Here is a 61,763-nt window from a genome sequence, read left to right on the forward strand (position 1 = left end):
CCTTCAGAGCGCATGCCCCAATGACATCAGTGCAGTATACAGTAATTATAGTATCACCTAAACGGTGCACATTTAGGAGATAGTTACAGTACCTATAGGTAAGCCTTATTCTAGGCTTAGCTAAAGGTACAAAGAATACAGGAAGGTTTACTTCCTCTTTAAGTGCTTAAGCTGCCCACATTTGCAGACCGAAGTTTATCCCTTTGATCTAAAAGAACCAAATGATATAATGTTTCTTTGTATCTCTTAGCGCTGAGCAATGTTGTGATAAACTTTGCCGGTGTCTTGTAAAATAGTGTCCCCCATCAGATGCTGTCCCCTGCGTACTGCGCATGTGCAGTACACAGGAACACAGATTCCGAAAATTGCCGAGGACGAACGGCGCCTGCGCCGTGAGTCCAGGTTCTATCCCCACTATCCAAGTGGACATAGAGTTAGAATAAAAAAGAGCCGAGCGGAGCGAGGCCGAGCCCGAAGCGTGGCGAGCGAAGCTCGCCCGCGAGGGGCCCTCTAAAATTCTTAACCCTATGTCCGCTTGGATAGTGGGGCTACCTCCTCCACTCACGGCGCAGGCGCCGTTCAACTTCGGAGTTTTTCCGAAGCTTCGGCTGCTCCGTACTGCGCATGCGCAGTACGGAGCGGACAGCATTTGATGGGCGGACTGTATTAGGCAGAACACCGGCTGCCTTTTTTTTTTTTTAAACCTTTGAGCAGAGAACTGCTCTGCACTTGTTTTACACGAATTGTGTAAATCCCTGATTAAGATCACGATAGGGGTTGAATCGTAATTTCGATTTTTTAACGATAAATCGTTCAGCTCTATTGGGCACCCACACAACCTTCTAGGCGCAGGAGTTGTATCAATCAATTATGTCATTGGTTGATAAGGAAGATGGTGGGCTTCTGCATAGAATCCTTGTTTGTCCGCCCTCCTCCCATCTCCATCAGCACAGGGGTCACAATAGCTGAGCGGGAGAGAAGAGAAACATTGGGATACTAGTCAGTATCAGTGTGCAAAGGTGTGTTTATTTTTGGAAGAATAATTAATCTCTAATGTTGGGTGTCCTATAGGTTTGGATGTTGCTGCATTATGCAAAACTATTAGTTATTTTTTTTCACATTTTACAATGGGATGCCTCCAGATTGTGAAGAATTTAAAGGGTACTACAACTGAAAAAAGATTGAGTAACACTGCTCTACACCAACCTCACAGCACGGCTCGTTTGGCTATAGGATGAGAGGGTGAGAGGTGGGGTGTTTGTAGCTAAGGGACATCGCATGGTTGGCATCTCTACTTAGCTCCAATGTCTGGGGTCATTGCTTCAAATCCCAGCCAAGACGCAGGTTTTCATGCTCTCCCTGTGCCTATCTGGGTTTCCCCCTGCTTGGACCTTCTCTAAGGCCCCTTTCACACTAAGCCGTGGGGGACGTCGGTGGTAGAGCTGCGCTTTACCGTTGTTTAAGCAGGATTTTTTGTGACGCCCTGCCAGCGCACCGCGCCAGTGTGAAAGCCCTCAGGGCTTTTTTACATCTATGGTACTTGGTGGTGCCACTCCAGGCTGAGGTGTAAAGCCCTGTTGGCACTCAGGATAGTAGGAATGCCAGTGCAATAAAAACTCATCCAGAAAGCAATGAACATTTAAACATAAAACCGCTGCTCACCATAGCTGTTCCTAGTGTGCATGCATACATGTGAAAGCCTACTCCCATGATCAATCCTCCTTGACTGAGGCTTTCACATGTATACATCCACTCTAGGATTGGGTATGGTGAGCGGCGGTTCTATGTAAAGTGCTGCATACAATTAGTGGGGCTAAAAAGATACCTGCAATACATATAAAAATGACATGTAAGGGTCCGTTCACACTGGAATGCAGTGCAGGAAAGCCTAATTCCAGTGCCGTTTCCAGTCGCACTGTATAGTGCAAACGTAACGACACCCCCAAACCCCCACTTGTAAATGCAGTGGCAGATCGACCTGATGTTGTTGCTGTGCGTTTCAAAAAGGGCTGAAATCGCACTGCACAGAACTGCATGTGAATCGCACAGGAACCACACAGTGTTCTTGTGCGATTCACATGCAGTTCCTAGTATGAATTGGCTCAAAGTAACCAATGATTTCATTATCTGTACAGCTGAGGTCTGATTTTTCCTACAGATAGGAATGGCAACTTTTATATAGTTACATTGATCCAGCTTGGACCAATATAGCTATGTATGTGCCATACATAGTTTAGATCCCTCTAAAAGGTGGAAATCACTGTAGAAGGTACTATTGCTGCAGTGACCTCTGCTAGCATCCATTTGATGGTGCTGAGCGGCTGCCCAGCTGCATTCTGAATGCAGGAGGTTGTTGGCTCAGTATAGGCACCACACAGAGGACACTGAATTGTTTTCTGCAAATTCAAAGGGTTCTCTTATTGAACGAGGTGAGAACGCTTTCCATTCATTGAGAAAATGTAGTGTTCTCTGAATGGCTCCTATGCTGGGTGAGCGACTTCCTGTGTTCGCTAATCAGTGGGGCAGTCACTTGGCATGGGATCTGGAAGCTAGCAGTGAGCACTGTAGTACTACACTACAGTGATTTCCGGCTTCCACAGGGATCTCCTAGGTATGGCACATACATTGGTTCCAGCTAGACCAATGTAACCATGCAAAAAAATCTGAACCTAAATTTCAACTTCAATCTCTTAGCACCTCCTGGCCCTTTAAGAGGTTTATGACATGGGAAGGCGGGGCATGGCTTAAGATCACGTGACTGCCGTGATTGACTGTCACGGTGGTCACGTGGCCTTAAAAAACTCCCAATCGCAAGCAGCGATTAGGAGCTTTCGGTTAGGCGACGGTAACTGTACCGGTTGCATGCAGCACACGCACTCTCGGCAACGGTGTATTGGAGGCAATTCACACAAATATGTGGCCCCTCGGTGCTAAGGACTAGGTGCAGAGAGGCCACATATTTGCATACGGCCGGTGCCAAGGGGTTAATTTCAATACACAAGTTCCATATGAACCAAAATATAACCTATCCTTAGAGAATCATGGCCACAATGTCCTGCTGGAAATGTGATACCTGGCTGTTATGCTGATCTGCAGGTTTCAATGCTTTCTAAGCCACAGATCCAAAATGATTAATGGGATTGTAAAGGTTATTTAAAAAAACAAAAAACAAACATGTAATACTTACCTGCTCTGTGTAATAGTTTTGGCCCCAAACCTCCTCTTCTGGGGTCCCCCATGAACAATCTTGGCTCTTCTCTGAGTTGCCCCCATAGCAAGTTGCTTTTCCGTGCTTGACTTTAGAAATGGTGTTCTTAGGGTCATAGTCAGCATTTTTCTTCCTCCAAACACAGCGAGTCCCCCTCTTCAAGAAGGCACATGTACAGTCATGCCAATGAACATCTAAATGATTCAGAGAAGGACTGGGAAAGGACCGGGACATAACAGAAAGTGCTGTGCTCAGCTGAGACCAAAATGTAGCTCTTTGGCATTAACTTGACTCGCCGTATTTGGAGGAAGGAAAATGCTGACTATGACCCTAATGCCGCATACACACGACCGGACATTTCGACAGCAAAAGTCGATTGTGTGTGGGCTCCATCGGACCTTTGCTGTCCAAAAATCTGACGGACTTTAGAAATAGAACATGTTTCAAATTTTTCCGCCGGACCCAGTTCCTATGAAGAAATCCGCTCGTCTGTATGCTAGTCCGACGGACGAAAACCGATGCTAAGGCAGCTATTGGCTACTGGCTATGAACTTCCTTATTTTAGTCCGGTCGTATGTCATCACATTCGAATCCATCGGACTTTGGTGTGATTGTGTGTGACCAAGTCTGTTCATTCGAAAAATGTCATTCGGAACTCCGTCGAAAGTCCATCGGGAAGACCATCAGACCTAGTCTGCCGGAAAGTCCGGTCGTGTGTACGCGGCATTAGAACACTATCCCTACAGTCAAGCACGGAGGTGGAAACATGATGCTTTGGGTCCATTTCTCTGTTAAAGGTACAGGCCGACTTCGCTCCATTAAGGGACCAACAGACCAACAGACGGGGCCATGTATTGTAAAATCTTGGATGAGAACCATCTTTCCTCAGCCAGAACACTATAGATGGGTCTTTTAACATGACAATGTGCCAAAGCATACTCCCAAGGGAACAAAGGTGGCTCAAGAAGACGCACATTAAGGTAATGGAATGGCCTAGTCAGTCTCCAGACCTTAATCATATAGAAAATTTATGGAGGTAGCTGAAACTTTGAGTTGCCAAGAAATCTTAAAGTGTTACTAAAGTCAGATTTTTTTTCTAATTAAAATAACAAACATGTTATACTCACCTGCACTGTGCAGTGGTATTGCACAGAGCAGCCCCAGTCCTCCTCTTCTCAGGTCCCCGGCGGCGATCTTGGCTCCTTCTTTTCTTTGTTGCCCCCCTAGTGATTAACCCCTTCCCTGCCAGTTGTATTTACACAGTAATAAGTGCATTTTTATAGCACCGATTGCTGTATGAATGACAATGGTCCAAAATAGTGTCAAAAGTGTCTACCATAATGTCACAGTCACGATAAAAATCATAGATCGCCGCCATTACTCATAAATTTTTATAAAAATGCCATAAAACGATCCCCTATTTTGTAGACGCTATAACTTTTGCTCAAACCAATCAATATACACGTATTGTGATTTTTTTTACCAAAAATATGTAGAAGAATACATATGAGCCTAAACTGAGAAAAAAAATATATATTTTTATATATTTTTGGGGGATATTTATTATAGTAAAAAATATTGCTTTTTTTTCAAATTGACGTTTTTTTTTTTGGTTGGAAAAAAGGACATCAATTTTGTTTGGGTGTAACGTTGCATGACCGTGCAATTTTCATTTAAAGCGATGCAGTGCCCAATCGCAAAAAGTGCTCTGGTCAGGAATGGGGTAAAAATGGCACCAAATTACAGAGCAATTTTGCCACGATTTTCACCTGATGAATCGCGGTAGTCACACAAACAGAATTGTGGGACGCCTAAAAGAAGTTCTTGTACTTCTTTTGAGCATCGAGCCTCCCGCGATTCTGTTTGCGGGATTTTATGATTTGTCGGCGACAATCGCGGCAGAATAATGCCGCAATTTGCTGCCATTCAAAGTAATGGGGATCGCAGCGATTCTGCCCACAAAACGGAATGCCATGGTCTAAAAGGAACCTGAAAGTATAAAAAGGTTTAGTATCACTTTAAGGATTAAGAGAAGATCTGCAAAGAAGAGTGGACTAAAATCCCTCCTGAGATGTATACAAACTGGTCACTAAGACCCCTTTCACACTGGAGGGGTTTTCAGGTGCTTTAGCACTGGAAATAGCCTCTGCTAAACCTCCCATTCATTATTGTGACTTCACACTGGGGTGGTGCGCTCCGAAAAGTCCTGCAAGCAGCATCTTTGGGGTGGTTTGGGAGCGCTGTATCTAGCGCTCCCAAACTGCCCTGCCCATTGGAATGAACACAGGAGTTTTTAACTCCTTCTTTGGGGTTAAAAGCGACCCGCTAGCAGTCAAAAAGCACAGCTAAAATGAGCAGCGCTTTAGCAATAATGCAGCCCCAGTGTGCTTGCCAACAAGGGTTTCTCCACCAAGTACCGTATTTTCCGGCGTATAAGACGACCTTTTACACTTAAAAAAACTGGGCAAAAAGCAGGGGTCATCTTATACGCCGGGTCAGCTGCTGGGATGCCTTCTGGATCTCCGATAATACTGTATGTAGCTTCGGCTACATACAGTATGTACCACTGAGCCAATCCCAGTGAGCGATGTATTCAAATGAATACAGAGCCTGTTCGGATTGGAGTAGCAATCTCTGCCAATCCGAGCAGGCTACACACAGTAGCCTGCTCCGATTGGCTTTGAGAGTGAGAGAGGCGCGGGCTGATGATGTTACAGCCTCCGCCAATCCCAGCAGGCTTTGTATTCATTAATAGAATACATTGCTCGCCGTGATTGGCTCCAGCACCATAAGAAGGAAGAAGGAAATGGCTCCAGCAAGAACGAAGAAGAGGGATACGAAGCGTCGGAAGCCTCGGAATGGGGGGTCGTCTTAAACGGTGAGTACGGCCAAAACATTTTTAAAACCTGTTAGGGTGTCGTCTTATATGCCGGGTCGTCTTATACACTGGCAAATACGGTACTTAGCCATATTTTGCTTGTGGATCAAATACTTATTTTACTCACTGAACTGCAACTCAATTTATAACATTTATATCATGTTTTTTCTGGATTTTTGGTTGATATTCTGTCTCTATCATTTACAATACACCTATGATAAAAAAAAATATAGACCCTTAAATTTCTTTGTATGTGGGCAAACTTACAAAATCTGCAGGGGAGCAAATAATTATTCTTTCCACTGTATAAAAAAATAAAAATCTATGGGGGTTCTTATTTCAGATGACTGCAACAGTGTGACCATGAAGTGGGGAACACAAATAGAATTCTAGGTTGCATCACTAGAGGGATCATCTGAAAAAAGGAAAGCTAGTGTAATCATCGTTGACTCTGTCTACACCAGGGATAGGCCACCTCGGCCCTCCAGCTGTGGTGCAACTACAAGTCCCATGAGACATTGCAAGACCCTGACAATCACAAGTATGATTTCTAGAGGCAGAGGCATGATGGGATTTGTAGTTTCACCACAGCTGGAGTGCCAAGGTTACCTACCCCTGGTCTACACCATATTAATGCTCAAATTCATTATTCCGGGGAATATTGTTTTGCATCTTGGTGGATCAGGAAGGATTTTTTTCCCCCTTCTGGAGAAAATTGGATCATGTTTTATTGGGTTTTTTGCCTTCCTCTGGATCAGCTGTGGGTACTGGATAGTGTACAGTATATGGAGGTTTTCTAGTTGTGCGTGTTGTATTTTTATTTTTTTTATTCTGTTGGTTGAACTGGATGGACTTGTGCCTTTTTTAACCCGACTAACTATGTAACAAAAAATACTCCTTTGATGTTCTATAAAGATGTAGATGGAGCTGTAAAAAACTCATACTGTATAGAGCATGCATTAACAGAGTATTAGAAGCCCAAAGATCTTTCATTGCAGATACCAAAGAACAGAGAAAGATCATGTGACCACACAACAGTGCTGCTAGAATAAAAAGGTACCCAACCAGTTGCCGACCACCCTACAGCAGCTTTACTGTTACATGGCGGCCGCTCTTTGCAGAATCACATATATATATATACACACACACACACACACACACACACACACACACACGATTCTGCACTTTCAGGTAGGGGGAATATCACTTTTACTGTGATTAGTCAGAAGCCAGGCAATGGATGACCACAGGCACCCACTGATCGGCGAAGATACACACTGGACAGAGCCAGGGCCGGTGCTACCATTACTAGGCAAACGTCTAGGGTGCACTGCAGCTTAGGAGCACCCTCCACGTCTGCATGCTCTGCAGGCTGCAGCATGTAACGAACTCAGTCCGACCGGTAGTGAAATTAGAGGCGCAGCGCTAGAGGAAGCAGAGCCGATGCTTCCTGTATAGCGGCACCTTCTGTCCAATGGGCATGGCAAAGGGAGTGGAACCAATGGGTGCAGCAAAATTTGGTTTGACCTAGGGCAGTGATGGCAAACCTTGGCACCCCAGATGTTTTGGAACTACATTTCCCATGATGCTCCACTACACTGCAGAGTGCTAGGGCATCATGGGAAATGTAGTTCCAAAACATCTGGGGTGCCAAGGTTCGCCATCACTGACCTAGGGTGTCAAAAATCCTTTCACCAGCCCTGGACAGAACTCTGCATATGTAAACAGTGAAAAGCTCTGTCCCTTGTTTCCCTGCAAAGTAGGGAATAAAATACAGCACATCCCTTAGTCAATGCAGCACACTGGTTTGGCACACATTTTACCCCTTGATCGCTCTGTTTAACTCCTTCCTAGCCAGTGTCATTAGTACAGTGACAGTGCATATTTGTAGCACTGATGACTGTATTGGTGTTGCTGGTTCACACAAAGTGTCACTTAGTGTCAGATTGTTCACCACAATATCGCAGCCCCACTATACGTCACTGATCGCCGCCATTACTAGTATAACCAATCAATATACACTTATTGGGATTTTTTACCAAAATTATGTAGCAGAATACATACTGGCCTAAATTTATGAGGAAATTTTTTTTTTTTTTTTTCAAAATTGTTGGTCTTCTTTATGTTTATAACGCAAAAAATAAAAAGCACAGTGGTGATCAAATATCACCAAGATAAAGCTCTATTTGTGGGAAACATTTTAAATTTCAATTATGTACAATTTGCATGACTGAGCTATTATCTTTTAAAGTAACACAGTTCCATATAGCAAAAAATGGCCTGGTCATGAAGGGATGTAAATCTTCTGGAGGTTAAGTGGTTAAAGGATTTAAAAGAAAATGATTTATGTGAATGAATTATGGGCATCACCAAGTCTCTGTTTAATATTACTTTTATAAATTAATTAGCACACAATTCATTCATATGCTGAATACTGCCAATACAGATATTAACCACCATTTAATTCAGAATAAAATTCTCGAACCCCCTCTTCAGGATTTAACGGACAGCAGCAGGAGCCAATGGCTTGAGAGAGAGAGAGATTTGTTTTACCTTGATGTGGGGAATACATTAAGGTAAAACATGTCCAACTTTTACAACTGCTTTAAATAGTATCAGTAAATAGAAATTAATGGTATAGATAGCACAGTGGAGGCAAATAATAAGTTCAGGTGCAAACTTTTTTTTATTTTGTTTTTAAACTTGTATACTGTTACCTTTTGTCTTCACTGGGATGGGTTATAAAATGTAATTTTAAATGAATTGTAATGTCTGCCCTAATGTTGTAAAGCGTCCTGTATAATAATAATTTTCCCATTACCATTGCTTTGAATAGCCACAATAATGCCAGGATGTTACTGTACTTTAATAAATATGAATGCTGTGAATTATTTACCCCATATTAAAAAGTATGCACTTATACATTTATAAATACTAAAATAAAATAAGCTATTTTGAAAAAGAATTTGCAAAGTGTACCAGTTGCACCAATCACGTTCTGCATACATTTTAAAAATGTTTACCATGGTTTATTAAAGTGGACTTAAAACTTACATCTGACCCTCAGCTTTATCCAGAAGCAACTACAATACATACATATATTACAAAATGTAAGCTATGTGAAATTTTATTTATAAAATTAACTAAAGACACATCATTATGGAAAAATATAAGAACAAAACACTTGAACAAAGGTACAGCATCTGCAGCTAGTATAATCACCAGAAACTGGTTTGATTAATCAATATACCTATTGACAAATAGTACGTATTCTGTCTATTCGTACAGGATCATTTATAACACTGGGTCCATTTTAGTGTGTATATTCAATCCTTCTTTAACTTATAGGAGAAAGAACTGTTTGTTGACAACATGAACTGAAGATGGGAGACCTACAGGTGAGAATATATATCAATTTGTAATGAGAGAAATACAGGGGCTATCATTACTGACCTGCCGGAAATGCTAGCCACCCAAATGTTCAACTGACTTGTTGATGTCAATATTTTAGGAGTCACCGACTCAGAACAAGTAAGTTCTTATTTGCATATTTGTTCCAGGTAAGCGATTCAAAACACTAAAGCAAAATAATATAACAGCCAGAAAACTAGCATTTTCAGGAGAGGTCAACATTGGCAGTATCCAGTTATTCCTCATGACAAGTTTCTGTTTAATGTCCTGCTTCCAATAAAACAATTTTTGTCCTGTGGTGATACCAATGTGCCCCGAAGTATGGCATGAAACCAATATGCATAAGTCCAGATTATGTTCCATCAATGTAATTGCTAAACAAGAGTGTTGTCTATGTTATGGTCTCCAGAGTCACATCTCCCATTTCCACATCCCGCTGAGGTTTCTTGGATTTCTTTTTTGTGGTGCTGCTTTGAATGTCCATGTCAAGACTGGCCTTTTTAGGTCTTGATTGAGGTTCAACTAAGGAAGAAAGAACAAACTTGTTAGCAGCAGGTCTGATCAATACAATAGGTGGTGAATTCTAAACCACCCCTTACATTTATATGGAGATTCTCTATATGGAGACTCTACCTAGGTTACTCTACCTTACTCTGCCTAAGGTTAAGGGGATGGTTTTCTATTCTGTTTTTCAAGGCTTGTATATCCATGGTCAAGATAGTAGATATGAAAGAGGTCAGGGGCGGCTGCACTTGTATTCCCAGATACTTGAAGTTGGTGTATACAGCTACTGGGCATGATAGGCTGATGTTTAGAATGCTCAAGTCATCATTGTGAAATATACTGGACTTGCTATAATTGACTTGGACCAGACTGAGCTCTCAATTCATTATTTAGCAGAAAAGCTTTAGCAAAAGATTCTCTGAGGCCATTTAGATTTATTAATGTGTCATCAGTGACACAAGCTGCTCAAGACTGGCAATCTGCAATCTGTTTATGCCAGGGTTTAGTCTTCGTTTTTCAGCCAAACCAAAAGAACAGTGAAAAATATTCACCAGAGAGAATCTAAAACAGGGAGCACTGCCATAAAGGCCTTCTTTAGAAATCTGTGGATCAGAGAAGGGAGAGGAGGCCTAATTTTGGGTTTACAGGTCCCACAGAGTCTTTATCCTGATCCTGATAGAGGACACCTACACCAAGACACTAGCATGTTCCACCCACAGACAGTTCTTTAACTGCAGCACGGTCTGGAGAAACACCTTGGTGTGTGCCTCACCTCTATGTCCAGAAGCTTCTAGCTGAGAAGAATTGACTTCTAGAGCAGTGGTCATCAACCCTGTCCTCAGGGCCCACTAACAGGCCAGGTTTGCAAGATAACTGAAATACATCACAGGTGATATCATTTGCTGCTCAGTGATTGCAGTATTCTAGTCTGCATCTCCCCAAGGTAATACATAAAACTGAGGACAGGGTTGATGACCACTGTTCTAGAGAATAGCCATTAAGGCAATCAGTGTGGATATGGAACCAGGCTACTTCTGATGCAGGAAGAACACCTGTTTATAGATGGTGTCCAAGCAAGGAGAACCTGAGAGGAATTCCACAAGAACGAACCACCTGTTCATGAAATCCAGAATGCATCTCTGGAGATATTAATTTATCCAATGAGTGGAACGCCTTGAAGATAGGGTGAAAAAGTCAAGTGTGGGAAAGCTGAGGGATCAGCTCAGGAGCTACATGATACTTACAGACAGAAACTCAGGTCTGCTGAGGAACTATACCCGTGACAGCAGAGTATGTGGGGCAGAAGTAGAACATGAGGAAATGGGAGGTGCAAACCTGAAAAGACCAGATTTCCCTGCCAAAGATGAGAGACGGGGAATTACCTGAGGAGTCTTAGTGCAACAGTGCTGGGGACCCCTACACGACAGAGCTATGCTTGTTGCCACCACCTAAAGTGATGGCCAACTTCTAGTGCCTAAACCTGATGAAGCAAGACCAGGCTGAATTTTGCTAGTGTATAGTTGAAAAAATTCTCACTTCACAGGAGGTTGTATGTCTTCCTACAATGAGGATGCCAAGAAAAGACACTAGGATAAACCTAGGAGCCAACACTGGGAAGTAACAGGTTAAGGCAAAGGACAGCTGAATTTGGCCCCAGTTTTACCAGGAAGGTTAGGGGGTCCCTCTGGGGGTTCTCACATGCCCAAAATTAAAAAAGTTCCACAGAGGGAGAGGATGGGACACTACTCTAGAGGCCAAAATGACACACGAATTAGAGTCAGAGACTCTAGGCAGAGGAGACCAGTTATTCTCTGTGGTGGCACAAGGTGTAGGAGGGTGAATAGATGAACCGACTGCCAGAGGCAAGGGATTAGCATGTGGAACCTAAAAGGGGAACTAGCTATCTACACCTAAATATCTATAGGGTATAAAATCCAATAACCTGGAAGAATAACCATCCTCTTGTTTGGAAAAGTGGGGGCACACCTTTCATGTTGAAGGTTTCTCCAAGGTTTTAGCAGCTTTGTTGCTTCCAGCCTTGTGGCCTGTCGGAGAATGGATTTTGATACACCTGCTCTAGAAGTAGATGAAAGACGGTACTCCACCAACTTTTCTTTGGGCTTCTTATGCTGAGGCATGTGAATGATTTGACCTGTCATGATGTCCTTGATGACAACATCAAGGTTAGCACCCCTCAAAGACCCATATGCTCCCTCGACAAAACATCTACTTCCTATAACCAGAGTACCAGTCCCATATGTGATACAAGTTTAGGTGCTTTTAATGAGCTATCACAACTGATATCTGCTCTAGGCCCACAAACAAGAAGGGGTCTAATGCACAGGTGGAGAGATCTCGAGAGATTTAAACAATTCTAGCACAGTAAGAGCTAGCAATAGTACTGTAGCCATAGTAGGGCGAAGGTTAGCACCCATCAGTGAAAAATGAGTGTTAAGGAGGGATTCCAATTGATCAGTAGAATCCTTAAAAGTTAAGCACGTTCTCTACTGCCCTGGTGATTTTCCTGCTAGGGTGAATCACGGACTGTTCTACAGCGGGTATAGTGGGTGTAGGTCACCATTTAACAAATTCCCACCCAATGGGGAACAGTCCAACACAAGCTCAGATGGGATCCAGAACCCTTCAGGGTTCTTCCAGTCCACATAAAACAAATATTACATGTAATGGAAAGGTCTTTGTAACCAGGGCTAAACAAATACCAGGTTGCCATGGCGACAAGAAATTGCATCCTGGCACCTGGGCTGCCGGATGCTTCCACGCACCCCCCTACTATGTATCCGAGGCTCTGCATAGCAGGTGCCGTCGGGAAGAGGGGAAGGAGGAGAGCACACACGTCTGCTCTCCTTGAATACAGTGCGAGGAGCAATCCATTACATTCAGTGGAGCACAGGAGAGATATGGAGGGCCTTTTAGACCCTGGATGTCTCATAAAAGAGAACCTGGCACCCAAAAAAAAAAAAAAAGTCACCATCACTTTTTGGCCCCTATGTGATGGAAAAAAAAATTGATCCCCCCATCACTACATATACACACATAAACACGTAAACGCACGCGTCGGGGGGCCTATGCCTGAAAACAGTGACTGCATTACATGTTACATATCGTCATAAATGCTGGAATGAGATCAATAACTCTAGCACCAGATGTCCTTTGTAATGCTAAACTGACCTATAGAGGCTTTTAAAGTGTCGCCTTTGGAAAATATAGGGTACTGAAGTTTACCGCCATTTTAGAGGTGCTAACAAATATAAGGTTTGACGTTGGGTATCTTTTTACATTGCGCAGCCTCAGCTTTTACTGAAATTATTTTACCAAAAAAATTGGGTAATTTATTGTGTTTTTGTGCCCCCTAAGATTAACTTTAGCATTTCAGATATAGCACTGCTTGTTGTGCTCCAATAAAAGGTTTACACAAAGAAGCATTTGTGTTACCGACATTCTTTGCTATTTAGATGTTTTAGGATATAACAGCCTGTGCACTGATATTCAGCTCATTAACTTTCACCATGCGGTAGCGCTAGGGTGAGTCATGTTGTACCACATGTCGTATGACATAAAAAATTGGAACTATCACTATTTTATTCTCTAGGGCATGGGTATTCAAACTATGGCCCTCCAGTTGTTCAGGAACAACAATTCCCATCATGCCTAGTCATGTCTGTGAATGTCAGTTTTACAATGTCTCATGGGATGTGTAGTTTCGCAACAGCTGGAGGGCCGTAGTTTGAGGATCCATGCTCTAGGGCAGTGATGGCGAACCTTGGCACCCCAGATGTTTTGCAACTAAATCTCCCATGATGCTCCACTACACTGCAGAGTGCATGAGCATCATGGGAAACGTAGTTCCAAAACATCTGGAGTCCCAAGGTTCGCCATCACTGCTCTAGGGTGTCTGCTTTCAGAAACTATATAATATTTTGGGGGTTTTATGTAATCTGCAAGCCTAACAAACCCTGCAAAAACAGCTGTGGCAGCGAAAGGGTTAACGTTCACCTTCGTGAACATGTTCTACCTGTAAGCTTTGTTGGTTAAAAGAAAAACTGGCTCCTAACTTTTTTAGCCGTCCCCTAGATTCAAAGCAAATTTGTAAAACCCCGTTTTTAACCACAGTGGCGGCCCGTCCATAGGGGGCGCCCGGGCGCCGCCCCCCCTCCAGGCAGTCACAAAAAAAAAAAAAAAAAAAAAAAAAAAAAAAAATTGAAAAAAAAAAATTCTTTTTTTTTTTAAATGGCCCTTTAAAAAAAAAAAATTAAAAAAAGTCCTTGAGTGCACTGTGTACGAGCGCCGGACACAGTGCAGCGCTGGACACAGTGCACTATGTGAAGCGCCACGTCAACGCAATCACAAGATTGCAGACGCGGCGCTTCATTTGCGGGGGTTTTAACCCGCCTTGTGGCGCAACTACAAATGCCGATCTGCATCCGCCCGGCGCCCATAGGTTTACTATGCTATGGGTTTGAGTGACAGACTAGTTAGCCGTCACTTCCGGTCTTCCCCTGTCGGATCAGTGCGCCGAGCGGAGGAGCAGAGGAATGTGAACTGCTGCTGCACTATGAAACAACAAGGTAGATGGCGATGCATTGCTGGAAATCCACAGGAGGGGGGCAGAGCTACAGGATGGATGGAGGGGGAGGCTTCACACGGGCAGCACTTCTATTATCTCCACTGGATTTGCTGTGTCTCGGTTTGGTAGTCAGACCTGAATCTCTCCAAAAGCCTGTCTACTGCAGACAGTGACATCTAGTATAGGCACTTGTTGGCCATTCGGAAACCAACACTCTTTCCAGTGTTTTACCCCCCCCCCCCCCCCCCCAACACCCCAGGATAACATTACCTTTAGCAAAAGTTCCCCACTGCTTCACTAAAATATACTCATCAAACCCTGACAGTGTATTGCATCTGGATGTGAATGCCTAGGTCCCGCTGCTATGTCTGCATGGTCGTGGTTGCTGTTCAGCTTTACCTCCTGTAGCTGTGGTTTCAATAGAAGCCTTTTTAGTAGTTGACAAATATTCTCCGCATCGTGCTTGCATTCTGTGTATCATCTGATGACTTCTGTCCCTTTAGTATGTAGTAGTAAATCTTTATCGATATGTAATATTGAAGATTTGCTCACTGCCTTTGATTTTTTTGTGAGCTTTAAGCCAATTTCTCCTGCCTTTAAACCTAAAGAACAATTTGTATGCCAGTTCAAAATGTTTAGCCTTTTAATGTAGTCTATACCAGTGGAGGCTCTTGTGAAACACACAGCCCATATGAAGCCTCCCCCCACCCACCCATCCCTCTGTCCCTGATTCATCCCAACCACCATCTCTCTGTCCCTGATCCCTGATCCATCCCACCCACCATCCCTCTGTCCCTGATTCATCCCACCCACCAGCTCTCTGTCCCTGATCCATTCCACCCACCCACCATCCCTCTGTCCCTGATTCATCCCACCCACCAGCTCTCTGTCCCTGATCCATCCCACCCACCCACCATCCTTCTGTCCCTGATCCATCCCACCTACCATCTCTCTGTCCCTGATCCATCCCACCAACCATATCTCTGTCCCTGATCCCTCCCACCCACCATCTCTCTGTCCCTGATCCATCCCACCGTCCTTCTCTCCCTGATCCATCCCACCCACCATCTCTCTGTCCCTGATCCATCCCACCGTCCTTCTGTCCCTGATCCATCCCACCTTCCTTCTTCTCTCCCTGATCCATCCCACCCACCATCTCTCTGTCCCTGATCCTTCCCACCGTCCTTCTGTCCCTGATCCATCCCACCTACCATCTCTCTGTCCCTGGTCCATCCCACCCACCATCTCTCTGTCCCTGATCCATCCCACCATCCTTCTGTCCCTGATCCATCACACCTACCATCTCTGTGTCCCTGGTCCATCCCACCCACCATCTCTCTGTCCCTGATCCACCCCTCTGTCCCTGATCCATCCCTCTGTCCCTGATCCCATCCCACCCACCACTGATCCAACTCCCCACCCCACCTCCATCCTTCTGTCTCTGATCATCACCATCCCTCTGATCCCACCACTAAAGGAAAACATGTAAGATATTGCATTATTGCAGTCACTAAATGTGATGACTGTATTTGTTTTATTTTATTAGGCTTTCTTGTACTTCATTGTCTGCGGTGACCTCTGCCTATTGCTGTTTCCCGAGCACCTTTTTTGTGTTTCCTGTTTTTTTTACTCTGGTGAACGAGGAGTGTGGCTGGGCTGTCAGACATATTGATGTGTCATTAGAACCTGGTGTATAATGTAGAGCCTGGTATATGATGTACAGAGCCCTGTCTATAATGTAGAGCCTGGTATATGAAGTATAGAGCCCTGTGTATAATGTAGAGCCTTGTATATGATGTACTACAGGGGACGGAGTTGGTGGATTCTATAATGGGTGGGGCTTATGAGAAGTGGGATGGGTCAAAAGGGTGGGCGTGGTCTAGCGCCCCCCCATCTTAAAACTTCACCAGCCGCCACTGCCACAGGTGCTCTGAAAGACCCAAAGCTGGACATAGAAGGCTGATCCTTGAGATGCAGAGTAGTTCGTACTGCATCAATAAGGGCCAAAAAAGTCTCTGGTACATCTGAAGTAATGGCAGGAGACTGCCTCAAAAATAATCTCATCAGGAGACCTGAGTTAGAGATGGTCCCTCCAACCAGTGACTCAGCCTCTTCTTTAGCCACATGAAGATCAGACATGGACTCTGCAGGGGTAGGCATGAGAGCACTTAGAGCCTCCGTTGTCACGATTCGCAAGAAATTGGGCGGACCTTGCCCTAAAGGCTTGTGTGACTGCAGAATAGGCCCCTAGCAAACCCAGGTAATTGGCTGTTACAGTGATCCCGAATCAGTGAAAATGGTTTCCAAGCATTCAGTGGAGACCAGTGCTGCCGATGCAGGCTCCTAGTTCCACAATGAAAAGTAAAGTCTAAATCCAAGCAGTGATAAAACAGTTAAAATTGATGCCCTTCCCTCCCAGCTGATGAACAATATAATGCTATTTTTTTATTTTATTTTTTAACAGAATAATACATTGCTCGAATTTCTGGCGACCGCCGCTGAATCAGCCTAAAATTCACGTGATGGGTGGCCCTGCTAGCACCACCAGGCTGGACAAACTTTGACTTAAAAATCAAATAAGCCTGGTGGAAAATAGTCAGCCGATCAGTGACTGCATCCAATCAAATGCAGTCACTGTTTGGGTATTCTGACAGCCTTAGGTGCTGTGGCTTTCTAAATAAAACAGCCAACGGGAGATTCCTCCATCTACATTGTACAAGGCTGAACAAGAGAAGCTGAGGTCTGTATGGTTATCCTAATGCCCTGTACACACGGTCAGACTTTCCGACCGGAAAATGTGCGATCGGATCTTGTTGTCGGAAAATCTGATCGTGTGTGGGCTCCATTGGACTTTTTCCGTCGGAATTTCCGACACACAAAGTTTGAGCGCGGGATCTAAAATTTTCCAACAACAAAATACGATCGTTTTAATTCCGATCGTGTGTAGACAATTCCAACGGACAAAGTGCCATGCATGCTCACAATAAATTACGAGATGAAAGCTATTGGCTACTGCGCTCTTTATAGTCCCGTCGTACGTGTTTTACGTCACTGTGTTCTGAAAGATCGGATTTTCCGACAACTTTGTGCAACGGTGTGTATGCAAGACAAGTTTAGGCCAAAAGTTGTTGGAAAAAAATCAGACGGATTTTGTTGTCGGAATGTCTGACCGTGCGTATGGGGCATTAGTTTAATAATCCACATTTCCACAGTCTTCTTCTCTGTTGTGCTGCAGATAAGAGGACCAGGCAGCTAGCAGTTATAAGGACAAGGCAAAGATTAAGGCAAGTATGGATATGTGTATGAGCACAAAAAAAAAACAAAAAAAAAAACCAATATATTATTCCATTCGCTTGGGCGTAAGGGTCAATTTTAAATATTTTACACTGCCTGGAGTTATGCATTGATGTTCCCTCAGCATGAGCATTGTGATGACGATGGGTTATTTACAGCTGGTGGGCTGAAAAGGTTAACAAAAACTGTATATATAAATTCAAGATATGAACTCATTACAAATCCCCTATACTCTCCCATTAAACAGAAATAACTTTGTGTGGACTAAAATTCTTAACAGTACCATCCATTTGCTCTTTTTTCTTTTGAACATGCTGTAGCTGCTTTATCAATTTTCTCTTCTTCTTTCCGGACAGTGTGATATTTGCTCTTGCACTGGAACTAGATTTAAATAAAAATAAAAATTAATAATATATATATAAAAATGAAGAACACACAGAGTGAGCCATACTGTATAATATTAGAAGAACTTTGATAAACTAGCACATAACACTCACTAACGCAGTCCAAAGACCATTTTTATATACAGGCTAACCTTGTATTGCAGCATGTAATTGTATGTGTGTGTCATACATTTCATCCAAATGAAATCAAATACCGTTATCAGTTTACACACCAAACTGGTGTTTACCAACATGTGCATACATGTATTGAAAGGGATAAGCATGACAGCCGGGCAACTAGCATTTTCAGGAGGAGAGTCAACAGTAGTGGTCGCTATGCTTTTCTAATTAGAGGATTCCTTAACCCTTTCACTGTCATCTTTTTTACATGAAAGCACACTTAAAACATTAGTATAATCTGAACACAGAGATCTTTTTGAATCAAATGGTGGTAGTTGCAATTTGGGCCCCTTTCATGCAATCAGTCTGACCCAATCGGACCCTTTATTCACCTCTATGGAGGGAACCGCTAAAAAAAACAGAAGGGGATCCGTCCCCTTCCGTCTGGGCGGATGGGATTGGAGGGCCCATAGGGTAGAGTGGGCTGTGTCTGTGTCCGCTCTGCATATGCAGAGTGCACACGGAACCATTATCCACTCGCTCCGCTTACTGTGGCTCGTAACCAGTTACCAAGTCGCTTAAGTGGCTCTCGCTCTTCAAAAGGTTGGGCACCCCTACCCTACAATCTCAACAATCTGTGATCCTGCGTGGATTCTCTTCCTGGATGAGTGTTCTGCACCATTCAACCCCCTTCATGTGAGCCCAGGTTGTCAGGGGACCCTTCCTTCACCTGGGGAAGTGTCATCAAACTGCCCTGGGCTCACAGGAAACTGCTGCACGGAAGGATGTGATATATCATTATTTGGTGCAATTCTCTGCAGGACAAAATACCCTTAGACAAAGTGTGTATATGTAATTTGTTTTAAATAAAGGGTGCCGAGGGTTGTTCTAAAGGAGGTAGGGCATGGTGGAGCTGGGTTTTAAAACTGACCTCCAGGCAGCTATTCTAGTGTAATACATCTGCAAGACAAGGCAAAAGGTTTTTTCTTCTACCAGGCCAGTTCACACCGCTGCAGATTAACTATTTTCATATTACTGGGTTTATTAACACTTTACAGATTCTGCATCGATGCATAATCCAGCTTAATTGCGATTGAGCATGACGAAATCCCGGCTCCCCCCCTCCTTCCCACAGAAGTGTGATGGCTGGAATGGCATTTGCAGGCTGCTGGTTGCACCTGTTCCCCCCCTGACTGGATGATGTAGCCCCAGGAGGCGGGTACTGCAGCTCATCAGCATGCGGCCCCCACCCACGCTTTCCCCCTCCTTGGGATTTCTAGCTCCGGACACCTGTCACCTCCCAGATGGGTGGGCGCAGAGCCGCACGGAGCTGTGACATACATCCCTGCAGCAGTTGTTACATCCGTGGGATAAGGCACAGAGTCTGCTTCAGACAATGAGCTGCAAGGAGGGAACGGTGATGGTAGGAGTGCTCCGAAGGCAAGAGACCAGCCCGTCATCCTTAATGTATGTGAGGGGTGAGAGTGTATAGAAGTGGCACATCCCCCACCTCTGCTGTACCCATCCAGTCTGTGTGTACTCTCTTTTTATGTCTAGTTTATTCCTGAGATTTCCCTATAATCTTTCCCTTCTGGAAACATCCACTTATCTGCAAGCAGTTTACTTCTTGCTGATTGGAATGCCTTCCTTTTTTTTTTTTGTAGTGATGTTGACCTGTATTTTATCCAAGTTGCTGCCAAAAGACTCAGTTATTTATTTAAGCGGTACTAAAGGGTAGTATTTTTTTCCCCTTTAAAATAAAAGATATCATACCTACCTGCTGTCTCCTGTAGTACATCTGCAGGATGTCCGCAGCCTCTGGCCCTCTCTTGTATCATGTGTGCGGCCTCTGGCCCTCTCTTGTATCATGTCCGCGGCCTTTGGCCCTCTCTTGTATCATGTCCGCGGCCTTTGGCCCTCTCTTGTATCATGTCCGCGGCCTCTGGCCCTCTCTTGTATCATGTCCGCGGCCTCTGGCCCTCTCTTGTATCATGTCCGCGGCCTCTGGCCCTCTCTTGTATCATGTCCGCGGCCTCTGGCCCTCTCTTGTCTCATGTCCGCGGCCTCTGGCCCTCTCTTGTCTCATGTCCGCGGCCTCTGGCCCTCTCTTGTCTCATGTCCGCGGCCTCTGGCCCTCTCTTGTATCATGTCCGCGGCCTCTGGCCCTCTCTTGTATCATGTCCGCGGCCTCTGGCCCTCTCTTGTATCATGTCCGCGGCCTCTTGTATCATGTCCGCGGCCTCTGACCCTCTCTTGTATTATGTCCGCGGCCTCTGACCCTCTCTTGTATCATGTCCGCGGCCTCTGACCCTCTCTTGTATCATGTCCGCGGCCTCTGACCCTCTCTTGTATCATGTCCGCGGCCTCTGACCCTCTCTTGTATCATGTCCGCAGCCTCTGACCCTCTCTTGTATTATCTCCGCAGTCTCGGACCCTCTCTTGTATCATGTCTGCAGTCTCTGATCATCTCCTGTAGTATGTCTGCAGTCTCTGTCAGAGAGGTTACCTTGATAGACGCAGTGCTGGCCGCTCTGGTGCATGCGCGTTCCTGTGTCCTTGCTCCTGTTACCTGTACTTGTGTCCCTGATCTCCTGACGACCCGGCTTGCTACTTGGATACCCCTGACTTCTGCCTGCACCTGATCTCGGCCTGTCTTGACTCCGCTACTGCCTGCTCCTCTGTACCTCTCTGCCTGTCTGTTGCCGAACCCTGCTTGTGTCCAGACCTGCCTGTCCTGCTCCTGTTCAGCACCTGTTGCCTGTGTTCCAGCCTGCCTACATGCTGCTTGAAGATTACCTACATTTCTCTATCTGGAACCTTACTACCAGGCTCTCATACCATTCCGCACTCCCGTGCTTCCTGTTTATTCTACCAGGGGCTGTGAGTGTGACACACAAGGGAAACCACCCTCTGCCCAAGCGGACCCACCAGTCAGGTACGTAGAAGTCTGACACTGACCATCTTCTGTAGTATGTCTGCAGTCTCTGACCATCTCCTGTAGTATGTCTGCAGTTCTTCGACTGCTTACATTTTTTTTATGAAAACCATGGGCAGGAATCATGATGCATCGCGGAATCAAATCAAATCGTTGACAGGATAATCATAATCAAATCGAATAGTGAGACCAGTGAAGAACTGACATTATTGTACTGCCTGCTAGCTTCAAAAATATTTAGATGTCTAGGTCATTATGACTCCATATGGATGATCATCTGACTTTATTTGTCACTGTTTGCTGCCCGCAGGAAGATCGCTCTGAAATGGGTTTTGCCTAACCCCTTCTTACTTCCAAATGCATATTATTTGAGAAAACACACCTACTTTGAACCCAATGTTATGCGCAAATGTAATCCCATATGGTCCAGCTGGAGAGAACGTATTTGCCCCACTATTGACTGAAACCAGATCCTCTGGCCTTTTCCCTGCTGTATACTGGAATTGAAATGTGTATGCATTGAGCTGTCCTTTGTGTTGCTTGTGCAGAACCACGTTGCTTTGCAAACCTTACAAAAAAGCCTCTAAAATAAAATCTGGTTAAAAAAATTGATGCAATGATTTACATTGACCATTTTTCTAATATATGAACATTATAAAGTATAATAAAGATTAATAAAAACACGGTATATTCCTTTCACCTTGAGTAAAGAGCAACTAGCTGACATTTTATACATCTGGTATACATACTCTTGCAAGAAGCATTTTTGGGATTGTGCTATTCAATGTGTGTACGGAAAAAAAAATCCCCCAGCAATAGCGCCTTTCTGCTTTTAGTATAGCAGTTTAAAAACTGTACCTTCTCTTCCTGAGGTGATGAACAGTTATTAGTTCTTTGTCGACTATAGCTCCAATTATCTTGTGCTTCCTCCGCTTCTCACGGGTAATCAAGCGTCGACGTTTTAGGAGATTTTTTTGCAAGTCCTGCAGAAACACACCAAAGGAGAAAATTAAAGTGTATGTAAAATCTAATGACCTCCCTCTCTTATTTGCTTCCTTTTTGGTCAGTTACATTTACTATTGCAAGCATTTTGTTATTTCTGTACAATAATAAAAAAAAAAAAAAAATAATTTTGTCTGAAATTCAAAGGAATCCGTTGTCCTCTGCACAGCTCCTGTGTTATTTCAAAGAGCCCTCCTAGTTCTCATCTTGGGTTATAAAATGATTAGCCGCTATGTTGTAGAGATAGGCAATGGGAATAGTTTTGCAAAAAAAAAAAAACTGGGCAGGGTTGAAACCACTCAATCCACAAAAATCCTGGGTGTTGTCAGCCAACAGCAGGGCAGCAGCAAAATAAAATAAAATTGATGATCAAAGCTCAAAACATTTAAAGAAAAGTTCCAGGCATGGCTATATTATATATAGATACATAAGTATAGCTTGGACCAATGTAACTATATATACACACCATATCCGGCCAATGCCCCTGGAGGCTGGAAATCATCAAAGTAAACCCCACTGTTCCAGTGATCTCTACTTGCTTCCAGGTCCCATGCTGAGAGGCTACACTCATGCTTACTGGACACAGGAGGTTAGCCACTTGGCACAGGTGGCATTCAGAGAAAGCTTTGCATTTTCTGTTTGAATGCAAAGCGTTCTCCAACTGCACGAGGCAGTGCAGTGATGCCACCCTTTCCACCTCATTCACTTAGCAGGGGTCTCAAACTGGTGGCCCTCCAGCTGTTGCGAAACTTCAAGTCCCATCATGCCTCTGCCTGTGGGAGTCATGCTGGTAACGGTCAGCCTTGCAATGCCTCATGGGACTTGTAGTTTTACAACTGGAGGGCCACCAGTTTGAGACCTCTGATTTAGAGAATGCTTTTCATTCATTCAAATGCAAAGAATTCTCTGACCCCGTGTTCAAAATGCATTAGGCCGGCCACTCAGCACAGGACCCAGAAACAAGTGGAGATCACTGGAGTAGCTGTGTCTGCTACAGTAATTTACAGCTTCTAGAGGGATCTCACAAATATGGTATATACGGTATATAGCCTACACTGAACAAAGGAAACCATGTATAAACTATCCATACCTAGAATTAATCTTTAATACTTACTGAAGGGGACCACCTACAGGTCTTAACATCATCAGCTGCTCTCCCATTTCTGCATATTCACAGTGGCTGGAGGATGATACTATGTGAGACAGAGGCACTTATTGTCTATTGTATTGGTGGTCCAGCAAAGAAGTAGGTGAGATAGTGACACAGTGGCCCCTGAGACCAGGAAGGTGACCACTTCAGAAAACCAGCAATTATTGCCAGGTTAAAGCAGTTTCTTTTAGTATGGCTGCAGTAAAGATGACCAAGAAATCTTAAAGCGGAGTTCCGCTGAAATTTTTTTTTTCAAGTCAGCAGCTACAAATACTGCAGCTGCTGACTTTTAAAATATGGACACTTACCTGTCCAGGGCGCCTGCGATGTCCCCACCCAAAGCCGATCTGTCCCTCGGGTGGAGGCACCGCCATCTTTGGTAAGGGAATCACAGCCTGGTTCTCTGCTGCGCATCCTCACTGGTCCCTGCTGTCTTCTGGGACCTGTGTGTCTCCCTGAAGACAGTGGGTGGGACAACATGGCGTAGATCATAGCGGAGCCTGCGGTGATTTATGCCCGGAAGTGGGAGCAAATACCTGGATTATACAGGAGGGGGGGTCCGATCAGCGGAAGTTAAATTTTTGGGCGGAACTCTGTTTTAACTAACATCTTTACTCTAAGCCTGCTTTAAAAGAGAACTTTGGGTTTTGTTTTTGTTTTAGAAATCATACTTCTAACCAGGTGGATGAAGCATCGGTCCCTTGCTGGCTCTATGATTGAAAACTGAGCAATCAAACACCACTGGTTTCTCAGTGCTCCATGAGCAGAGAGCTGGTGACCTATTGGTCTCATCTGTCATAAACACTTCTCTATGTCTGTCAGCATTTATGTACACCAAGTACATACATGCATAGCTCAGTGTACATTTATAGCAAATCTCTGTGCTCAGATGATGTAACGCCCGTGTGCAGGCATGAGAATGACGTCATTGTGGTGAATTTTGTGCAATCGATCAGAAATCATAAAATTCCACCATGGCTAATTGACTTGATATCATCAAAAGTGATCGAAAACTGACTATATTGATCAAACGGAAGGTATATGATTTACAATACTTACCTTTGGTTTAACAGTCCCAAAGTTGTGAGGTCCTTAGCTGGTGCCAGCATCTTTTCCCCAGCTTCTTCCAGGATATTCGGCCATCTTGATTGGCCGGCTGAGGATGACGCCACTCCTGTGTATACCCATGTGTGCAGTCATCCCCGCTCAAAGGCACCATGCCAGGAAAGTAAACTGAGCTGTGTATACGCAGCTCAGTGTATATTATACAGAAGACTGTAAGCAGGAAGGTAGGTTTATTTTACTGCATGTCTCTATCAAAGCTGGAATTGGGAGTCTTCGCAATGGACGATCAGTGTTTACCACACTGTACGGGGTAATGAAGGAACATTTTTTACAGAATGTAAAAGGAACATAGGGCGCTTCTGTTCAGGAGATCAATCCTCAAATGTAGAGAAGTAGTGTCATCCAAGGAGATATAGGGGACACTATATTCACACCGGGATAGCTCTTTTAAAAAGAGTAGAAGCAAATCCAACTAGCAGGATAAGAAGAGGAGAAGGCTCCCCTAAGTGCAGTATTAAAAACGTTTATTGACAACCAAAATAGATTGCACTTACAGGATCTCAGTATAAACCGGGCATTTCAGATCACATAGGGTTTTGTTCCTTTCCCTTTGTCTTCTTTAGTCGACCAGCAGAGAAAGGGGAGAAGGGGGTGGGGGATTGTGAATGTGGTGAGCTAACCCAGGGAGGTCCTGTGGTCTGAGGCTGCAACGGAACGTACGCCTCATTAATGGACCGCAAGGGGTGTAGTGAGGTCAAGGGGGCAGTAACACGTTTCGAAGCATGCGCAGTAGATCTCCTGATGAGGGAGCTCTACTGCTCATGCTCCAAAACGTGTTACCGCCCCCTGACGTCACTACGCTCCATGCGGTCCACAAGCTATTAACAGACCAAGCTTCTCCTACAGATGAAGCAGTTAGAGGATTGAGACAAACCATATACCACTGTCTGAGGTGCTTACAATGATCATATTTTATGTAAAACCTTTATCCCAAAAGGAAAGAAAACTGTTTGCTGTAATTGCTTACAAAGCATTAGCTGGAATTTGGCTTCAATTTGTTATTTAAATCTGCTGGTAAATCTAACAATTCCCTACTCCAAAAACGACAATGCTGCTGTTCAAAAGTACCCTGTGCTCCTTCATCCAGAGTGGGGGCACTCTGATACAGGAGGTGTGTTTTTGACCAGATCACCGCGTGAAAACAGAGGGAAATAGCCTAAAAAGGAAAAACTAATGCAGACACCAACGTTGAATGATTGGTAAGCTGCAGTATAAAAATTTGGGGCTATGGGTTTTGATAACGCTTTAAGATGAGTGTGTGAGTTTGAAGGGGGGAAGGGTATGTATTAAACTCTACTCACCTCCACTCCAGCGATGCTCTGTCCAGGCGCTCTCTGCTGCCATCTTTGTTCAATCTTCTTCAAGGCTGGGATCTTTGGCTAGTTTGATTGGCTGGGCCTAGGTGACATCACTCCCAGGCATTTGCAAGGTGTTCATTCACCTGGGCAGATGCTGAAATTGTACACTGAGCTGCGCATGCAACAGGCAGGCAAGAACACAGTACTGTACAGGGGACACAGTATGTCTCTTCTGTGTTAAAAAGCTGGTGTTCAATCGAGAAATGCCTCCTGTCTGAAAAATGCCCCTGATGGGTCTGCGCATGCGCAGTAACAAATGTCACTCCGGCTGATATGTTGATGAGCTGGCATGATGTAAACACAGTGCATGCGCAGCTCATCAAAGGCATTTTTTGATGGGCGGTATTCAAAGCTATGCGAAGAGCGGAGGGAGACCGTACTTGTCAGATTGTGCCTCGCTGTTGCAGAGTGGGTTTTCCGTGGGCTGAAGGGTGTGTTATGTCTGTGTCGCAGGACAGGTTTGGTGTTTTGAACGGCGGGTTTTGCCTGTGTGTAAGGGTGGTTTGCAACACACACAAAACCCGCAATTCAAAACACACCCACAACCCGCTCCACAACTCCGAGGCAGAATCTGACAACTACAGTCCCCCGCTGTATGCATAGCATCAGATAATGCCTCAGACGATCTGCGCATGCGCTGTGTTGACGTCACGCCAAGTGATCGACATATCAGCTGGAGTAACGTTTGCTACTGCGCATGTGCTGACCCATCGGGGGCATTTCTCTGTAGAACGTCACAATGGTCACACAATGCCTGGTCACAATTTGCGTAAAATTCCACTTTACATCCTGCATTTAAGAGCAGGGTCTGCTTTAGGGTCACCACCATACACCTTACAACCTGACCACACAATCTTTGTACAATCAACGTAATGAGGACCTACCTAAACATTCAGGCAGGTCCTTACACTACTTGTTGTTTGTAGATCCAAAGGAGATCGTGCTGTGTGTGAGGAGTGATCCTGATGGGGGAAATAAGACTTTCCAGATTACCAGAACCTCTAAGGTTGTTACTAAGCAATACAGAGTACATGTGCATTACTGCCCTTAGTTTACAAAAATGACCCCCCCCCCCCCCAATATAAAAGGCCCGAGATCACCAGTACCGTCTTCGGTCGGTTGATTTTTCCTCCTGGAGCCATGCTGTTCTCTCATGTACTCCCCCAGAAGATCCACTTCCGTCTCCTTGAGTTCCAAGCCTCGTTCGCGTGTTGCGACAGGAAAGGGCGGGGGCTATCTTACACTATAAAAGCCTTGGCCGCGCTCTATTCGTCCTCTGTTCGTGCTGGAAGGTGAGTGCCTTGGTTTGAGTTGGTGGGTGTGGGCTGGTCCTCCATTTCTTGGCACGCTGGGTGTTGTCCGTACCCCACTGTGTAATGTACGGAGGTAGAGAATTCCCGGTGCTATGTCTTCGGTGCCAGCTTTTGTAATGAGCTGGTTCTATCCTCAATCGCTGGGACAAGCGGCAGCTATGCGGGGAGAGGAACGCTGCTCCCTCACCCCTAGGGGGGGGGGGGCATGTGACCCGGAGCTTCTCTTCTCTCTGTGTAGAGCCTGGTAGTGAGGGGTGAAGCGAGCTGGGGGAGGGGATGGTGTCACTGAGTAGGAAGTCAGGCGTCTCTTCTAACTGGGGACACTCTGTAATAGGAGGCTTAGGGCTATTTACAATGATAGCTGTGTATTTAATGTGTTTTTAGTGCCCGCATCACAAGCAGATTCCGAAGATGATCGGTGCCTCGTGCATTTAAATAAATTAGTGTTTTTGGCACTTTTTTCTATATCGAGGCAATGCCAAAAAACTAAATCTTTGCCTAATATATTTCAGCTGCTAAAATTTCTGCATCCAATTTTGGTGGTAAACATTGACGTGTAAAATGCTCAGTGTGTGTGGTTGTTTTCATGTAAGAGTTGCTGGGCAGCCGCTGGAATACTTTACAGGAAGGTAGTTTCTGCCCCTCCTCCTGCCACCATTACCGGGCTCTTCTGGGGAATTGGTGGGCTCCCATGTGTGGTTTGAACAGTGTTTACATATGCGCTCGCTTCTGCGAGAAAGCTCAACGGGCCAGGGCGTGTTACACTTTTTTTATTCTTGCTGCTCTTTTAAAGTCCATTTTATTCCTAAATGAGATCTGGGATCCAAGAATACTTCCGATCTCATTTACACTAAAATGCAATAAAAAAAATCCCTTTTTAAAAGCTATGGGTGAAAGTGCCCCTTTGACCTTCTGCCCTGCAATAGTATGGAGCTGGGTAGGGGCCATCTTCTCACTCATCTCCATACCTAACAGGGAGAAGAATCTGATTACCTCCTCCGCTACTGTGTGTGTGTGTCCCGTCCTCTCACCACCAACAAAGGTGATCTTGTGACGAATCCGCCGCAGAGACCACTTTTATCTGAAAGCTGACCGCCTGCTGAGGAGGATACTGGGGTTATGGTTAAATATTTAATGTTTTGGGGGGGTGGGTTTTAAGTAAATTCCGAATAAAGAGCATTTTGCATGTTTTAGTGTCTGAATTTGCACAGTATTGTGGTAGGTAATCTTGTCTCTTATATGAATCTATTGCAATGCAGACACCTGAGAAGTGATCCAAACTAAAGTGAGGGGTGATAAATGTTTGCGTGCAAACACATGACCTGTATCAACATGCATTGATACAAATGTGCCCCAGACTTGCAATGACATGAATGCCTATGTTTTGGCCAGCTGTGTTGTAATTCATTGCAGGAGCCCACTCTAGTCTGGTGTATATCCAGTATGGTGGGCTCTGGTGGAGCCTCAGGCTTTGGGTAAAACAGACTTGCTATTTTTGGCTGTAACATCACCTAATTTGTTTTGAAATCTGGCAGTTAGACAATGTAAGGCCTCGTGTAAAACAGACGTTTATTAGGAGCAGTTGGGAGTGCCTCCCCCAACTGCCCCTGAGCTCTTATCAGTACATGTACACAGGGTCAATTGCGGAGGAATTTTTCGGCACGCTCATCTTGTGCTGGGTCCCAATGCACACATTCCTGTAGCAATGGCTGTGCATATAAGTGGGTGCAGAATCGACCCTTGGCTGGAACAGTGTCTATTCAGCTTAAAGCGGAGGTCCACCCTAAAGTGGACCTTCCGCTCATCGGAACCCTCCCCCCCTCCGGTGCCACAATCGGCACCTTTCAGGGGGGAGGGGGGTGCAGTTACCTGGATAATCCAGGTAACTGCACCCACTTCCGGGATAGCTCTCTGCGGAAAGGGGCGTAACTTGCGCCCCTTTCCGCAAGTGCCCCGCTGCCTGCTGGGAAACACAGATCCCAGAGGCAGCGGGGACCGTCCTCATTGCGCTGCGCGGCTCACGCATGCGCAGTAGGGAACCGGGAAATGAAGCCGAAAGGCTCCATTTCCTAAATTCCCATACCCAAGATGGCGGCGGCAGCACTCGAGTGTCGATCTAGAGATCGGCTTCGGGTGCCGACATCGCGGGCGCGCTGGACAGGTAAGTGTCACTATTTTAAAAGTCAGCAGCTGCAGTATTTGTAGCTGCTGGCTTTAAAAAAAAAAATGCGGAGTCCCGGTGGACTCCCGCTTTAAGTGTCTCCAGCACATCCAGGATTTCCACAATGAGTACAAAGCTTTATTCAGAGATCACATTACAGCAGATGACAAAGCTTTGGACTTGCTCTGGAGATCCTTGGCATGCTGGTAACATTCTGTTGCTCATCCTATGCTAGCAGCACACAATAGTCAGAGGATCCCAGTTTATATTCTGGGATGGCAGGTCTGTCAGGATGGTAGCTTCTGGCTAGGCTACAAGGATGCAGAAATTACCCAACAGGTACATAATGTAAACTAAAGCTGGCCCTAAACCTTTCCTCTTCATCATGCAGGCTGAACAAGAGCTCTCAAGACTTCCTCCATCCATGCTAAACAGCACAGATGGATGAATTGCCTGGCTATTGTAATGATGGCCATCACTGATTCATTTGGAATCTGTCTGAAAGTTGCTCAGTTTTACCAGAAGAAGCTCCAGTTTTCTAGGCCAACAGGCTTTTACACTTCTGGGGCCCCGTGAATGCACAGTATTTTTGTAAAGATGACCTTTGCTACTTGAAATATGGAGTTTTATGGTGAGACAGAAGGTTAAAACATTGTATTCTCTTTCAGGGCTATTTGAGGTGAGAAACAATCAAATGAAAGCTGCTGTCTAATGTGACATCTGGAACTATTTCTGAAGTTTGTAACCCTTCATACGCTTCTCTAAAGCAAACTGATGGAAGTTGACACAGGTGCTGTGTGCATGTCTGTATAGCTGTGTAAAATGGTAACATCTTATGTAACTGTCTTTTACCAATAAACCTCTTATCAAAACTGTGGTTCACTCTGTCTTTTGTATGTTAAAGTTCTGTTAGACCAAGTTATTTCTGAAAGTAAAGGGCACGGGCACATGTGACTATGATTATGGCTGTTTAGGGACTGTGTGATAACTTAATTGCCCAAGCAGTTGTGTGAACATGCTGTGATGGTAAACCCCCCTTGTAAAATATAAATGAAAGGCAATATCTTTGTAGATATAAATACTTCACATTCTGTTCTCAGCTGCATAAGAGCTGGGGAGGACATACTGCAGCACACTGATTGTCCCAGTGAATGGCTGTGCAGGTGTGTGTGTCAGGAAAAGTCTCCTCATTGGGAGAGAAGCCTGAGTTTCCAGCCTAGCTAGAGAACTGTCCATGCTGTGCATTCCTGCTTGGTATTGTCAGGTTTTAATAGGCAGGTGGAACACCAAGGATTTTACATAAAGGAAGCTATACAAAAACTGTACAAATACATGGCACAGTAGGCATATATCAGGAATATGAAGTGATGGCCTCACTTGAGCAACTGCACAAGGGTGAGCACTCAACTTTGAGCTACTGCACCAGGAGGGAGGAGTATGCATGAGGGTTTGAATCAGAGAAGGATCACTCGTATGATGGAACTGAGTGGTAATGACTAGGCCTCTTAAACATGTTCTGGAAGTATTCCAGTCAGGCTTCAGGGTCATACATGGCCTATAGCAGGTATATGCAACTGCCAACTAGTGGACCTCCAGGTGTTGCAGAACTACAAGACTGATGGCCACACGCATGACATCCAGAGGCATGATGGTACTTGTAGTTTTGCAATAGCTGGAGGTCCACTAATGGCATATCCCTGGCCTATAGCAAGGGCATTCAACTTTAGTCAGTTTTTTTTTTTTTTTTTTTTTCACTAAACACCCCTTACCCCTCTTTTGTAATGGCACACTAATATGTACAGCTGACATCTGCCATTAAGTACTAATGCAGCAGATTTATAAATGTGCATGACCACTGTTCTGTGGAAGGAACTGGCACCCTACTATAGCTGTGACCTTGTGCATGACTTCTAACAAATGTTAATTTTGGTGAGCTCGACCCTGGTGTACAAATCCAGTGGCACTGACTTTAAACATGCAGTAGGGAGGTTTGCTGAATTACCTGTGTTAGAAAGCAGATTTTACAGGTAGGAAATGGGCATGTTCCACATTAAACATAAGTTGTGGAATGCAATTGTATAAGGATTAAAATGCCTTGTTGCTTTTTATGTGTACCAGTTTTGGAGTCATAGCTGAGGCACAGAGGGGCTTGAATTGTATTTCCCAAATGTTATCTATTAATCAAATTGCTGTCTGTCCCAATATTCATGGGATTATTGTTCCCTTGCATCCCCATTAGGTGTATACTAGTATAGGCCCTCCAGCTTTTGCAGAACTAAATGTCCCATGAGGTATTGTGTAGTTTGTCTAATCTCTGCAGGCACTGGAAGGGTTAATAAAGATTGGTAGGTTTGCTCTTTAAATAGGAAGAGAAGCTGGTTAGGACTGGGGGCAAAATGCTTCTGAAATGAATTATCCTTGTGGAGCTCTTGCATTGGGTCCATTGACTTGCAAGGGTCACCAGCTTTGCATTGGCACCTAGTGCATGCACTGTGTGGATGGCATACTGCCTGTGGTGGAGCCTGTGCTTGGAGTTGCCACCATTACCACAGAGGCTTGTTCTAGCTGGCAAGCCTGCACAATCCATGCATCTCCATCTACTAGATTCTCACAACTGAGTTGGGATATGGTTCAAAGCTTGAACTACACATTTGTTTTGTGGTTTTACTTTCTTTTAATAAAAGTGGTGCAAGACAGTGCTGGAAGTTTAAAAAAAAAATCCCTTTTCAATTTTGTACCTCCTAGGTACAATCGCCATCTCCTAAATGTGTGCAGTCTAGGAGATACTTGCTTTGCTAATTTTATCAGTGCATGCACTGTGAAGAAACTCTCCTCCCTGCAGTTTCTCCTCTAGCGAGTGCTGGTGGCTCTCATGTGCATGCGTGGGAGTGATGTCACACCAGTTGGAGCCTGCAGCTCTGGAAGAAAGATGGATGCAGGGACAGCACAGGTGTCATTTTCAAGCAAGAACCACATAATTCTTTTACTTTGCAGGGAACAAAAAAGTTAAAACCATCAGGGTTTGCTTCCTCTTTAACTGGCATGTTGGTGTCCTGTACCGTAGCAGCTAAAATGGCACAACACATGACATTGTTACAGTGCAAAAATAGCAATTTTTTTTGCCAATTTAAATATACTTAAACTTCTAACACCTCATCCCTTGTCTAACATTCAGTGCTCTGGTTTTTGACCCCCCCATCACCACAGGAGTGTGCTAAAAACCATCTGGACCATAGTTCTCCCACAACTTACTACAGTTACAATATTTTGTATGCTCTCTAACTCGCATCTTCCCTACCGCACTAAAACATGCACTGGCCACCCTTTGAACAACTTAAAGCTAATCTCCTTGCTTCAAGAACTTTGGAGGTAAATGGGAAGCCTTATCTACAACCCTCTGAGCTGCTACCCTACTAACACCCTTGTCAAACCCTTATAGTCTGGCTACTGCACTGAAACTGTCCTAAAACATACATGCCTTACTAACTGCTAAAACCAATAGCTCCCCCCCCCCACTCATTATCTTGGACCTTTCTGTTGCCTTTATACAATTGATCACATGTTCCTACTTTTTTAAAGTTTCTCCACCAATGTCAGGGTGCTAGTTGTACATTTTGGGCCCCAAATCCAACAACTATGCAAATCTTGCCACCATAAAGGGGTTGTAAACCCTTGCTTAAAAAATATATACTTCCCTCCACTGCAGTTTGGCTGCTACCAATCTAGCCAATTAAGAGCTGAAAACCCTGAGCAGAGAGGTAGAGTGCGTCTGTTGTGGGAATGTATGTGCTCAGGTGAGTAAAATTGGGGGGGGGGGGGGGGGGGGGGAATGTTGCTCAGTGACAGAAGCATTTCACTATAATGCATTAAGGTGAAAAAAAACCCACATGGGTTTACAACCACTTTAACAATGTTTCTAATATTCACCCCTTTGTCAATAAATGACACAAGCTACTCATTTTCTGCCTTGGTATCTCTCACCTACTGCAACTCTCTTCATGTTGGCCTACCTATACATATCAACCCTCCTTTAGGCTATCATGAATACTGCTGTTAAGACTCATCCACTTTAACCTTTCAGTTGCTGCCGCCCTTCTCTGCTAGCCCAACATATAAAATTCAAAATAACAGCCGCCCACAACTCCCTCATCTATATCGCCAACACCATTTCAAAATATCACCCAAAACCTCCTCCTTTCAAGACTTTTCTGCCTCATTGGCTGTTCCCATACTTGCCTCCAGAGCATCTCATCCTCTAGAACCCTTAGGCTGGGTTCACACCTATGCAAATTGGATGCAGGTTTCCGTGTATCCAAGTCGCATGACAGGAGATTGTGACTGTCACTCTATGGAGCCGGTTCACATATCTCTGTTGGCTCCATTTCAGGGCCAAATTCAGCCCTGAAATGGTGAGAACCGACACACTGGACCCCTGCTGTGAGCTGCATCTGTTGGAGGGGTGAATCCAGCCTTATCCCAATCTGTCCAGCTACCCCCTCTGCCTACTTAGTCTTACTCCCTCTGAGTTGTACCAAAAATATCTTCAATCCTAGCCATCTTCTTTAAATTACTGATTGCCCTGTCCCCCATGTAATGGAGATGGAAGGAGAAGGGCATGTCTGTAGTCCATATCAGGAGGGTGACAAACATGGTTCCCTCCCTAGATACCATTGAGTAGTGATGTAGCCACCTACAGACAGGAAGTGTGTTATTTTCATGAATACCGAGAGAAAATAAAGCAAAAGCTTGAAAAAAAGAAAACATGCACCCACTGCACCAAGGTCTAATAAACTGCAATATTAAATTTTTGGGTTTAGATGTAATAAATCCGCACCAAAAGTAAAATACCACCGCCTTGCTATCCACTCAAGAAATTATAACCTGTAGAAGAGAAAAGGTGGCATGGTTCAACCCGAATCAGAGAACAATGTGAATGGCAACGAAAGAGACGTGTAATAACTTCACTACAGGCAATTGTCACCTCTGAAACTACCATAGAATGTGAAATACTGGGGTGGGTTTAACACACCAAACCTACCCCTCTTGGTGCATCACACACCTTGCTTTGTGCACTGGTCCAAATTTGGTGGAGAGGGATTATGGTGCGGGGTTGTTTTTCAGGGCTTGTGCTTGACCCCTTCGTTCCAGTGAAGGGAACTCAAGGTGTCGGCATACCAAGACATTTTGGAGAATTTTGTGCACCCAACTTTGTGGGAACAGTTTGAGGATGGCACTTCCTTTTCCAACATGACTGTGCACCAGTGAACAAAGCAAGATCCATAAAGACTTTGATGAGAATGTTTGGTGTGGATGAACTTGACTGGCCTGCACAGAGTCCTGACCTCAACCCAACATAACACCTTTGGGATGAATTAGAAGGGAGACTGCGAACCAGGCCTGCTCTCCAACATCAGTGCCTGACTTCACGAATACGCTTCTGGAAGAATGGTCAAACATTCCTATAGACCAGTGATGGCGAACCTTGGCACCCCAGATGTTTTGGAACTACATTTCCCATGATGCTCCACTACACTGCAGAGTGCCAGAGCATCATGGGAAATGTAGTTCCAAAACATCTGGGGTGCCAAGGTTCGCCATCACTGCTATAGACACACTCCTAAACTTTGTGGACAGCCTTCCCAGAATAGTTGAAGCTGTTATAGCTGCAAAGGGTGGGCCAACTCAATATTGAACCCCACGTCTAAGACTGGGATGTCATTAAAGTTCATGGACATCCCAATACTTTTGGTAAAAAGTGTATTTCACTCCTACACTGAGCTTATTCGTAGAGTGACTTTAAGAACAAGCTCTGTGTGGGAGTGAAGCATGTTGGTGTTACCAGTGGAAGTACCACAGGGCATAATTGTAGTAAACTTACACTTGGGCTTTTATTATGGTGATTGGCATCTTTTCTAAGGATCTCAGAGTGTGATGTACTTGGAGGGGCCAGTGACCTCTAAGAGCCAGCACCTGACGTTAGAGGAACAGATGGGAAATATGCCTGCAGCAATTTATTCTTACATTTTTACATCTATTCTTTTTTTTTTAACTTGCGATTGTTCAGTGCTTCCTATGCACAATTGCTCCCAAGATTAGTTGGTCAGCATTCATGTGTGGGAATCCTAGGTATGAAATTGGCTAGCTCATTTAATGCATAAAATAGTGACTAGATTAACATTTTCTAACTCGCATAATGAAAGTGCCAATGTATAGATTTGCATGTTATAATCATTTCCATATTGTACTTTGTCAAAGTTTTGTACTGTTGAACAAAATTGTTCTGACTGTCTGACAATTTTGTTGCATACATGGAGTTTAAAGTATAATTCCAGCCAGAATTTTTTTTAATATTGGATAAAGTGAGTAAAAGATAGAACCTTTGTCAGGTTTTTATTGGTAACTGTTGCCCAATGGGGAGCTGTGTTAGAAACAACACTGTTCCTGGGACGTATGTGAGGGCTGATGTTGCCAGCAGCAGATATAAAAACATTTTTAGTCGAATGGGTGAAGGTGGCAAAAATCTCCATCCTGTCAATTTTTTCTTGCTGTCTTTGGCCCCATAATAAAGATTTTCTCTGCCAGCGACAAATTTGTAACCTGGACAAAAACTGAGAGGAAATCCTATAAGGGCCTCAGACAGCAACAAAAACCTGGCAAAGATTTTAATCCTTCGCTACTCTATCCAAAGCTAAAAAGTACATTTTTATTTATTAATTACAGGTTTTTGTATAGCGCTGTCAATTTATGCAGCACTTTACATATGTATTTAACATTCACATAAATTCCTTCATATATACACATACTAGGGCCGATTTAGACATGAGCCACTGAACCTACCAGAATGTCTTTGGAGTGTGGGAGAAAACCCATGCAAGCATAGGGAGCACATACAAACTCCAGGCAGGTAATGCCATGGTTGGAATTCAAACCGACAACCCTAGTGCTGCCAAGCAGAAGTGCTAATCACTTAGCCACTGTACTGCCCATTTTGACTGGCGTTACAATTTAACCACTTGTGGCACGCCAAAGACCAGAGCACTTTTTGCGATTAGGCACTGGGTCGCTTTAACTGACAATTGCGCGGTCGTGCGACGTGGCTCCCAATCAAAATTGACGTCCTTTTTTTCCCCACAAATAAAGCTTTCTTTTGGTGGCATTTGATCACCCGCGGTTTTTATTTTTTGCGCTATAAACAAAAAAAGCGACAATTTTGAAAAAAACGCATTATTTTTTACATTTTGCTAGAATAAAAAAACATTTTGTTTCCTCAGTTTAGGCCGATACGTATTCTTCTACATATTTAAGTGGTTATTGATTGGTTTCGCGTAAAAGTTATAGCGTTTACAAAATAGGGAATAGTTTTATGTCATTTTTATTAATAATTTTTTTTTTTTTACTAGTAATGGCAGCGATCAACAATCTTTATCGTGACTGCGACATTATGGCGGACACATCGGACATTTTTGACACATTTTTGGGACCATTGTCATTTATACAGCAATCAGTGCTATACAAATGCACTGATTCCTGTGTAAATGACACTGGCAGTGAAGGGGTTAACCACTAGGGGGCAGTGTAGGGCTTAAGCATGTCCTGTGGAGTGATTCTGGGGGGGGGTGACACGTCACTGATCTCTGCTCCCGATCACAGGGAGCAGAGATCAGTTACACTGTCACTAGGCAGAACGGGGAGATGCTTGTTTACATCACCTCTCTGTGAAGCGATCGCGGGTATCCCCGCGGCGATTGAATCAGCAGGACCCGACTCATGAAGGTCCCAGTCGGCACGCACATGAGATGGCACGGTGGCAAATTTAAAGGGACATACAGGTACGCCCATTTGCCCAGCCGTGCCATTCTGCCGATGTCCATTGGCGTGCGCCGGTCGGGAACCAGTTAAGGCACAAATGCCATATTGCATTTGTGACTGCAATACTAAGTCGACAACATAAACATCATGAATTTTAATTCAGGTTGCAAAGTTAAGATCCATGTACAAACATCCTAATATATGTACCCTTTCACAACAGATCAGTCTCTGCTCTATTGAAGATGTTCAGACTTCACCGACTGTGGTTATCCCTTCGCCAGCCTAGAACACAATATTTTGGGACAGATGCTGGTACCAGAGGGAAGGGAGGTTGGTATAAGTTTAGTATTGGCTGAAAATCTTACATTTTTTTATGGTGCATACTATTTAACCACTTGCCTCCTGAGCACTTAAACTCCCTTCCTAACCAGACCAATTTTCAGCTTTCGGTGCTCTCACATTTTTAATGACAATTACTCAGTCATGCAACACTGTACCCATATGACATTTTTGTCCTTTTTTCACACAAATAGAGCTTTCTTTTGGTGGTATTTGTTCACCTCTGTTTTTCTTTTTTTCTGGCCAAAATGTATACTGCTACATATCTTCGGTAAAAATAACCTAAATCAGTGTCAATTATTTGGTCTTTGCAAAAGTTATAGAGTCTACAAGCTATGGTGCCAATCATTGAAAATTGATGACACCTGATGTACTGACAGCCTATCTCATTTAGGGATGCACCGAATGAGTTTTTTGGTGCCGAAACCGATACCGAAAATGAAAAATACACTAGGCCGAAAACCAAAACCGATACCGAAACAGCACCGATACCGAAAATTACTGTTTTTAAAAAATATTTTTATACAGGAGGTGGTCAGAGACTGGGGACATGGTACAGGAGGTGGTCAGAGACTGGCGACGTGGTACAGGAGGTGGTCAGAGACTGGCGACGTGGTACAGGAGGTGGTCAGAGACTGGCGACGTGGTACAGGAGGTGGTCAGAGACTGGCGACGTGGTACAGGAGGTGGTCAGAGACTGGCGACGTGGTACAGGAGGTGGTCAGAGACTGGCGACGTGGTACAGGAGGTGGTCAGAGACTGGCGACGTGGTACAGGAGATGGTCAGAGACTGGCGACGTGGTACAGGAGATGGTCAGAGACTGGCGACGTGGTACAGGAGATGGTCAGAGACTGGCGACGTGGTACAGGAGATGGTCAGAGACAGAGGACGTGGTACAGGAGATGGTCAGAGACTGGGGACGTGGTACAGGAGATGGTCAGAGACTGGGGACGTGGTACAGAAGATGGTCAGACTGGGGACATGGTACAGGAGATGGTCAGAGACAGAGGACGTGGTACAGGAGGCGTCCCCCATTGCAGCCAGTGTGCCTGTGCCCCATTGCAGCCAGTGTGCCCCATTGCAGCCAGTGTGCCCCATTGCAGCCAGTGTGCCTGTGTGCCATTTTGCAGCCAGCCTGTGCAGGGAAGAGAGCCGCCTCCGACGCCTGTTTGATTACAGCACCGGGAACATCACAGCTATCATTTCAATAGCTGTGTGTTCCTGGCTGCGCACCGTCACACACAGCCCCTCCCCCTTGTCCGGGCACTTTGATAGACTCTCCTGCGCTATAGTATACCCCCATGATGGGCTTCACCAGGGGCGGGGGGCGGAGCCCCGCCCCCACCCAGGCTACGTCCCATTTCGGCTCCATTATCGTCTGTTTTTCTCTTTCGACAAATTGCCGAAAAGGGCATTTTCGGCCGATATGCTTCGGCGGGCCGAAATTTCGGTGCATCCCTAATCTCATTTCTTGAGACCCTAACAAGCCAGGACAGTACAAATACCCCCAATGACCCTTTTTTGGAAAGTAGACAGTCCAAGGTATTTAGTAAGAGGCATGGTGAGTTTTTTGAAGTTGTGATTTTTTTTCCCACACAATTTTTTTCAAAATGAAGATTTTATTTTTATTTTTTTCACAAAATTGTCATATTAACAAGTTATTTCTCTAACAGAATATGCATACCATAAATTACACCCCAAAATACATTCTTTTATACTCCTCCTGAGTATGGCAATACCACATGTGAGACTTTTTCACAGCCTAGCCACATACAGAGAGCACCATCAGGCGTTCTAGGGACATAAATTAAACATCTAATTTCTAGACTACCTCTTACACTTTTGAAGGCTCTGGAGCACCAGGACAATGGAAACTCCCAAAAAATGCTGGGCACAGATCACTGTTGTGGGAACTTTAGGCACCACCCTGCTGCACCCAGCTCCCCCCTCTCACGCCGATTGGTACATTGTGTGAGGAGCCTAACCGGACAAGCTCACGCCATCATTGTATCCTTTAACTACTTGCTGACCAGCTGCCGCTGTTATACGGTGGCAGGTTGGCTCCCCTGAATCGCCGTAGCTGTAAGGTGGATGCTTTAAGGGATATGGGGGGAACGAACAGCAACTGTGATGTCCGCCGGCCACCCGCGATCGCTACTCAAGAGAGCCAGAACGTTCTGACAGGGAACTAGAGTGAGATCTGCTGTTCCATAGTGATCAGGAACAGTGATCTCTCTCTTCTCCCAGTCAGTATACTGCCCCCCCCCCAAAGTTAGAAACACCTCCATAGGACACACTTAACCCCTTGATCGCCCCCTAGTGTTAACCCCTTCCCTGCCAGTGACATTTATACAGTAATCAGTGGCTATTTTTAGCTCTGATCGCTGAATAAATGTCAATGATCCTGAAAAAGTGTCAGATATGTCCGCTGCAATGTTGCAGTCCCGCTAAAAAATTGCTGATTACTAGTGAAAAAATAAATAAAAATGTCATAAATATATCCCCTATTTTGTAGATGCTATAACTTTTGAGCAAACCAATCAATATACACTTATTGTGTTTTTTTTTATTTTTTGGGGATATTTATTATAGCACAAAGGGAAAAATATGTTTTTTTTTTTTTTTTTCAAAATTGGTGCTTTTTTTTTTTTCAAAATTGGTGCTTTTTTTTTGTTTATAGCGCAAAAAATAAAAACCGCAGAGGTGATCAAATATCACCAAAAGAAATCTCTATTTGTGGGAAGAAAAGACATTGATTTTGTTTGGTTACAGCATCACAAAACCGAGCAATTGTCATTTAAAGCGATGCAGTGGCGTATTGCAAAAAATGGCCTTGTCATTAAGGGGGAAAATCTTCCGGTCCTTAAGTGGTTAAATGGTTTTACATTATTGTATGTAAATTACAGAAATTTTTTAGATTGTTTAAAATACAGAATATTTCTGGAAAGAAGGGAGAATGGGGGTGAAGAGAAAAGTCAATGTAGTTAATGTAGTCAAGCTGTCAGTAGGTATTGGATATTTTGGCTATAGGTTTTATACACTTGAAACTTGAAGTTTGTCTTTAATCCCACCTGTAACATAGCAGTGCACTTCCTGGTAAGTGAGGGTGCCTAGGCACTTCTGTACCTACAGCTACAGTATGTCTATAGTCTGAATCCCAAGTACAAGTGCTTGTGACTGCTATTCTCAGGAGAGCTGGAGTGATGTTGGTAATGGCAATACTGTGCTGTTCACTATTCTCTTTGCTGTAGAAACAAAGCCCTGCCTCTACCAAGATGGCCACGTCAAAACAGCAGAGCTTATGCACAAATAACATTTCTAGGTGTTGCTTTAAAACGGTTATAAAAGCTTTTTCCCCCTAAAATAATAGGCATGTTATATTTACCTGCTCTGTGCAATGGAATTGCACAGAGCAGCCCCAAACCTCCTCTTCTGGGGTCCCCTGCCGCTGCTCTCAGCTCCTTTTGTTCAGTGTTGAGCACCATAGCAGGCCCCTTGCTATGGGGGCAGATGTGCTGGCTCGTTCTTGAGCTGGGCTCTGTATGTCCATATATACACAGTGTGGTTTGACCCCACCCCCTCACAGGATTTGATTGACAGCAGCACAAGTCAATAGATCCCACTGCTGCCTCTTTTTCCTACGAATGCAGGGAGAGAGGCGCTACAGACAGACACAGCGCTTCTTGATTATAGAGAATATCTAGGAATGGAATGCAAGGGGATGCAATAAGGTAAAAAATGTCTTGGCTTTAGAACAACTTTAACATTGCAAATGTTCACTTTGCGAGTTCAGACCCACTTTAGCATATTGTATAGTGTTAAGTTAGCAAACTGATAAACTCGCTCTTTTGTCACATAACTTTTTTTTTTTTTTTTTTTTTATTAGAAAGTCTTCGAAACAGTATGGGTGATAGAATAACTTGGGATAACATCTACTCCAAAAGTTCCCACAATGGATTTTCACATTTCGACTGGTTTTTCGGTTATGAACAACTGAAAGGTCGTCTTCTCTCCCTTATTAATGAAATTGCTCTGGGTGATCACACTGGGTCACCAATACATGTGTTGGATTTGGGTTGTGGAACGTCTGATGTTGGAGTTGGTTTATTTCGTGACTCTCAGCTTCCACTTTTAATATCCTGTGTGGATAACTCTGCTCCTGCAATTCACGCTATGAGAAAAAGCCTTCTAACAGAAACACCCATTGTGCCGGCACATCAAGATTCCCAACTGGAATATTTAGAAAGTGATGTTACTCAGCTTCATGGTTTTCTGTCTGGTAGTGTATCACTTGTCTTGGACAAAGGGACCTCTGATTCTCTCCTGCGATCAGGAAGGGAACAGGCTGAAAAAATGGTTTTGGCAGCCCTACGGGTTCTGAAGAAAGGGGGAAAATTGGTTCAGTTCACAGATGAAGATCCAGATGCCAGACTTCCTTTTTTGGAAAAACTTGGAGCCCAACCAAATGTGACATTTCATGACTTAGCGCTTAATGATGGAGTGACGTACTATGCGTATATTGTGACCCGAGTCTCATAGGCATCAATAAATCAGTTGTTTTGTTTATATTTATTACAAAAATAATGACTTGGTATGCAAATTTACATTAAAGGAAATCTTTAATCTTCCTGCTGCTGTCTTCTGGCCATTTAAGAGCTTCCAGAGCTGCATTCAAACTTCAGTGTCTTGAATCGCGGGTAGATTTGCTGCTATTTGAAAGCAGCGATGTGTGAATATAAAATCGTGGAACTCACATTTGAGATGCCATTCTTTCTCTGTAACTGTTTATAAAGTGTGAGCTGAAGTTTGACTTAAATTTGTTAGTGTATCTAAATCTGCTAATACTGTATATTTAACCCTATCCCCCCCCCCCCGACTAACAATACTGCTCTCTGCTGTTCCTCCAGAGTTGTGTCTCACTAATAAAGGTGGTGGGTTACTGGCCAGATTACCAAATGAAAACAGAGGGAAAAAAGGCCAAAGAAGGAAAACTGATGCAGCCACCACACTGAATTATTGTAATCTGCAATATTATTATTAAACAGGATTTATATAGCACCAACAGTTTGCACAGCACTTTACAACGTGAGGGCAGATAGTACAGTTACAATACAATTCAACACAGGAGGAATCAGAGAGCCTTGTTCATTACAGCTTATAATCTAAGGCCTGATTCACACCTGTGCATTTTTTGTGATTTTTGCATTTTGCAGATTTGCACTGCAGAACGTGTTCCATAGGAAACCATGCTAAATGTACTGTAGTGCAAATCTGAAATATTCAAAAAGCAGTAAAAATGCCTAGGTGTGAATCAGGCCTAAGGGAGGGTCAAATGATACAAAAGGTAATAATGGCGGAGGATGAGCTGATGGAGAAAGTAGAAATTAAGTTTGGATGGGGGCAGTATAGGCTTCTCTGAAGAGAAGGGTTTTCAGGTATTGCCTATAAGTGGGAAGAGTATGAGATAGCAAGTTTAGGAGATATTCAATGTACCTACAGGTAAGCCTTATTATAGTCCAAAAAATGACTTTACTAGCACTTTAGCCCCTTCCCGACCAGCCCCTGCAGTTGTACTGCGGTAGGTTGGCTCCCCTGGGTGAGCCAACGTAACTATACACCGGTTTGCCTTTTGACCACTGGGGGGGGGGGGGCGTGTGCCCGTCGGTCGCGATGACCACTGGGCACCCGCGATCACTCCACACGGAGACAGAATGGAGATCTGTCAATGTAAACAGATCTCCGTGCTGTCAGGGGTGAAGAGAGAGATCTGTTGTTCATACTAAGTATGAACGACGATCACTCTCCTCACCCAGTCAGTCTCCTCTCCCCACAGTTAGAATCACTCCCTAGGGAACACAGTTAACCCCTTGATCACCTAGTGTTAACCCCTTGCCTGCCAGTGACATTTACACAGTAATCGGTGCATTTTTATAGCAAAGATCGCTGTATAAATGCCAATAGACCCAAAAATTTGTCAAAAGTGTCCAATCTGTCCGCCATAATGTCACAGTCCCACTAAAAATCGCTGATCACCACCATTACTAGTAAAAAAAATAATAATAAAAATGGCATAAATCTTTCCCCTATTTTGTAGATGCTATAACTTTTGCGCAAACCAATAAATATACGGTTATTGCGATTTTTAGTACCAAAAATATGTAGAATATAAATCATCCTAAACTGAGAAACAAATTTTCTTTAAAAAAAAAAAAAAATGGGGATATTTATTATAGCAAAAAATACAAAATATTGTGTTTTTTTTTCAAAATTGTCGCAGAGATGATCAAATACCACCAAAAGAAAGCTCTATTTGTGGGGAAAAAAAAGGACATCAATTTTGTTTGGGTACAGTGTCGCACGACCACGCAATTGTCAGTTAAAGCGACGCTGTGCCATAGCGCAAAAAATGGCCTTGTCATTGAGCAGCCAAATCTTCCGGGGCTGAAGTGGTTAAAGTGGTTGTAAATTGCCAAAATAGAAAAAAAAAAACAACAACCTGCAAGACAAAGGCATAATGAGCTAGTATGCATCGCTTACTAGCTCTTTATGAAATACTTACCTTAGAACGATGATGATGTTGCAGCAGTCCCTGTACACCGCTGTTCACGGGCAACATGTCTCCAGAATGTTACTTTGGTGCCGGAGCCGTAATGACGTCATTTGCACAGGAGGCGACGGTCACGGCACAGCCGCTGAAGAAACAGCAGGTACGTGCCGTTTCTTCAGTGCGCATGTGCCAATGAAGTCTACAGTGAATATCATCTAAACAGTGCAAGTTTAGGAGAAATTCACTGCACCTAAAGGTAAACCTTATAGGCTTAAAGTCAAAAAAGTGTTTCCACTTTCCAGTGCTAATCCTTTCATCCAATTTCTAAATTCACATCAGCAATCCTGTGAGATCATCAGGTTTGCTGCAGCTTTTAAAATTCAACATCAAAACAGTGTTACGGACGTTTAAATACTGTATTTTACTATATAAGCTGAGTTTACTGATAAAAATAACTGAAAAGCAAGACTCCAGTGGGTGTATAAGGATGTCTGTTTGCCGATTTCTAACTCTAGGCTTACTGCAGACGAGTGCAGGTGTACAAAGATGGCCACGAGGCAACGTCACTTCAGCTGTGCAGGAGGCCGGGTAGCAGCTATCTGATAGCACACCGGTTCCGCCATCTTACTACACCTGACACCCCACATTCGCCCACAGTAAGGATACACTGAGAAGGGGGTGTTTCGTCACATATGGTGATCCATCACATTTGGCTACCCGCTGGACTGTGCATGTGCGACACCGCCATATGCGTTACACCCCTGAGTCCAGGTCCAAGCACCACCATCCAAGTGGACACAGAGGCAGATTACAATTATGCCGAGCATTATGTCCCAGCAGCGTGGTGAGCGAAGCGCATCCCGCCAGGGGCCCTGTGATGAAACGCTCATGCGCGCTCCAGCGGCTAGCAAAATGTGATGTGATGGGGCAATTGGACACCTTGTTACAACCACCGGAGTTTTGCATTTTACACTTATTTATAACAGTGAACTGAGTTTATAAAGTTAAATGCAGTACTTAGAACTCTGTCTGACTGTTGAGATGTAGAATTTTAAAAGCAGTTGCAAACCTGCTGATCTCACAAGTTTGCTAATTGGACAGAAGTTCGCTGCTTTCAAAATGCAACATAAACATTTACATGAAGTTCTAAGTACTGGATTTCACTATATAAACTCTGTTTACTGTTTTAAAAAAAAAAGCATAAAATACAAAACTCCTGTGGGTGTAATAAGATGTCCTTTTGCCCCCTTCTCAGTGTATACTTTCTGTGGAGGAGTGCGGGTTTAGCAAGATGGCGGCGACGGAACGTCACTTCCGTTGCAAATTTTGACGGCTCGCCTAATCTGATGAAACACCAGTATACTATATAATAACACCAATGACTTCCGTTATACTATGACTGCACGCCGCCCACTTCCGCTCTAAAGCAAACATGCCCTCTACTGAGGGTGCTGGTGGCCAGCATCTGAAAGACTGTCGAATCTGCGGGATAATAGGAGGCGGCGGTTTGATGGCAGCGGGCGGCTACATTTACTTCCACGCCCGGAAGTTTGTCAGGCCGGGCTACACACCGTTGCCCGCGGCGATGCAGATTTTCTTTGCTTTTGGTAAGAGAGGCGGGGCGCGGGGGCGGGTCATGAGAAATAACAGCCAATGAGGAAGATGGCGTGCAGAATGAATGAGTGCGGGAAGCCATATGGGGAAGGAGGTGACAGCGACTCCATTCATAGTAAATCTGTAATTACATCGCTCCCAATTGTCCTGATTTGGAGCAATGTCCCTCATGCCTCCTCATTTGTCCCTCATTTTGGTCTGCTCTATATAAAATAAACTTTTTAACTATCAAAAAGTGTTTCCCAGCGCTAAACCTTTCATCTGAACTCCAAATTGCTGCATTTGTAAAGTCCAAAAGCCAATATAAAGGAATAGTAGTGGTAAGAAAAGCCCTTGTGGCTTTAACCACTTTCAGACCGGACCATTTTGCTGGTAAATGACCAGAGGTCTTTTTACACTTTGGCACTGCGCTGCTTTAACTGGTAATTGCGCGGTCATGCAATGTTGTACCCAAACGAAATTTACGTCCTTTTCTTCCCACAAATAGAGCTTTCTTTTAAAGGTATTTGACTGACTCTGCGATTTTTTTTTTTTTTTTTTGCGATATAAACGTAAAAAGACCGCAAATTTTGAAAAAAAATGATATTTTCTACTTTTTGTTATTAGAAAAATCCAATAAACTCAATTTTAGTCATACATTTAGGCCAAAATGTATTCAGCCACATGTCTTTGGTAAAAAAAAAGTCAATAACTGTATATTTATTGGTTTGCGCAAAAGTTGTCACATCTACAAACTAAGGTACGTTTTCTGGAATTTACGCAGCTTTTAGTTTACGACTGCCTATCTCCTTTCTTGAGGTGCTAAAATGGCAGGGCAGTACAAAACCCCCCCCAAATGACCCCATTTTTTTTTTTTTACACAAAGTTGTCACTAAATGATATATTGCTCACACATGCTATGGGCATATGTGAAATGACACCCCAAAATAAATTCTGCTGCTTCTCCTGAGTACGGAGATACCACATATGTGGGACTTTTTGTGAGCCTAGCCGCGGACGGGGCCCCGAAAACCAAGCACCGCCTTCAGGCTTTCTAAGGGCGTAAATTTTTGATTTCACTTCTCACTACCTATTACAGTTTTGAAGGCCATAAAATGCCAAGATGGCACAAAATCCCCACAAATGACCCCATTTTAGAAAGTAGACACCCCAAGCTATTTGCTGAGAGGCATGTTGAGTCCATGGAATATTTTATATTTTGCCACAAGTTGCGGGAAAATTACAAACTTTAATTTTTTTAAATTTATTTTTCACAAAGTCGTCACTAAATGATATATTGCTCACGCATGCCATGGGCATATGTGAAATGACACCCCAAAATAAATTCTGCTGCTTCTCCTGAGTACGGGGATACCACATGTGTGGGATTTTTTGGGAGCCTAGCCGCGTACGGGGCCCCGAAAGCCAAGAACCGCCTTCAGGTTTTCTAAGGGCGTAAATATTTAACTTCACTCCTCACTACCTATTACAGTTTTGAAGGCCATAAAATGCCAAGATGGCACAAAACCCCCACAAATGACCCCATTTTAGAAAGTAGACACCCCAAGCTATTTGCTGAGAGGCATGTTGAGTCCATGGAATATTTTATATTTTGCCACAGGTTGCGGGAAAATTACAAACTTTTTTTTTTTTTTTCACAAAGTTGTCACTAAATGATATATTGCTCACGCATGCCATGGGCATATGTGAAATGACACCCCAAAATAAATTCTGCTGCTTCTCCTGAGTACGGGGATACCACATATGTGGGACTTTTTGGGAGCCTAGCCGCGTACGGGGCCCCGAAAACCAAGCACCGCCTTCAGGCTTTCTAAGGGCGTTACAGTTTTGAAGGCCATAAAATGCCAAGATGGCACAAACCCCCCCCCCCAAATGACCCCATTTTGGAAAGTAGACACCCCTAAATTTAGGGGTACACTAGTGAGACTAGGTAATAAATGGCGGGTGCCCTGAAACTATAAAAAAATAACTAACCAACCAGCGTCACCTGTAACAGTTATATGGTGATCACTGGTGAAAGGGTTAACTAGGGGGCAATCAGGGGGCTTTATGCGGTAGTATATGGGGGTCCCTGGCGCTATAAAAAGCTGCGGCGAACCTAAATACCTACCTGCCTAACTAGCGTCACCTGTGACACTAATACAGCGATCAGAAAAACGATCGCTTATTAGGCTGGGTTCACACTGGAGCGATGCGGGAACGCCACGAATCCGTGGCGGGTTCCCGCATCGCATGCCTCCCGGCGGCAGTTCACACTGCCCTATGCGAACTGCTGGGAGTGTCAGTGAAATGTTAATGACACCCCCAGATCAGTTCGCATATCGCAGTGCGATCTGCAAACTCGGATCGCATGGTGTGAACACCCATGCGATCCGATTCTGCTGCGGACCAAAAAAAGGGTCCCGTGCGAATTTGCGGCGGGTGCGGCGAATGGCTGAACTCGAATCGCAGAGATCGGATGTGATTTGCACTGCAGTGCGGTGCGAATCACATCCGTTCTCATAAACCGCTGCAATGTGAACCCAGCCTTAGTGACACTGGCGACGGGGGGTGATCACGGGGGTACATTAGAACTAAAGGGGGCTAACCCTAACTGCCCTAACAGTTATTACAGTCACAAATGACACCAATGCAAAAAAAAAAAAAAAATTAAAAAAAAAATGCATTGGTGTCACTGTGACTGGGGGGCAGGGGTAATTGGGGGGGTGATCGGGGGGTAAAGGGGGGGTGTGAGTGTGCCTGGCATGTTCTACTGTGTAGTGTCGTGTTGGTGCAACTCACCGATCCTCTCTCCTCGGTGTCGGAACGAAAAATACCGACACGGAGGAGAGATTACATCACTTCCTCTCCTGTGTTTACATTACAGGAGAGGAAGTGATGTCACGAAGGATTTCCAATCGTCGGGAGCGATCGCGAGGGGGTGGCCATGAATGAATGGCCGCCCCCTCATCCCGGATCGCTCCCAAACGAATACCGACCGCCGCAGGCACCGGGGGGGGGGGGCCCGATCAGGCCCCCCACCCGCGGGAAGGCAGGGACGTACAGGTACGCCCATATGCCTGCCCGTGCCATTCTGTCGACGTACATCGTCGTGCGGCGGTCGGCAAGTGGTTAAACAATCTAGTTTTTTTTTGTACAATTCCCCTTTAAGGGGGCGTGGTAAGGGGGTGTGTCCTATGCCTGCATACTTTTGCTGATAGGTGTCCCTCATTCCCATCCCAAAAAGTTGGGAGGTGTGTAATTACTGGGATTCGGGATGTTTTATCATTTATAAGAATATATATCCCCGCAATCCTTTATTCTCCGACTCCTGGACTTTAACCACTTCAGCCCCGGACCAATTGTCAGCCTAAGGACGAGAGGTCTTTTTACAATTTCGCACTGCACTGATTTAACTGGTAATTGCGCGGTCATGCAATGTTGTACCCAAACGAAATTTGCGTCCTTTTCTTCCCACAAATAGAGCTTTCTTTTGATGGTATTTGATTGCCTCTGCAATATTTATTTTTTACGATATAAAAGGAAAAAGACTGAACATTAAAAAAAAAAAAAAAAGATATTTTCTACTTTTTGTTATAAGAAAAATCAAATGAACTAAATTTTAGTCATACATTTAGGCCAAAATGTATTCAGCCACATGTCTTTAGTAAAAAATAATGTCAATAAGCGTATATTTATTGGTTTGCGCAAAAGTTATAGCGTCTACAAACTAGAGTACATTTTCTGGAATTTACACAGCTTTTAATTTATGACTGCCTATCTCATTTCTTGAGGTGCTAAAATGGCAGGGCAGTACAAACCCCCCCCCCCCCCCCAAATGACCCCATTTTGGAAAGTAGACACTCCAAGGAAATTGGGCATGTTGAACCCATTGAATATTTTTTATTTTTATTTGTCCCAAGTGATTGAATAATGACACAAAAAAAAAAAAAGTTTACAAAAAGTTGTCACTAAATGATATATTGCTCACACATGCCATGGTTATATGTGGAATTGCACCCCAAAATATATTCTGCTGCTTCTCCTGAGTACGGGGATACCACATGTGTGAGACTTTTTGGGAGTCTAGCTGCGTACGGGACCCCGAAAACCAATCACTGCCTTCAGGCTTTCTAAGGGTGCAAATTTTTAATTTCACTCCTCACTACCTATCACAGTTTCGAAGGCCATAAAATGCCAAAAAAGCACAACCCCCCCCCCCCCCCCCAAATGACCCCATTTTGGAAAGTAGACACCCCAAGCTTTTTACTGAGAGGCATGTTGAGTCCATGAAATATTTTATATTTTGCCACAAGTTGCAGGAATATTAAAATTTTTTTTTTTTGCACAAAGTTGTCACTAAATGATATATTGCTCACGCATGCTAAGGGCATAAGTGAAATTACACCCCAAAATAAATTCTGCTGCTTCTCCCGAGGTCAGGGATACCACATGTGGGGGACTTTTTGGGAGCCTAGCCGCATACGGGACCCCGAAAACCAAGCACCGCCTTCAGGATTTAAACATAAAACGCTACCAAAAAAAACTGTTAGCGATCGCAGGGATCAGGCCTGACTCTGCGAACGCTGCAGTTATGTGTTTAGTGTTTTGTAAGTGACAGTGATCGATCGATACTGCACTTGGGTGGGCTGGGCGGAGGGGCAAAACGCAGGTGCTAGCAGGTATCTGGGCTGATCCCGCTAACAATGCGGTCTTTTGGAAACCTAAACTGCTGGGGACGCTAGTATAGATCTGATCAGATCAGATATTGATCTGTTCAGATACTATGCCACTACGGGAGGTTTATGCTTTGCGCGTGGGTGTTAGCGGTACTGGCACTAACCTAAACCCTTTTTTTCCAAGTCGGACCCATTGTTGATCATTAGATCAAGTGGTTTGTCGCATTCATGTAAACTGATGCATTCTGCTGGAGAGATTGTGAAAAACAACAGTCCGAGGCCTCATGTACACTGCAGCTGGTAAAAGGACATTTAGGAGCAGTTGGGTGTTTTTTTTTCAACTGCTCTTGAACTCTCCTCTGTTATCTTATCAGTAAATGTACACAGGTGGTTTCTAGGCAGTTGAGTTTAGAGGCTTTTTTTTTTTTGGAACACCAAAAAATGGCTTCAGACGCTGAGTTCAAGCGCAAAATTTGGTAACTCGCATTTAGCTGTGTTCAATTTACAGGCGGTTTTGGCTATTTTGGGGAGGAAAAAAATATTTTATTTATTTTTTTAATCGAAAATGCGGCAAACCGGACGTTTTAAACATGGGTTACTATCTGTCAAATTAAATCGTTCAGGAGAGGTTGTAAAAACATCCTGTAGGTAAGCCTAGAATAAGGCTTACCTATAGGTCATGGAAATATCTCCTTAAATGCAGTTTTCACTTGTAGTCTGCGGAAAAATTATACCGGCGCATGCGTGGGGAAGAAACAAAACTAAGTGCTGTTTCTTCCCTAGCCTGTGGCGTTAATCACGGCTCCCGTGCGCATGCGCGGGAGTGACGTCACGTGGCTCTGGCGAATCACAGAGCCGGAGTCCATGGCCCGGAAGGAAGAGGGGCCAGAAGATGAACGCTGCCTACACAGGGGACATCGCTGGATTCTTTTGCAGGTAAGTGGCACATAATGGGCTAGTGTGCAATACATACTAGCACATTATGCTTTTCATTTGCAGGCTCTGCAGCGAGCAAAAGAAGAAGTAAAACCCATCAGGGTACTTCCTCTTGAAGTCCACTGAGCAACTAGGATCTTATGTTTCATTTCAACCAGAGCCGTTCTCCCGGGAGAGAAGGAAGAAGGAGGGATGAGCAGAATGAAAGACGGAACAGCTGACTGTGTTCCTACTGTGTCAAGGTGTGATCCCCGCGGACTTGCTCACCCACATGTGGATGGAGATCAGCGAGTCGAGGGGTCAAAACCACACCAGCCACATACAGCAACACCATGAAGCAGGGCTCCGTCCCACGAGTGCCAGTGACGTCAGGCCAGCTGAGATAAAGTTGCTCATGTGCCATTTGGCTTTGAGCTACAGGCACCTGAACACCCAGGTTTTACCCAAAAATACAAAAGCACTCAAGTATGAAGAGGGCTAAGGCCCCATTCACATCGGCGCAATTTGACATGTGATTGAATTGATGTGACGCCGACTACGTGGCGCCGCACTGATTTCCAAAAGTAATTCCTGCACTACTTTTGGCGACTTTGGGGGTGATTTCAATAGATATCTGTGCATGAACCCACACAGATGTCTTTCAAGTCGCAGCTTTGAAATCGTGTAAGTTCAGATGAATTCGCTCAATTTCAAAGCCATGTTCAGTGTGAGCGAGGGATAAGGGACAGATTTGTATGAGTATCATTAAAGTGTATCTAAACCTAGAAACAAGAATTACATATTTTGCAGCTTATTGATCCTGAAATGTGGTGGCTGCATTAGTTTTCTTTTTTAGACTTTATCTTCTGCTTGGTGATCCAGCCAAAAACACACCCTGTCTAAGTCTAGGTTCACGTCTATGGGGTTGCAGTTGATGTGGTGTTCAGGCGCGTTTTTAAACCTACGTTTTTGCATACAGTTTTCATTCAGTATATGTTTTTATTTTTTTTCTCTTTAATCACTTGCTGACCGCTTTCCACAGATTTACTCTGGCAAGGCGGCTCGGCTGAACAATCAGACGTACCTGTACGTCGCTTCTTGCATGAGATGTGGGCGTGTGTGGGCCCGGCAGACTCTATGTCCGCCAGCCACCCGCGATCGTGGTACAGAGAGGCAGAACGGGGATCTGTCTATGTAAACAAGGCGGATCCCCATTCTGACAGGGGGGAACATGGAGATCTGCTATTCCTAGTGACCAGGAACAGCGGTCTCTGTGTTGTCCCAGGGAGCCCATCCCCCACGCAGTTAGAACACACCCAGGGAACACAGTTAATCCCTTCCCTGCCAGTGACATTTATACATTGATCAATGCATTTTTTTTTTTTTTTAGTACTGATCACTGTATTGGTGTCACTGGTCCCCAAAAAGTGTCACTTAGGGTCAGATTTGTCTGCTGCACTGTTGCAGTCCTGCTAAAAATAGCAGAACGCCGCCATTACCAGTAAAAACAAAAAAAAGTCCCTGAATCTATCCCCTATTTTGTAGATGCTATAACATTTGCGCAAACCAATCAATATACGCTTATTGGGATTATTTTTACCAAAAATATGTAGCAGAATACATATTAGCCTAAATTGATGTGCATTATAGCAGAAAGTAAAATTTTTTTTTTGTTAATAGCGCAAAAATTAAACCACAGAGGTGATCAAATACCACCAAAAAAAGGCTCTATTTGTGGGGGGAGAAAAAGGACATAATTTTGTTTGGGTGTAACGTTGCATGCCCGCGCAATTGTCCATTAAAGTGACGCAGTGCTATATTGCAAAAAAAAAAAAAGCCTGGTCATTAAGGGGGTAAATCTTTCTGGGGCTAAAGTGGTACACTAAGGTACACTGTATATACCTGGTTGCTAAGGATGTGGTGGCCTACTTCCCAGCCCTCTCCTTAACAACCGATGAGTCATCAGCTGAATGTAAAAAAAAAATAATATATATATATATATATATATATATATATATATATATATATATATATATATATAAATCTGTATCTGGGGGGGGGGCGTGGTCCCCCTCTCCCCTCCCTATGCGAGTATGGGGTAAATTGCACTCCTGCTCATTCACCAAAAAGAAAAAAACTGTATTTGTTAATTCCTTTTTTTAAAGTAAAAAAAAAAAAAAAAAGTCTCCCAATGTAGATCTATAGTCAATCACGGTGCTTGCTGTACCCGGAAAAAAAAAAAAGCTACGCACTCGATGAAGGTTAACTGTTGACTGGCCGCTCCTCTGTCTTGTAGTGCTCGTAGTTCCTAAATGTGAAAGGGGTGGGGTCACCAGGTGACTAACTGCCAACTTCCCACTCCTCCATCTGACAGTTCTTAAATAGGTACCTATTTAAGAACTGTAAGATGGAGGAGTGTGAAGTAGGCAGTTAGCCCTCAGAGAGTACTGGGGTTTTATTTGCTGGCAATTCTCTCTTCTTTTTTTTTTTTTTTATGTTCAGCTGTCAGCAGGGAACCTTGCTGACAGCTGATGACTCATCGGTTGTTAGGATATGGCTTCCCAGCCTGCTCCTTGGCAACCAGCTATGCACAGTGTGTTTAACCACTTCAGCCCTGGTAGGATTTAACTCTTTAATGATGACCATTCTTTGCGATACGGCACTGCGCCACTTTAACTGACAATTGTGCGGTCATGTGACTTTGTACCCAAACTAAATTTTTGTCCTTTTTTTTTTTTTTCCCCCACAAATAGAGCTTACTTTTGGTGGTATTTGATCTGCTCTGCATTTTTTTTTTTTGTGCTATAAACAAAAAGAGACAGACAATTTTGCTTTCTGTGGAGCGATCGCGGGGGGCTGGCAGACATCGCAGCCGCCGACGAAGCGCATCCGATATGTGTCATTTATTGCAGAAGAGACTTTTCATGTACTTTACTAAGAAGTTGAAAGCAGCCCTCATATATCTAAACATGTTTCCTTTTTAAAGGACTATTTAGTTATAAAAACTTTCTCTTTTAATGTTCTTTTCTTTCAGCTGTGACATCATTGGGTATAGCAACCTTTTTAAAACCGGCTGTAGAGCTAATGGGTTCAAGAGCCAGCATTCCACATGATGAAAGTAAATGAACCCAGCAAGAGGCATGGACTGCCGAAGGTGTATATTGTGTACAGGCTCAAGTTGTAGATCTACCTTTTCGAGGACAAGAATTAGACTTGTATAAGAATGTTCCACAGATTTTTATATATGTGATAATAAAATTGGTTATCCAAAATGTCTCGATTTTTCCTGGAATGGTGGCACTAATGTAATGCAGCTAGAGTTTTCAGTGTCATGAAAAGTGTTTTTATGGCTTGAGACACTCTTGAGGTGCTATCTAAACACAAAAGCTTCTAAATGAGGTAATTTTTTTTTTTTATAAATGTGGATTTGTCAGTGCTTCGAAGTCAGAGACTGCAAATGTTCCTTCTGCATACCAAAGCATTCCTTACCAGTGGCAGCCTGACGACCCCCCCCCCCCCCCCCCCCCCCCCCCCCCCACCGCCAAGCTATTAAAAAAAAAAAAAAAGCCCTTTAGGAGTGTCCGAGCATTGGACACATGGCTGTTTTATGGGAAGCTTCCCAGCTTGCAATCAGCTGGCTGCAGGCTGGGAAGCTGATTTGCCTGTGTTTAGGGCGTGTTTGGGACGCAAGTGATGCACCCCGAATGCTCCCTACTCTACTGTGATTTGTCTCTGGCCTCCTTTTCTATCTCTATTGGCCGGGACCGGAGGACGATGGGTGGTACTTTGTGTGGCACCACTTCTGGTTTTCTGGCTCACTGCTGTGTCCTCTGGGAGTATAGTCATTACCGAAGTGAAGGACGACTAGGCTCTGGTATAGTGGGGGTCCATATTTCCAGTTTGGAGGGCAGTGGTGCAGTATAGCGGAGGTCGGTGTTGGTACCGGGGAAGGGGAGGATGGTCAGGCTAGGTGCTCTATTGTTGGCGCTTTGCCCCCTCGCCGTATTTGGGGGGGCGGTCAGAGAATGGGCTGGCGGTGGTTTAGGGGGAGAAGATGCCGAGACCCCCCCTCCAGCCGGATCCCCACTGAACCGTGGAGGTGGCTGGCTGGCCAGGGGGGTGAGACGGCCTCTGCTGCTTGGATGGCCGCAGTGTAAGTGGAGGATCTGCTGGGAGGCTGCATCGAGGAGGTCCGGCGGGGATATGGCCGGGATCCTGAAGGTAACACAGCATCCACAAATACCAACCAACATCCGCCGATTAGTGTGAGAGATTCCCAACTGAGAATGAAAGCCGAGTGACGGATGGGCACAGTGAAGCTGCAGTTGATGGACAGTGTCTGCAATAGATTTTTTTTTTTTTTTCAGTTTGTTTGCGCCCCCTCCAAATATTTTGAGCACCAGCCACCACTGTTCCTAACAATCTTAGGTGGAAATGTAATAAAACTGGAGAGTGCAAAATCTGGTGCAGCTCTGCATAGAAACCAATCAGCTTCCAGATTTTGTCAAAGCTTAACTGAACAAGCTGAAGTTAGAAGCCGATTGGCTACCATGCACAGCTGCACCAGATTCTGAGTGCTCCAGTCTTAGTAAATCTCCCCGATAGCCTAGCTCAGTGATGGCGAACCTTGGCACCCAAGATGTTTTGGAACTACATATCCCATGATGCTCAACTACACTGCTGAGTGCCAGAGCATCATGGGAAATGTAGTTCCAAAACATCTGGGGTGCCAAGGTTCGCCATCACTGGCCTAGCTACTCCTTCTGTGCTAGCATAAGGCTACATTCTCATCAGTGATTAAGGCTGTTGCAAACTCTAGCGGCAGCAATTAGTTTGCTGCTGCAGCCCTCAACTGCTAGCTAGGTGCGGCCACTGGCCCTGTTCACGCCAAATAATAACGGATCGCTTGCAGTTGCAGGTATCGATGGCTGTGTAGAGAGCCACGAATAGTTGCAGTTGTTGGCGACCTGTCATAGTGAATATGACCAGTGTTTGCACATAGCCACTGAGAGCCACAGCAAGCATCTGATTCCTGCAGTTCATGCCGGTGTGAATGTAGCCTGAGGGGTAGAACCTTTTTTATCACATTTCATGCTCGGCTTGGCAGTGGCTGCCTGAAGCCAGAGATCTGTTGACAGACTATTTCTGTAGGGCTCACCATACATGTTACAATCTTCTATAGATCGACCAACAACTATGTAGCACAAGGGACTGCCTGTTTGGATAGATGAGGTAGATCCTCATTCCACATAGTTTTGGTAAAGCTAAAATTGATTTTATGATCAGATTGTAAGGTGTATAGTGCCATCAAAATCCATACTGCCTAGTTGAGTACTAATGGTTTACCACCCGTCGGATATTCTTACCTGTGTCCCCCTCCCCCCCTTAGTCGCTATCCCTGCTGCAAGCCTAGCTCAGGGTGCCAATCCCATCGTAGCTAGTCTCTTTTCCTAGTGCACCATAGACTTTATAGCTGCCCTTTTAACTTCCAGCTGGGAACAGGGTAGGAACCTAGATAAGGGGTAGAAATGTACAGTGCCATCTCTGCCCCTCCAGCACTTATCTTCTGCTGCCCACATCTGACAGTGTGCTGATCTATACACTTTTAAACTCCATACCCAGCCTTGGAGGCTGTGTAACAGCATATTTCCAGCGGTCATTGGTAAGTGCAATGATGGCAGTGCTGACCAATAAGAGTGCTTTCTTCTGGCACAGAAAAAGACTCATGCATAGACATGCAATGCCTGTATAGGGCCTGGCAGAGACCCCCCCCCCCACATATCTGAACATGTGCAAAATCATGAGGTGTGGCTCAGCATGTGTGGACTTTCAGCTAGTCTTGCTAGATCCTATGGACCCGCAGCATGTGTGTGCTAACATAAGTCATCCTTACCCAAAAGTAAAAAAAAAAAAATGGAAGGGGAGATACTTTTCATTGGGGTGAAGCCCTCACCAACTTCAACTTATTTTCCTAGCCCCTGCTTACCAGATGGTATGTTCTGCCATTGTTTGGGTCCTGCACCTCCACGTTTTTGTGTGATGTCAAGAGGCTGTCAGCTCTTCTGGGTTCTTAAAGTCCAGGCCAAAGCTCATTTGGCTGGGCTTCTCTTATGGATCACAGGAGGGCAATTCGTTTTGCACTCCTGTGACATGTTTTTAGCAGAGAGCGGTGTGAGGTCCGCTTTCTGCCGACATAGATATTAGTCCAGGTACCGCGTCAGCACAATAAAGGAAGTCTGGATCCACTAGGTGCCTGGACTAACACCCGTCTCAGCCTCTCAGGGAGCTGCAGAGATGGCCTGCTCCACAGCTCGGCACTCCAATGATGGAGGAGGGAGATGAGCAGAGAGCTGCGACTGACAGTCTACAGCTCCCGGAGCTCTGAAAACTGAGCGATTGGCGATGTTCGATTGCTCTGTTTTCAGTGCAGAGGCGTCGGGGACTGATGCTGCATCCACCTAGGCAAGTATGAATATGGGGGAAAAAAATAAATAAAAAATGCATACTTCTCTTTTAAGGCTGGGTTCACACATATGCAACGCGGTTTCAGTGTGGCAGTCCGGTGCGGTTCTGTTCACCAGTTCAGGTGCAAATTTTTACCTGAAATTGCACTTAAACCAGACCCAAAACTGCAAATGTGTGAACCAGCTCCTTTGAAAGCCAGTCCGGTTCACGTTCTGCAAATTGGATGTGGTTAAAGCCATCCAATTCACATATAGGTGAAGCGGGCCTAAGAGAAGTATGGCCAAAGCTTTTTTTTGGACATACTTTGCTTATGGTTCACAGATGATCACTTTTGCACTCCTGTGACCCAGTGTCAGTTTATAGCAGGCTATGGCCTGCTGTCAGCTGACCTCACAGAGCCCTTCAGGCTCTGGAAGGATCCCAGCCATATTTTCAGGATTCAGCCAGCTGCCTGATTGACAACTGGTGTTGGCTGCGCCACTCTGCAGCCTGGTACTTCAGTCAGCATTGGAGAGGGAGAGCGGTGACTGACAGTCACAGCTTTCTGCTCTGAAAAGACTGAGGCTGGGCTCACATATGAGCACACAGCAGCTCACAGCAGAGTCCCGTGCGTCTTTGTTCTGTGTTTCATATCCGATTTCAGCCTGAATTTTTGGCTGAATTCTGACCTGAAATGGACCAAAAGACGCAATGGGCTCCTGTGCAAATCGCACCGGAGCCACTTTGGAGATATTTAAACCGGCTCCATAGAGAGCCGGTCACAATCTCCTGTGGTGCGAACCCAACCCTCACTCAGTTCATAGTCTTAAAGCCAATGTTGGACAGCTGGAGCATAGGTGAGTGTGTGTTTACTTATTTTAACCACTTAAAGACCGCCTCACGCTGATATACGTTGGCAGAATGGCATGGCTGGGCACAAGCACGTACAGGTACGTTGCACTTTAAGAGCCCAGCCGTGGGTCACGTGTGCGCCAGCACACTTGTGACCCAGTCCTGAGCTCCGTGGCCGTGGCCGCAGGACCTGCGGACCCGATCGCCGCCGGTGTCCCAAGATCTGGTCACAGAGCTGAAGAACGGGGAGAGGCAAGTGTAAACAAACCTCTCCCCGTGCTTCCTAGTGAGCCTGTCACTGATCGTCTGTTCCCTGTCATAGGGAAAGGCGATCAGTGACGTCACATGCCAAGCCACACCCCCTACAGTTTAAAAAAAAAAACACACATTAGGTCACACTTAAACCCTTCACTGCCAGTGACATTTTTACAGTAATCAATGTCATAATGTTGCAGTCACACTAAAAATCGCCATTACTAGTAAAAAAAAAAAAAAAAATGAATAATAAAAATGCCATGAAACTATTCCTATATTGTAAATGCTATAACTTTTGCGCAAATCAATCAATAAACGTTTTTTTTTTTTTTTTACCAAAAATATGTAGAATACGTATTGGCCTAAACTGAGGAAAAAAAATGTTTTTTTTTAATATATTTTTTGGGGATATTTATTATAGATTCGGTGTGTGTGTGTATATATATAAACAGGTAAATATATTTCTAAAGGTGCTATTGACATGAAATTTTCACCACATGCCAAGACACCAGCTGAAATTAGAAAGCAATCCTGCCCCTTGCCAGTGCAAATTAATATCAGCTGGTTCAGTCTCGAATGGCTTTACCCATCATGAGATGTTTGTGTGACGCATTGGTAATAAGACCCCTTTTTATAGGCTAAAGAGCTCCTCATGACTTTCGCAACCTAAGTCTGCTTTCACACTGGGGCAGGTGGGCATCAGTGGCACTAGTTGGCCGCTAGCGGGGCAGTTTTTAACCCTCTGCTAGTAGCCAAAAAAGGGTTAAAACTGCTAGCGCTGCCCCATTGTTTTCAATGGGCAGGGGCGCTTTAGGAGCAGTGTATACACCTCTCCTACAGCGCTGCAAAGATGTGGCTTGCAGCACTTTTTTCACTGCCCTGCAAGCGCACCGCTCCAGCGTGAAAGCCCACAGGCATGCTGAAGCTTGTTTAAAGTTTGCTGCACAACATTTAGACAAGCCTGTGAAATACTGGGAGAATATACGCTGGTCAGATTGGACCAAAATTGAACTTTTTGGATGCCATAATACACCATGTTTGGAGGTAATATAGCATTGCACATGACCCCAAAAACACCATACCAACACTGAAGTTTGGAGGTGGGAACATCATGGTGTGGGGCTGTTTTTCAGTATACAGTACTGGCAAACTTCACGTCATTGAAGGAAGGATGAATGGAAAAATGTACCAAGATATTCATGATAAAAATCTGCTGTCATCTACCAGGATGATGAAACGAGGGTGGACATTTCAATAAGACTATGGGGTTTATTTACTAAAGGGCAAATCCAATGGAAGTGTAGTTGCTGTACATCTAAAGGGGGACATGTAAGGAAAATAATCAGCATTTTGCTTGCACACGATTGGATCAAAGAAATCAGCAGAGCTTCCCCTCATTCAGATCTACAGCGACTGCACTTGCAGTGCACAGTGATGCCTTTAGTAATTCAACCCCAATGATCCCAAACAAAGACAAGGAAACTCAATTGGTTTCAAAAAAGTAAAATAAAACTGCTAAACTGGTCCAGCCAATCACCTGACTTGAATCCAATAGAAAATATATGGAAAGAATTAAAGATCAGAGTTCATAGAAAAGGCCCAGAATCTTCAAGATTTGAAGACGGTGTGGAAAAATTGGCCAAAATCACACCTGAGCAATTCATGCGACTAGTTTCTCCATAAGGGAGGCATCTTGAAGCTTTCATTACCAACAAAGGATTTTGTACCAAGTATTAAATACACTTCTGTTTGCGTATTCAATACTTTTTTCCTGTGTCGTTCCATTTTATTACACATAACACAGGGGATGTAAACCCTCTCCTATACCCAGTGAAGTGAACAGCCTCAGGTGATACACAGAGATGAAACAAATCTCCCTACAGAAGTTTTATATTTATATCTGCTGTCTTCAGCTTTCTGCATTCAGAAAGTCCACATTGTGTTAGAAACTTTTCTTCCCGTTTCAGCAGTGGGAGGGAAGTCTGGTCATACACTATGTGAGGTGATTGGATGAAAGGCACCCCCCCCCCCCCCCCACACACACACACATAGGCAGAGGAACAAAGAAACTGTGAATAGACAAGCTCTCTGCTTGTTTGTCTCTACCCTGACACTAATTTCAATCCGCTTTTATCTGTTGTGTCAAAGAACTAAAAAGTAATTGCCTGAAAGGTATGAATATTTATTGGGGTTTTAATTGTTTTTATTAATAAAAGATAAATTTGTTTATGGTTCTTGCTCATTTTTATTTTGTAATTTTCACATCATAGTATTTTACAGGAATTTATATTTACTAGGTTGATTCCTTTTGAATGAGTAAAATATTGATACCATTATCTGTCATTTTATTTTCATTATACATAATGTAATGTATGCCCGTCATTGTGGCTTTTTGAGATGCGTTTTGGAGGTATGCACACCTCATGAGCACAATGCCAGGGAGATTTTCATTTTATTCCATTCCAATATATGAATCCATCCCGAGGTGCTTAATTTACTGTATTTAATCGGCGTATAACACACTTTCCCCCCCCCCCCCCTTAAAATCAGGGGAAAATCGTGGGTGTGTTATATGCTGATCCCCTGCTGATCTGCGGAGCGCTGCCGACATTTACCGAGCCGAGTGTACTTGGCTCCGCTCGCAGTCAAGCCCAGTCCCGCCTCCTAGCCTTTACGTCCCACCATTGGCCCGGTGTTGTGTCCATCATAGGAGTGGGCCAAGGGGCGGGAGCATTACTGCGAGCGGAGCCGAGTGCACTCGGCTCGGTTTGTGTCGGCGGTGCCAAAGATCTTGGTGGCGGTAAATTTAAAACGAAACCATGCTACAATTTTGGGGAAGGCTGCAGGGGGACGGTGCAAGACTGCAGGGGACAGTGGAAGCCTGCATTGATGGGCATTTGAA

The 61,763-nt window shown here is 44.3% G+C and overlaps 2 protein-coding genes and 1 non-coding gene across 3 annotated transcripts; 2 read left to right on the forward strand and 1 right to left on the reverse strand.

The window, feature by feature from the left end:
* Window positions 1–9,093: 9,093 nt before the first annotated feature.
* On the reverse strand, window positions 9,094–27,211 carry CUNH11orf98 (chromosome unknown C11orf98 homolog). The gene is made up of 4 exons (XM_077455859.1): window positions 27,060–27,211; window positions 22,177–22,301; window positions 18,164–18,261; window positions 9,094–10,019 (listed from the first exon to the last, which is right to left on the reverse strand). Exons 1-4 carry the CDS (start codon window positions 27,093–27,095, stop codon window positions 9,889–9,891), a joined length of 390 nt encoding a protein of 129 aa, XP_077311985.1. The 5' UTR covers window positions 27,096–27,211; the 3' UTR covers window positions 9,094–9,888.
* A 72-nt stretch (window positions 27,212–27,283) lies between these two features.
* Window positions 27,284–27,417, forward strand: LOC143956494 (small nucleolar RNA SNORA57). The gene has a single exon (XR_013269935.1). It is a non-coding gene; the product is annotated as a small nucleolar RNA SNORA57 (small nucleolar RNA).
* CSKMT (citrate synthase lysine methyltransferase) lies at window positions 27,317–42,204 on the forward strand. Its single transcript, XM_077455858.1, has 3 exons — window positions 27,317–30,217; window positions 37,457–37,566; window positions 41,463–42,204. Exons 2-3 carry the CDS (start codon window positions 37,479–37,481, stop codon window positions 42,113–42,115), a joined length of 741 nt encoding a protein of 246 aa, XP_077311984.1. The 5' UTR covers window positions 27,317–30,217; window positions 37,457–37,478; the 3' UTR covers window positions 42,116–42,204.
* The last annotated feature ends 19,559 nt before the right edge of the window (window positions 42,205–61,763 follow it).

This window comes from Lithobates pipiens, unplaced genomic scaffold, assembly GCF_037356315.1.
Source record: "Lithobates pipiens isolate NorthernLeopardFrog02 unplaced genomic scaffold, aLitPip1_a1.2 Scaffold_10, whole genome shotgun sequence".
Classification (NCBI taxonomy): domain Eukaryota; kingdom Metazoa; phylum Chordata; class Amphibia; order Anura; family Ranidae; genus Lithobates; species Lithobates pipiens.

Bases quoted from the DNA above. Each gene is read 5' to 3' on its own strand.
- CUNH11orf98 (XM_077455859.1), bottom strand. From the start codon at position 27,095: ATGGCTCCAGGAGGAAAAATCAACCGACCGAAGACG. The intron at 22,302-27,059 runs GTACTGGTGATC...GTGTTTCTGCAG, and splicing joins AAATCAACCGACCGAAGACG to GACTTGCAAAAAAATCTCCT. The intron at 18,262-22,176 runs GTACAGTTTTTA...ATTTAAATCTAG, and splicing joins CATCACCTCAGGAAGAGAAG to TTCCAGTGCAAGAGCAAATA.
- CSKMT (XM_077455858.1), top strand. From the start codon at position 37,479: ATGTTCAGACTTCACCGACTGTGGTTATCCCTTCGCCAGCCTAGAACA. The intron at 37,567-41,462 runs GTTGGTATAAGT...TTTTTTTATTAG, and splicing joins TGGTACCAGAGGGAAGGGAG to AAAGTCTTCGAAACAGTATG.